At 31.7% G+C, this 60,970-nt stretch overlaps 3 protein-coding genes across 3 annotated transcripts in view; all 3 read right to left on the reverse strand.

Annotated features, from left to right (window-relative positions):
* The window catches only part of LOC143046525 (uncharacterized), a 3,560-nt gene extending 3,072 nt beyond the window's left edge, over positions 1 to 488 (reverse strand). The window contains exons 1-2 of the mRNA XM_076219681.1: positions 386 to 488; positions 73 to 272 (exon numbers count right to left, since the gene is read on the reverse strand). Of these exons, the coding sequence (XP_076075796.1) occupies positions 73 to 241 (169 nt within the window). The 5' untranslated portion in view covers positions 242 to 272; positions 386 to 488. The remainder of the gene's footprint in view (positions 1 to 72; positions 273 to 385) is intronic.
* A 24,668-nt stretch (positions 489 to 25,156) lies between these two features.
* On the reverse strand, positions 25,157 to 41,050 carry LOC143044764 (uncharacterized). Its single transcript, XM_076216925.1, has 6 exons — positions 40,834 to 41,050; positions 33,379 to 33,650; positions 31,177 to 31,294; positions 28,897 to 28,992; positions 27,948 to 28,130; positions 25,157 to 26,268 (listed from the first exon to the last, which is right to left on the reverse strand). The coding sequence occupies exons 1-6, from the start codon at positions 41,048 to 41,050 to the stop codon at positions 25,979 to 25,981; spliced, it is 1,176 nt and encodes a 391-aa protein (XP_076073040.1). The 3' UTR covers positions 25,157 to 25,978.
* Positions 41,051 to 46,658: 5,608 nt separating this feature from the next.
* Positions 46,659 to 57,857, reverse strand: LOC143044766 (uncharacterized). The gene is made up of 6 exons (XM_076216926.1): positions 57,650 to 57,857; positions 56,510 to 56,739; positions 53,367 to 53,508; positions 52,329 to 52,469; positions 51,291 to 51,692; positions 46,659 to 48,694 (listed from the first exon to the last, which is right to left on the reverse strand). The coding sequence occupies exons 1-6, from the start codon at positions 57,735 to 57,737 to the stop codon at positions 48,393 to 48,395; spliced, it is 1,305 nt and encodes a 434-aa protein (XP_076073041.1). The 5' UTR covers positions 57,738 to 57,857; the 3' UTR covers positions 46,659 to 48,392.
* Positions 57,858 to 60,970: the final 3,113 nt, after the last annotated feature.

Consider the following 60,970-nt stretch of genomic DNA (forward strand, 5'->3'; position numbering starts at 1 on the left):
AAGAGACAATCTTGATTTTGTATTACATTCAGAAGTGTAAGCAATGACAGTGGAGGAAGATTACTGACATACCTAACTCCTTTATCAGGGCAGATTCCCTATCCTCAGCTGCTCTTATGTCTCCTTCTACATTTGCCCACTGTTCGTATGTGAATTCAAATGTCGCAACACAAATGATTGCTTCACTGAACCCAGCTACTACTTTATGTACTTTTTCTTCTTTTTCTGCTGTCCACTCCATACTGAAGTTGTCTTGTTGATTGTTGAGTCAACTGCAAATTAAAAAAAGCATTATGAAATCCGTTTTAACCCCTTCCCTTTACCCCCTTTAAAAATTTGAACAACAAAACAAAGAACTTAAGACAAATACTTTAAAGTAACTTACCACCCTTCGCTTACGAAGACTATTTTCTTCAGAAATACTGCACTAGATCAATTTAGACGTCTAAAAATTTATCCTTGTGCAATTTATCGACGATACATCGACGATAATGTTGTCAGAAGAGATGTTTATGACGTCGATGAATGGTATAGTCACTATAGGGAGCAACCAATATACTTAAGGGATGGAGGTATTGCTTTTTGTTAGAGTCAGAAAATTTTATTTGTTTTTTTAAACGCTATCAATCAAATTATTTGCTCAAAATTTAACAGTATAAGGTATGGGGGAAAATCTGGATTCAGATATTTTTTTGTCCTCTGATTGTGATTGAACAGAATATTTGTTTCATTAATTTGGAAATACATGTACACGGCCGACACTCGGCTTACCGAGAGATTGGTCGGTTAATCTATATTGAGTATGCGGCTATATGGACGATTGGTCTGTTAATCGGGTTGGTTATACGTCTGTTAAGAGTAAAACGCTTAATTTAATGTTAAACTCTATTAAATCTACAGATTTTTGGCATGTTATAAGAACCAAATCAAAAAAAGAAAAGTGTCTGACAAAATGATATCTATCATAGAACATTTTGCACTTGTAAAAACATTTCTTAGTCTGTGCAGTTTTCAGTAAAACTAAAAGGCGTCGCGCAAGTATGTAGTATTTATGCTTATACGCATAGCAATTTTTTTGTAATAAAAGGCGTAACAAACAAATTTAGATATCATTTAAAGGACAAAAAATAGTACTGTGGTTCTAAAAAAATAAATTGACATTAGTTAATATTTCATAATTGTAAAACAACGTGAATAATACCACGTTTTAGTGAAAATTATGTAAATAAAGTCTGTTAATGGGTTGGACAATTGAAATTGTGCCAGTTAAGAGTTATTTAGCCACGACAATAATTTTGCTACCTTTATATTTTCCCCTTGAAAAAAATAAGAATGAGATGTTCCTGAGTAAACAAAAATAACAATACGGTGCCACAGTATCCTAGAAAGAGCATTTTTATTTTGACTTTCTTTGCATTTTATTGAAGGGTGTGTCACTTCAATATAGACTGATATGGATTGGCCTCTGGAATATGCATGAATTTTTTATTGACGTTTTCAATCAGCCTTAATTTTTGTGTCTGTTTGAAGAAGCACGTTCTCAATTCCGACTGAAAGTGTCAATCTAATACAACACATGGTACATATAACGTGTTCTCGTTCACATATGAACATAATATTTGTCACTGGACTTTAAACCCTAATTCGTCAGCATCATCCAATTGGTTCTTTTCTTCTATTACTTAATCATATGTTGTTTACAAATCACTCTAAAGAAGTAAACGGAAAGGAGCGAATGCAGCTACATTTGGTTATTTTAAGTTTCAATTGATTTTATTCCGTTTAGTTCCTTTCTACAAAAGTGCAGAGGAGAACTACAGTTGTCTATGGTGGCCGGTGAAGTCCATTTCGCGTTTTTGCGATTTCGCCTTTCATATTCTATAGCTTGAAAACGCGAAATCGCGAAAAGGCGAAGTCGAAAACGAAAAATCGGTTTCGCGTTTTCGCGTTTTCCACTTCGCAATTTCGCGTTTTCGCCATATAGAATATGTAAGTCGAAAACGCTAAAGCGCTTAAACGCAAAATGACATTAACCTGCCACCATAGTTGTCCGCATGTAAACTTCTAGAATTTGTCACCAATATAAGTACATCGCAATCCATTACTGTTTCAACAGCCATCGGTGTTTCATGTATGTAGAATGAAATTCAAAACAGTGTGGCTGTGGCTATTGATTGACACATTAAATTCATCCATTGACTGGAACAATTTACGTGAACGTTTGTCTGTAACGACCACTGTTCACGACGTACCTACGACAGACATTTAAACTGTGGGGTCACCAAAGGTTTTTTAACGCCTTTAATTATAAAATAATTCGAAAAATTAATCAGGAATAACCTTTATGTTTTATTTATATAATTGATATAAATCAAAACATCGTGTTATTTCTGATTAATTTTTCGAATTACTTTATTAAGGTGTTGAGAACCTTTGGTGACCCCATAGTTTAAGTGTCTTTAAAAAGTACATAGTGAGCAGTGGTCGTTACATACAAACGTTCACCTAAATTGTCCCAGTCAATGGATGAATTTAATGTGTCAATCAATGGCCACAGCCACACTGTTTTGAATTTCATTCTATTCTTTAACAAGTATTACTTTTCTCTCGTTTTTAGCAATGTACAAAAACAATGCATCACTCTCTACTGTCCTTATATATTATTCTATATTCTGCGTTTCCCTCCAGATTCTCGTGTATACCATGAGTCGTCCGGATTGGGGGTATTGTTTATTTCTGTATTCTTTAAATTGTTATGTTATTTTTTTCTACATTTTGTTTATCTTACTCATTATTCTTTCTTTATTTTTTCATATTTTGTCATCCCAATATATTTCATTTACTGATGTTTAGTTACATTACGACGTTTATCTCTGATTTAAATACTGGTTACCAATGTAGATGACAAATTTGTGTCATTCATGACAATTAAACAGAATCAACATGATATATGCGATCATTCTTGGATGAAATTAATATTACTTTAATATTACACTTTTTGAAACCATTTTTATCAATTTTCAATTTCATGTGTTGTTTCCGTATATGTTATGTTTCATTGCTCATGTGTTGTTTTCGTATATTTTAGCCGCTCGTCTTGAGCCTACTCATTTGATCCGATAACACCCCATATAGCAATAAAATTATACCTTTATTGCCATTCATAACTCTTAACAGACCAATTAACAGACCGGGTTTTAAACATACGACCCATTAACAGACCAGGTTTTGAATAAAGATTGATTTATGTCACCAAAATACAGATTTTCGTGTAGATTTTTCACACAATGATATCAATATGGTTAAGAAACATAATGCCTTTCTTTTTTCGATGTTCAAAATATTTAATGCAAGTAAATTTAACCAATGTGTCATTTTGTGTACATTTTATGTGTGTAAAATATGTATGAATTTATTGATGAGTAACCCGACTTTTCATTTTAAAGATCGTACATCGAAGCTAGAAAAATAATAATTACACCACTGAATTCAGTACATTGAATTGTTTTGTTAGACGTCATGACTACTTTTTATGATGAAAATATATTTAGAAAGTTATACAATGAAACATGCTGAACTTTCAATGATTTTCTCGATAACACCTGATTAACAGTCTTTAGCCAACCCGATTAACAGACCAACCGCCGAAATAGCCGCATACTCAATATAGATTAACCGACCAATCTCTCGGTTAGCCGAGTGTTGGCCGTGATGTAAGAATACCTTTTTCACTATTATCCCCCTCTTTTCGAAGTAATATGGTTCCTCACAAGCGCAAAGTTTTCTCGGACCTTCTCAGGTTCCTATTTTGTGGTATAAAGATGATCAATTTTCATTTTCATTTCATTTCTGAATTAAAAGTACATAATTTATTATACATGTTATACGTCACCTTTTAGAGTGATAAAAGGATTCCGTCTATATGTTTGTTTGTCCGTTCGTTATTGTATAAATTTTGTTTCCGCATCTGCTAGACAAAAATGTGTAAATTTTTGTCCAGCAAATGAGGATATAAAAATTATATATAAATTTTTGACTAAATATTGTTGACAGTATTTGTTTTTGCACCTATCATATCATTTTGTCATTTGAATACATTTTTGGTTTAATTTTAAATGACATCATATCTGCATATAATAATAAAATTTGTATCCGCCTTTCCTCCTAAACCTCTATTCAAGCTTAAAATTATTTTTTATTATTAATTTCTAAAGTTTATTTTTTGGGGGATTGGGGGAAGGGGCCCGGGTTGTTCATAGTAAAGAACCTTGCCATTGCATAATGTTTGGTCTACCGATATTTGTTCATACGTTACTCCTCTTATAGACCCCTTATCTAACTTTATCACAATCTTAATCATATACATGCCATCTATTTTATTTCATCATAATGGTTATGGGGTTTCCCATCCGATTGTAACTTTTGCAAGGCGTTGGGGTATAACTTTTGTTAGTTCTGCTCTTGCAGTACTTCAAGTTTTTATCAAAATTGTCCAGAGTCCTGATGTTATTTTCTCTTCCCTGTTGGCATAATTACAAAATTTAGTCCTGGTATCTATGATAGGTTTATCAGTCTATGGAAGAAGCGAATCGATAAAAACTTTTCTTATATCACATAGCGATATTATTAGTTACATAGTGTGCTAGTGACGTAATACGGTATTTATGAGGTCAGTAAATTCCATATGGGGATTCGAGCGAATTACTGACCCCATATATACCGTATTACGTCACTAGCACACCATGTAACGAATTTATCTTACCGACTATCTTAACGTGTAAAATTTATACTAGTGACCTATCAAAATGAGCAAGTCTTCAATACAGTTAGCATTAACATGATTTAGAAACTTCTTCCTTTGATCCTACAAAGACAGTTGCCAACAATGACAACTTGTTTTTGTTTGCTTCAGCTAAAAACATTTTCTTCAGAGAAGTGCAACTTCTTACATACGTTCTAATACTATTGTAGTTTGTAGTATTTAGGTATCAGTAAAGAAAAGCAAATGGTTAGAGGAAGAAAAACATTAAAGTTGGTATACGTCCCCAGGTTTACACCTAGAATAGTGGGTTGGCGTCGTACACTTGTGTGTTGGTTGTTTTATAATGGTTACTTTTGGAGTGAAATTTTTTAAAACACAAGTAAATGGGTTTTGGCATAGATTTTGGTAATATTTTGCATACAGTTTTTGCTCGTTTAAATCAAACTTAACTTGAAATGGAAAACATAATGCATTTATCTCTTTTTATTTTCTGATTAATATCTTTTTCTTAATTATTTCTTTTAAAATTGATGAAAATTATCAAATATCCAATTTCAAATGCATATATTCTAATTAAGAATCGATTTGCTGTTGAAACATAAATCTCTTGTCTAAATTGAAGAATTTGTCGTGCTGATAATTTTTGCTTATTTCTTATTTAAGTTTTCTATCTAAGACTATCTATTATAATTTTAAAGATAATATGCAAAAGCGCAAAATATTGGTAAAAATTATCATCAAAGAGTAATTATAAGGAGCCGACCATGCAATTTTGTTTTGCCGACCAATTTCTCACTATTTAAAGTTTCTCCGTATCTATTATAGTTTTAAAGATAATAAGCAACAAATGATAAAAAATGTCATTTAAGGGCAATTACTCATATAACATATATAAAAAGTCTTCTGACTGTTTTCACAAATATGAAAAAAAAGGTTGAGTTCAGCATTCAAGACAGTTTTGCCCTGTCCGATTTTCTTTTCTATTTTTAGCCATGTCGGTCATCTTGTTTGACAGGCCGGGTCATCGTACTCATTTTTTAACTATATGCCACAATGGTGATTGTTGCCAAGTTTAGTGATATCTGACCAAGTAGTTTCAGAGGAGAATAATTTGGTAAAAGTTAGTGACGGACGACATCAGATGAGCTAATTATAGGCAGCAGTCCTTTTGCGCCAATTGCTGTTTTTCAGGGGTATCATTTGCGCCAAATCAGTGTATGTAAAGTGCGGATCCTAAAATACAATTTTCACTGTATATGCCATGCATTTCTGATGTAGAATGGTAAATAAGCAGACGAAAAAATTATGATTTTTGAATAAAATAAAGAAAATTGTTCACATGTATTATGTTCAGTAATAAATAATACAAGTTATACAAAGTAAGAGATGGGAACGTGTTTTTATCGCGCCGAGAGCCATCCATACGTGAAATATATACCGAAATAGGAGAATATTTAGGACGTTTTACGAACAAATCGTGCAGGTGATTAATAACTAGCAGGAAAGATGTAGTTGCAAACAAATATTCATTACAACACAATTATTAATGTTGTATGACGTAGAATAGCTTTTGTTATTCAGTTTGTCCATATTGTATTGAATTCCACTATGATGCTATCTTTATGCGAGTCATGTAATGATACTTTACTTTCATTTTCACTGTAGAGCGATTCATTAGTATTGTATATGCGGTGCATTTTCACTGTATGAATTTTATTAATTTTTATGCATTAAATTCCAAATTCAGACGATTTGCTCAAACAATAATTAAAGTAAGAAAAGGATGTGATAGTGCTGACTTTGAGATGAAAAGTTTGATTGAACACTCCAATAAATTCAATAGAATTAATATTTATTTCAAATAAAACACATCGCTGTCATAATATAACAATATGTGGATCATTTCAGAGTTGAAAGTGTTTTTAGATTAATGCAAAATATTTTAAAATGCATGCCAATTTGACAAAATTCATGTTTCTGCCGTAGTCATTATACGCATTTGGAAACAAATGTTATCATTGGATTTCGAGTATGGGTCTATATACCAATCAGAAGAAGCATGTCATTGAAATTTTTATAATCCATCAGAATCTTTATTTAAAGTGTAGTTATCTTTATCTAAATGCATTGAAACTTCATCACTGATTTCATCACCAATTTCAATGAGGTTTTGAAGTAATATTTTTGATTTTGGGTCCGGTTTTAAATTGGCCCACAGGCTCCAAAATAAAATTTGAGGTTCTTTGGTAGGCTGAATCCATACATGATTGTGTTTATTATTATTTTTTTAAGTTTTGGCCCATTTAACAAGTTTGTGGGGTCTTAACTGTCAAGAAATAAATTCTTTTGGATGTCATCAACAGTTGAATATTTGGGGTACTTTGGAATGCTGAATCTTACCGTGTTATTAAATTTGGGATTTTGGTATTTTGGGCCAAGTTATTGAAATGGTCCACATTGAGGCCTAAAGGGTCCGAAATTCAACTTTTTTTGTATTTCATCAAAAATGAAGTCTAGCTTGAATGTTGTGTACATACTTACCCAAACTGTTCAGGGTTCGAACTCTGTGGTAGTATCAAGGGTGCTCTACAACACGTACATCATGTTCCAATGCAACTGTATCAGTATACGTATTTGACAGATAAATTTTGCCCTACACAACTTGACTTGCATTTCACTCTTTAATGACTTTGGATAATTATATGTCACATTGTCGTTTCATTTTATACAGTAAAGAACATGCAAGCAACAATCGAGCTAAAAACTATCCTTCCTTCAGAATATGGATATTGAAGCATTTGGGGAATGAAAACAGAAAAAAGAACTAAAGTTAAGGAGGGGTCTTCATACCAATGCACGTATTGTCCTTTCAAGACAAAATGGGTATCTAGTTTTCCCAGGCATAAGAAGATCCACACTAATGGTTTAAACAAATGTGACCAGTGTGAATTAAAATTTTAAGACTTCTCAATAAGCATAACAATTGCTAGCATGGAGAAAGCCTGATTTGTACTCATTGTTCTAAACACTTCAAAAGCAGAACTGGGCAGTAGAGGATCCAAAAATTTTTATAAGGCAGGCCCGATGGCTGACCTAAAAGGGGTTCTCAATTCACGCTTCAGTGATTCCCTATATAATCAACCAAATTTTTCCAAGCCCCCCCTTCTGAATACGCCTATGCTGGCATAGCTTACCATATCAAGAAAGCAACAGGAACTATAATCACATCTGCTCGTTTTATAGTAAAACATTAAAAATGCTTCGCTGACCGCAGAGATCGAACCCTGAACAGCTGGGGCAAATTTGGATACGATATTAAAGCTTAATACTATCTGAATTGGGATTGTGGTCAAATTTATGACGTTATATAGGTTTCACAAGGTAAACGTGGTCGAAGATCTTAAATCGTAAATGCGCAATACTGTGCAACTGAAGGTTTCTTTCCGCCCATAACATTTTGTTTTTCTTCTAGGATAAATAACCATCAAACTAAATCCCAGTCTTTTCTTTCTGGTAATGAACCTTGTAGTACAAATTTAGAGAGGTCCATACACTTGAACAAGATATTATCTGGAAACTAGAAAAATGTTTGTTTTGTCATTTCTTTTGCCCCTAATTTCTGCATGTTTGGGGCAATTATCCCCGAACCAAATCCAAGTCTTCCCTTTGTGACATTGTTCCTTGTCGTACAATGCGAAAAAGATCCAAAAACGTACACACAAGTAATTATCCGGAAACTACAAACATGATTGTTTTTGTCCCTTTTTGTTCCTTGATTCCTAAACTGTTAGTACCATTACCCCAAAATGAATCCTAACATTCTACTTGTGGTATTGAACACTGTGGTACAATTTCAGAACAATCAAAATTCTTATACACAAGTAATTATTCTGAAACTAAAAACATGCTTCTTTTATGCCCCTTTTTCGTAAACGATTGGAACCATCATCCCCAACATTATCCCAACTTTCATTTTGTGGTATTGAACCTTCTTTAAAATTTATATAGATCCATTCACTTAAATTAAAGTTGTACGGAAACCAAATGGGTCTTCGGACGACGCAGGGGATAACGACATCATAGCAATATACGAATTTTAACCGAAAAAAAAACATTGCGGGGAAACATGGCAATACAGTTCACACATGTCAATACTGTGGGAAAACGTATAAATGGCCAGCCAGTTTCTGGACATATACAAGTTATAAATATATATAAATATTAAAGTAATCAAATAAGTTTTTCATTTGTTGCCAGTCTAATCATTACATTAATCTACAATAAAAATTCATCGCATTTTCGAAAATTCTACATCAGAAATGAATGCCATACAGTGATAATTCATCGCTTCTATAGTGAAAATGGATCGCTTTTAATAACTGATATTCTATGTTGTGTTGCTTTTATAACACATATATGAACTTTAATACTGTTATTATACATTAAAAAGACACATCATAATGAAAATATGTTAGAATTTAGTTTCAAATCAATTATTTTGGTATTTTCAAAACGTAAACAAATAAAGTTTTCCCGTGATCCTTTATTCTACAATGAACATACTCGCATACAACAGTGAAAATGAACTGACTGGATTCGCACTTTATATACACTGCAAATTTTGTTTTCCAAATGTATCAATTGCGCCAATATTCGGAACTCATTTGCTCCAGTTTACCTGTACACATAACTATAGTCCGTTTGACTTCTATAAATCTTCAAAAAATAATTCTTAAAATTTCATTTTTAAAGATAAATATTTTTTTTCTTCATGTATGTTAATGTATGATATATACGAACTCTGACTATGAATATCATAATTTTAAACCTATAATCAAAAAAAGTTACTCATTAGGTCTCTATGTTACTTCAATTTATTTTAATATAAAATACTCAATGGAGTACGTATGAGTAGTGTAACAGCCTTCCATTCAAAACAAAAACATTAGACATGTGCTCTAAACCTGTTTTATTGTACCATGTGACTTTACTCATTTAAATAACTCTGGTCATGTGATTACTGAGCTTTCTGTATTCAATGAGAAATACAAAAGCATGCACACATGACCAGAGTTATTTAAATGAGTAAAGTCACATGGTACAATGAAACAGGTTAAGAGCACATGTCTAATGTTTTTGTTTTGAATGGAAGGCTGTTACACTACTCATACGTACTCCATTGAGTATTTTATATTAAAATAAACTGAAGTAACATAGAGACCTAATGAGTAACTTTCTTGATTATAGGTTTAAAATTATGATATTCATAGTCAGAGTTCGTATATATCATACATTAACATACATGAAGAAAAAAAATATTTATCTTTAAAAATGAAATTTAAAGAATTATTTTTTGAAGATTTATAGAAGTCAAACGGACTATATCATAAATATTAATGATTACTATATATTTATTCTTTTTTTAGCTTAAAAAGTATCATATGTTCGGAAATATTTCACCATGAAGATGAGCATCTGAAGAGAAATGACTTAAAATGCATTAGACAGTCAATGTACAAAGAGAGAATCAAACTTTTTGCTTTGCTAAATATTTAATATGACAATATAGTAGATAGAAGCTTTTGCTGAGTATGTTTAAGCCACAAATGTTGATGACACAGTGTTTTTGTTACCACCATGCGTATGGGCTTTATTGTACTATCAGGAATTATTATGAACTGTTTTATGCATTTCTTCCTTCAATGTTTGTGTTTTTGGACAATTAAGTGAAGTTAAAAGCTACTACATACATTAAATGTGGAAGTATCTATACAGCAGCAGTTAGAAAAAGATATGTTACAAAAAAGTAAACATTTGCCGTTTAAACTGCCGGTTCCAAGTCCGAATAAAGGAGTAAGGACGTCATTTTTCTTCTAATTGGCACAATCGTATATTTTATTTTTGGCGCAATTGATACCATGTAATTTAAAAAACATGTGGCGCAAACGTAGCATTGGAGAAAAAAGTTGTGGCGCAAAAGGACGCATTTTTGGCGCAAACGGATCTCTCCCTAATTATAATAGTGTCACTAAAATCGTTTGCTACAGTAAGTGGTGTTCCTGGTAAAAATAAAATCCCAATACGGAGAATTAAGCGTAACGTCATCGCCGTGTAAACAATATTATGTCGGTTCACTTTATATCTAACTACCAACTACATGTAGGTAACACATTTTTCAAAACATCAAAAACGATATCCATGATTATTTTATATCAATGTAACGGAAATTCTTGCAACAAAAACATACCAATTTTGGAGAAATATATTTACCATCCAGCAAAATGTAAACTCGAATAACGCCAGGTCTCGAAAAACCACCTAATTGAGACTATTCGTTATACTATTTTTTCATTCGTGACGTCTTTCCAATCAGTACATGTAGCTCATTCAAACGATTTAATAATTTGGAGTCTAAGCCTGACACAGTTCAAATATTGCAATGGGGAGTGGATGTGAAAAGGAACAGTTATTGCAGATTGACGTACTCCAAAAAAGTATGTAAAAAGTCCGTTTGATGGTTGCTTGCCTTACATATTAGAACCATATTCAAGAGTATAGGCTGTAATCGGCAAAAGAGAGCGTGTTGGCTTAGTACAGTAATTGATTGGCTATCTTGACTGATAAAATAAAAATCATAGCTGACATATTCATGACCACCAATAATTCTTTTTTGTACAGAGTCGGCGATACATAAGATCAACTCTATCTTGTTACGTTAGAAAAAAGTAAAATCACAAAAATACTGAACTCCGAGGAAAATTCAAAACAGAAAGTCCCTAATCAAATGGCAAAATCAAATGATAAAACACATCAAACGAATGGACAACAACTGTCATTAAATATCCCTTACTTGGTACAGGCTTTTTCAAATGTAGAAAATGGTGGATTGAACCTGGGTTTTTTTTAGCGCTAAACCTCTCTCTTGTATAACAGTCGCATCAAATTCCGTTATTTTTACAACGATGCGTGAATAAAACAGACATAATCGGTAAGATAGTCAAAATATGGTTACAGCAGTTATCACTGTGTTACAATCTCAAAACAAAACAAAAACACAAAAAAAGCATCTATCAAATTAAATAACACATTCATGGTTTCGCGTGTTTGGTGTCAGAAAATGAAAACGTCACACAGGAAGAAATTTTGTCGTTCAAAGTATATTCAAAACAATTATAATTTCACATTGGGAATGGTAGTGTGCAGGGTTAAAGAATCAAAAGTTATATCAGAATTGATTTCAGAAACAGATAGAGATTAAAAAAAATTCCAGAATTTCTTTAAATTTTTTTAGAATCCATATATGGTTAATACCACTACGCGAGTAAAATAATTTTGTCGTTCAAAGTATTATAAAATTTATACTAGAACAATAACATAATGACGTATAATAGAACAATAACATAATGACGGGATCTTTAAAAGTACAGAATCACGTTATAAGAACCAAAGAAACACAAAATGTCGCATATACAAAACACACCAGAAAAAATGAAAGATAATACAAACACATTGATGGGATGTACAAGTACCGAGCCACGTCAAATGGATAGAAGTTCGCGAAATGGATGGATATGATATAACTGGTTGAACTATAAAGTGTGGTCAATATAATTGCAGGATAATCTCATTGGAAGAGTTGAACAGTAAGTATACCAAATGCCTGTTTGAAATCTATTAAACTTTTAAAAAAAAATCAAGCATCATGTCAGTTTTACAGTTTTGACCCTTCGTTTTAACCACTTTTGGAATAATATTTACATTGTTCGTTTCTAAAACAAGAAATCTGTATCATCTTTGGCTATTTCAGCAAATCGAATTAATGATAAAAGTTTATTGAGGAATGCTCGCTTAAAGGATAGAGATGGCAAATGATTAGAAACAACTATACTTTGAAATACACTATAAATAATATTTTATCTATTTTTAGCTTCTCTATTTTCATTGAATAAAACATTGGTTATGTTGCTGCCTAATTGCTTCAAGGGAAGCTACCCCATTTGATTTGTTATTTCTTTGAATTGTATGTGTACAATCTAACAATTGTCTGCAGGATATAAGTACATTTTATAAGCAATTGCGATTGTAAGATTTCGGATAATGCCCTAAGCGTTATAACAATATTTAACTTGAATAATGGGGTTTTTACTACTTAATAAGTTCGCACAGATTTTGCTCTTTGAGTCGTAGACTTCAACAGAAATGTTACCATTTGCTTGTAGGCTACGTTCTTGACATTCATAATTAATACAATGGTAAAGCTGCTTAAAGATGTGTAAAGCAAACATTTTTAATTTGATTATCGACTACATCTTTTTCTCCTTTATATATATTTTTGATAAACAATTAAAACTAGATTTCTTATATTTATTCAGTTTGCAGGAGTGCTGATTTATTGACATAAACACAGCCTCGATTCATGTTTACACAACACATTAACGTAAATTCCACCTTCAGTTGACGACTGGGTTTATATTCTTCAGTGATTATTTCCCCGATAACATCTCTGACTTGGTACTGGCATTTCCTTACGTAGAAAAATGATGGGTAAACCCTAGTTTTCCAGCTAGCGAAACCTCTCACGTAACTGACAGTTATATAGCTTTTAATAATATTGACAACAATGTGTAACAATATCTTGATTTCCCTGGTTTTACAATAAGTTTTAAGTATAAAGGACTATGAGCATCTTAAAAGCCACTTTTTTTTGACAAATGTAGAGAATAAAAAATCTAGCAAATTATTTGGGTTTTTTTTTAATGTGCAATAAGTTTCCACAATGAAATGTAAATGGAAAGTTGCAAAACGGCAGAATTTCAGCTAATTTAATAAAATCTGCTCATACCACGACGTCATAACATGTACACGAAGAGCATTGTGGACCAATAATTTCAAAAAGATTTGGTCAAATACTGCTAAGGTAATCTATTTCTGGAGGAGACAAACCATATAATGACAAAAGTGTTGACTACTGCACTGGTAGTACCCTCGGGTTGAAAACCTTCACCAGCAGTGGTATTGACCCACTGGTTGTACACACATCATCATTAATACCAGGATTACCTTAAAATTATCTGATAAGCACTTTTGCACTATATAAATATAAAGTTCTAAATCAAACTTAATACACATAAAAAAAGGGAACACACCTTATTCATAAAATACATTCGATAATTGCGATAATTGTTTAAATAGTGTGTCTCGCAAAATGATAAAGTAACTGAATCGTGATTTACACATATTATCGCAATTCAATTTTTGCAATTAGATAATATGCACTTGATAATTGTTCAAAAACGAAAATGAGAAGTAAATTTTGTATATTAAGCAATTGATATATTTTTTTATAGCTTTTCAGCTTAACTAGAAATTTATTTTTATTTTGACTGAATACGTACATTGTATTTTCAATTTTCATCCTACTTTGTTTTATGGTTGGAAAGGCGTTATCGTTCAATTTTTAAATATGTAGATGTAGCCAATAAAACGTTCAAACATGTGAATAGTGTTTTATGAGGGACATCCTTTTTTGTCGAAATGAGTAGGTCCGGTAAGTGCAGTTTTTGGCCTCAAATTTCAGGTTCATCTGATGAAAGATTTTGAACACTTTTAACACTTAAGTGTCAAATTTAGTAGATCTAATTAGTTTATGTGAAAGATATGAAATGATTTAGTCATTTAAGATGTTCAAATTCAAGCTTTAGTATGAAAAATCTATCAAATATGCCATAATATGTCACTTTTCAGATGGTTTTTGTCAAAAATAATAGTGGCCGGATCCGGGTTTACTCTAAACCTCTACATATCTTCTATACTATTAAACGAGAAGACCTCATTTTTGGTGTCGCTTCTCTTCTTTCCACAATAAATTAATCAACACGACTCTGTGTCCTATATGTACAGTGCATAGTCGCATTTGTCATCCATTCATATGATTATTCAGATTGAGTTATTTTGGGAGAAAAACGAGAAAAAAGGCATCCGGATATTGTCCCGTCATTGGACGAAATTTTAAGTCAGATTATACTTCCGGTTTGCGTTTTTCTGTATACTTTGAACAAACAAATAGTACGAATAAAGTGTATTTTAATTCTGTTCAGAGTTTATTAAATGGAGAGGGTCTGTATACTATGTCAATTGACCACCATGGATCGATTACTAAACTAAGAATTGAAAGTAAATACACTTTATTTATATAGTAATATACAGATAAGCGCTAAAATTATTCATGTGAACTTTTGATACCTTTTCTGAAATTCTCCATTCATTAAATATTTTACAAAATTCATTGATAACAAAAAAAAAGATGTGGTATGATTGCCATGTTGAGACAACTCTCCACAAGAGACCAAAATGACACAGAAATTTACGACTATAGGTCACCGTACGGCCTTCAACAACGAGCAAAGCCCATACCGCATACTCAGCTTTAAAAGGCCCCGAAATGACGATGTAAAAAAATTCAAACGAGAAAACTAGCGGCCTTATTTATGTACAAAAAAAAAGGAACGAAAAACAAATATGTAACACACAAACAAACGACAACCACTGAACTACAGGCTCCTTACTTAAATGTTCATAACATACTAAATGTATGTTCATATTGAAATTGATAGAAAACCAAAAATTGGGAATTTTGAAAATGAAGGAGGAGGTATAAAACTTCTAACAACACTTTACATACTTTTAACTCCGCTCGGAATGCCCGCGATTTCGCGGGTGTGTTCTAGTGTTATGTATTATCATCATATACAAGTTACATATAAATATTAAGAATGAAGACAAATGCGGCCACTTTTGTGAAAGAAACCGTTTTTAAACCGAAAATTTAACTCAATTGCTTATATTGTGAAGATTTTAGTAATTGAGCATGACTTAATGATGCTAGTACCTGATATATGTGCATTGTATTATAAAAAAAAAACAGCACACATTTATGTTACAGAAGTATTCTACTTTCAAATAAATAGCTAAAAATTTACATTTTAACAATTTTGTAAAACTGCTATTTTTGTTAATTTTGGGGCCAAATAGGGGGTCTTACTGGACATATTCCTTTCAAGAAAATATGGATTAAAGCTTTTTACGTGAGTTCAGAGATGTTATAAGAAAATTTTCTGACACTTTGGTCTTAATACGTGAGAAAGGGTTGGATATCTATGCCCAGTCTTCAAATATAGCAACTTATAGAAATAAGAAGATATGCATGGTATGCATGTAAGTGACACAACTCTCTATCTAAGACACAATGTGTATTAATTAAACCATTATAGGTAATATGGTCTAATATGTATAATTAAAACATTGTTGTGACGTCATTCTATTGTTTTACTCGTTTTTTTATTTCAGTGATTGAACTATCATTTACCTGTAAGAAACCATTATGTTACCTTTAGCTGTCTAATATTTTTAAAAATAGCCCTCCTCTTTCTTAAAAATATTGGACAGCTGAGCTGGCTCAAGGTAGCATAACTGATTCTTACAGGTAAATGATAGTTCAATCACTGAAATTAAAACTATTAATTACCCCAATTGATTTCATCATGTAAACAAAAATAAATCATCGAACAAATGACAATTAAAAAAAAACATTTTATTAAAGTCGCCTTCCAATACAAAAAAAAATTGTCCCTCATCGAAACGGTTTCTTGAGGGAAAAAATCAGTTTCAAATTGATTTTTAACACTACCAATACTTATATCGCAGCCATTTTTCTCATGTTTTTTTTGGTTGTCCCTTTCAGCACTAGTTCAATAGGTTAATTATGCTCGTTGTAAGTCTTATTTTTGTTGCTTTTATGAATTTCTTTTTTCAAATATTTATCCTCGTCCGTCTTTAGGTTACAAAAATTGACTTCTGGTGTTGCTCATATTCTTCCTACATCATTTTAAACTACTTAAGAATTGAATGCTTCTTTTTGTAAATTTATTGGGATGTAAAAGCGTTGACCGAAGTACATTTTGTATGAAGCGCGGAAGCGCTTCATTCTAAAAATGTACGCACGGTCAACGCTTTTACAACCCTATAAAGTTACAAAAAGAAGCATTCAATACTTATAATTACATTTTTTAGCTATGATCATGAAAACACGAATTTTATATATTTTATTATTTAATTGACCTGTGCACTTTATTGTTAGAGCACGTGTTATTATGAGTGAAAAGTTGTATTGAGCAATGCAACTGCTTACGGAATAACACGTGATGTGCAGTTAGCCAATCAGAATAAAATATTATAATGAAACATACATCTAATGTAATTATAATCAAAATGAAAAAAATCAATAAAGTAATGCTTCTAAAATTTGAAAGATCATGCCGCAATTCAAGGGTCATGATCAACCTAATCCTTATTCTATTTACAAAGTGCGAATCTAGAACGTCCTTCATGAACTAGGGGACTATAATAGTTTTTATAATTTTCAGGTTTCGGCGTTGATTTACAAGTTGTTGTTTTTAAAGTCTGATATTATTGCTTAAATATGAATATAATGCAACACTTCACTTATGAACGACGATGAATATGGGAAGCAGAATAAAAGATTACATAACCGCATTTTATCTGTCAAACAATCCGATCGTGTGCACTTTGTTCGCAGTGATCGTTTTATAAAAGTTTTTTTCAAAAGAAAATCGAGACAAAATTACGTTTCGGTAACATTAAAAAAAAAACCAATGGACTCAATACACAAATAAACAATTATAAAAGAGTGACATGACCTTGCTGAAAGAAAATAAAACAGAAAGGGGGAGGGGATATTCAGGTGGTACCGTTCGGGTAAAAAATAACGGTCCCTTGAAAATTCAAACTATAGAATAAAACTGATTGCATGTTGTTATCTCTTCATTTGCTCATCTTAATTATATATTTGAAATAAAATCGACTGCGGTGCACTCGATATGATTCAACAAAAACCTGTCTTCATATGTTATTCTTTTTTTTTTCTCATTCACCTAGTAAAAAATAAAACCGGAGAAGAAACAAGAAACTAATAGGAGAGGAGTACATTTTGAAATATAATATATATAAAACTTGCCATTATTAGCTGCTTTGACTATATCCTCTTTGAAATTCACACTGAAATAATGTATCTGAATAGATTCTGGATACACATTTGATTTTAATTCAAAGTTTGAAACAACACAATCACTAATAACGATATCTCTTTCTTCGTTTTTGCATTAATTAAGAATAAACTTTCATAACTTTATCCATTTTGTGTTTCACATATGTAAAGGTATTCACGGAAACTATGAGCGGAAACTATGAGTAGTCCTTGCGCACGCATAACTTATGGTACTCATACCCTGTGTCTTATTAGTCATGTAGAAATAAATGTTGTTTACCTTCAGCTGTACTTTTTTTTTTAAATTGAGCTACTGTTTAAAGGGGCCAACATGTATTGAGTTTTTTTTTTTAGTCTGGAGAAAAATCGTACATCGTATTTCTCCTCACTAGTGAAAAATCTGTTCTCTGCAAATGATTAGTCGAAATATAACTGTGTCCGTTAAATTGTCTTAGCTTCTTCTGAATTTTCCTATTATAAAGTTTTGAAAAAAGGCGACCATGCTCGTTGACAACACATTAAAAGTACACATATCGAGTTAGAGTTATAGTTCTGGAATCTGTTTCTCTAATGAATTTTAATTAAGTAAGAATGGACGTCACACACAACTCCGAAGACTACAAAACAAAACATGTTAGACTAGCAAGGACAGAGGCTCCTGACTTGAGAAATGTGCATAACTGCGACGGGGAAAACCATGTTTAGTGAGATATACATCATAGACATATATATCAACTGACTTAAAAATTCAATCAATTATACAAATTGATCAAACAAAGACACCAACAAGGTGTAGTGGGTATTTAAAATAACAATGATGATAACATACAAGTTTTTGTTGTGATAGCACATGTCGTATTTCATGCAGTATACACTTTGTCGATAAGAGAACAATCAATTTGTAATACCACCATTGATTTTCCCCTATTAGTCTTTGTTAATTTTGAAATTTACAAAAAATGTGCAGAATTAATCTTTGTTTTAAATAAAGAAATACTTGGCACGAGTAAAGTTTCATCCTGTCCTGTACTATAGAAAAAAATCACATACCATTTCATTGCATATTAGAAAATAACCATCACTGGAAGTTAAGCAATCAAATTTCCCCACTTATTTAACCTGTGTACAAGCTTAAGTGACCATGTTACCTCAAGTTTCCAAAGTATTCTATAGAAACCCCAAATAAAAAACAATGGTGCTTTGGCATACCCAAGATATATGTTTATGACCAAGAAATGTTTCACTGCAATTAGATATAGAATTAATTACTTATAACTGTCAAATTCTAGGGAATATTTTGTTTCGACATATTTTCGTATGCAAACTGGAGGTGACGTACTATGATTTTGTGGTAAAACACCTCAAGCAAATATGAATACAAGGGAAAAATAAATAGAGACATCACTGTAAAAATTATTTGTGTCTGAATCGCGTCTCAGTCAAAATTCCAAATGGAGTATAATAGCAATAAGACAACTACCGGGGGAAACTGATTTAAGTAAAATTGAAATATATATAACTTCAGCACCTATGATATATAATTTCAGCACCTACGGTATATAACTAAGAAGATCATCGTGGATTATTTGATAAGTGGATTCCGACTATGTATCTTAAAAGTCTTGATAACATTTCTTGATGACATTTTGAAAGAAATGACGGATTTCTTTAGTAACAATATCAAACAACCGAGAGAGTGGAAAACAACTGTTATATGCTTGATTTGGAACAGCTTAATATTGTTAAATTTTGTGTTTTTTGTATCAAAATGTGTTACAATTGACAAGCATTGTAGTATAAAACTTATGAGCTAGAAAACATTTTTTTTTTCAATTGTGTTATTTTTTATGAAGTTTGTCACAATGAATTGTTTTATTTATTACTGTTTAAAAAATATTTTTACAAATGATTTTCAAATAACTAAAATTTGAAAAAAACGAAAGAAATTCAATTACTGATATGAATGCGTCTTTTAAGTTCTAGAATGTAATTGAATCCAATGCCTATATATATGTGTCCATGTGTTTTCATGTTTTCTATAATGTCTGTTTGGTTTTTCTCATACATCGTTGTCAATATAATGGAATTAGATGCAACTGTCAAATAAATTAGAGGTTTAGCTGGCTATACCACCAATCCACCATTTTCTACATAAGAAAATGCCTGTACCAAGACAGGAATATGACAGTTGGTATTCATTCGCTTGATATCTTTGAGCTTTTAATTTTGCTATTTGGTGAAGGACTTTCCGATTTGAATTTTCAGTCTTTTTGTGCTTATACTTTTTTCAATGACAAATAGAGTTCAACGGATGTTAAAACCGAGAAACCGTTCAAACTTATAAGGCGTCATGGTTCATGCTGAGAGTGATGGAAATTTTTGAATAGCTTATTGATTGTAAATTCTTACAATTAATAAGCTTGTGTGAAGAAAAAAAGAACCGAATAAAATAAGTGAATATTAATTGAATTATTAAAGAAAATAATTCACGAACAGAAAAAAAAAACATAATACATAAGAATAGGGCCATTGCACAAGTGCCTGTGACGTTGTCCTTTAAGGCAATTGAAAAAACTGTCTCGGCAAACATTTAAAAATCTATTAAATTTTTTTTAAACAAGCTGTATAGTTTTTAGCTATTGCAACCAACTTGAATGAGTCATATAAGTTATACTTATTTTGAAGAGCTCTAAGTATATAGTGCATTTTGTATAAGTTTTTCCACTACTGACATTGGCTGGATGCATGTATATTTTTATATAAATATATGATCAAGTTTTAAATATGAAATAAGGAGAATTGAAGCGTAACTCAAAAACATGCAAGGATAGAAAAACGACGTTGAATTTATTAAATCCGATTTAAAGCTATATAATTATCAGTAAAATAAGCATTTTGATGAAAAGTTCAAATATGACCAAAACAACCTTCCAACTCTTGTCATATGCCCACAGAGGGTTGGTAAAAAATGCAGAATCCACACCGACTATAGTGAAGGTAAGTACAAATTGCACAGTTCTAGTATTACAAGTGGTTCTTAGAATATACACATCCTGAATTTCAATCATGTATGCCCAAAGTAAATACACACAAAAAACATCATACATCTTTAAGGCAAGACAACACTCACGATACTGCAGGCACATAAAAGATATATATGAGAATGAGGCTCGTCAAGATGGACGTTTATGGTTTTGTCCGATAGATATATATATATACAACTTTAGTAGTATTGGTGTATTTGAATTGACAATGATACGTCAAAGTTTTGCTATATAGACTAGGAAAGTATACACACACTCGTAATATATGCATAGATACAAAAACGGTCCTCATAGGCCACGATACAGTTCCTCAGACACTGATAGTGAATTCTATCGTCCATCACCTAAACGAGTGAACACAAAATCGTACCCTGCTCCTGTTGATATTTCTTTAAAACCAGTCATGTCTGATCCATCAAAAGATAACACAACCTCCACAAATGATTTATATCAACTATGCTGACCATTAAAGAAAACCAAGACTCTCTCAGAAATTCATTAGAACAGAGAATAACAAACTTGGAGTCTAATAGAATTGAGAATGAAAATGGGGAATTTGCCAAAGAGACAACAATCCGACCATAGAGCAGAAACAGCAGAAGGTCACCAACAGGTCTTAAATGTAACGAGAAATTCCCGCACCCGGAGGGGTCCTTCAGCTTGGCCCTAAACAAATATATGCTAGTTCAGTGATAATGAACGCCATACTAAACTCCAAATTGTACACAAGAAACTAAAAGTTAAAATAATACAAGACTAACAAAGGCCAGAGGCTCGGGTTAAACATGTTTGTGAGATCTCAACCCTCCCCATATACCTCTAGCCAATGCAGAAAAGTAAACGCATACCAATACGCACATTAAAATTTAGTTCAAGAGAAGTCCGAGTCTGATGTCAGAAGATGTATGTAACCAAAGAAAATAAACAAAATGACAATAATACATAATTAACATCAGACTACTAGCAGTTAACTGACATGCCAGCTCCAGACTTCAATTAAACTGATTGAAAAAATATGTCTTCATCATATGAATATCATGCATAATCCTCCCCGTGAGGGGTTTAGTATCATACCATCATAACATATATGAGAAGAACATAACCCGTGTCATGCCAACAACTGGTTTATTAATAATAAATGTGTTTAGTTCCGATGCAAAGACCCTATAAGTGAATCAATATTAACGCCAAAATATGCAATCTTTAATGACCTGACAACAGTATCATAACTTTATCTCTTCTTAATAAATCTATTTAAAGGTTTTGTTAGCTTCTGAGGTAAATACTTACATTTTTGTGCTTTATAAAGAATATTTCCATAAAATATTGGATGTGAAATACCTGGACATATAAGAAGTCTGCATGTTGATCTATATTTACGAATGATGTCCTTATACCGATGATAAAGTTTAGTAAATGTTTACACAAGAGATACAACGACATGTAAAATCGCTGAAAGATGAAATGACATTAGAATTTGCACATGTTGACAATAAAATAAAGGAACTACAAACAAAGATGTCACAATTTTAATAAGGTCATAATACAAACAGTTTACAATCGGTTACAAACGAGAACAACTCACAACATAAACTGGTATTTAAAAACATAAAACTCGAAAACAACGACCAAGAGAGCCTTAAGGTATACGTTAACGGTATCGTACATTTTATTGGATTAGATTTCAACGTAATTGGTGCCCGACAGATCGGTCAAAATAACGGTACAGCCACTACGGTCAATCCAATTAGAACGAAACCCGTTATTGTGTCATTTCAAGAGGGAAAACATCGCGTTGATGTACTAAAGAATAAAAGAAAACTGAAAGATATTGATGATTTTAAAAACATATATATAGAACCGGATCGTTCTCGTCAAAAAAAGATTGCAAGAGGCAAACTTTCAACGCTACGCAAAATCTATTCCAAATCTATAATTCAGAAACGGGCAGGTTATTGAAAAACACAATTAACAGCCACGCCAGTCAAATAGAGATGATACAAAATTAACTATTGGTAGCTGGAATTGCAATGGCTGGTATGTCAGACGTGAAAATGATAACGGGAGAATTTTAAGGGAAAATATATTAAACATTCTAAACTGTGATATTGTTGGTATATGCGAAAGTCATTTCAGAGATAATCAGACAATAAATATGAATGGTTACACTTGGATAGGTTATTATAGAAATGTTATTTCGAATAAGGCTTGGCGAGGAAGCGGGGGCGTAGGATTTCTTATTAAAAACTCTATATTTGAATATTTTGAAATTGACATTCTCGACAAAAGAAGAGATGATATACTTTGGACATATTTTTAAAAATCTGTAAATGATCCGAACTTAGTCTTATACTTCAGTGTATGCTATTTACAACCTGAGAGATCTAGTAGAGGAAACATTTCTCAAGAGATTTACCAGCATTTACTCTCGCAACTGTATCTTTATAACACAGGCAACCCTATCTTTATTTGTGGAGATTTCAACAGACGAATAGGAGACTCGCAGGATTTTAACGATTCGCTAGATAATTTACCGAAACGACAATATGTAGACGAGCAAAAGAATGCGTTTGGTGAACACTTGCTAGATATCTTTTCAGATGCAAACTGCTGTATGTTTATCGGTCGCGGAGACCCTTCGAAAGACAATTTCGCATATGTGTCTACACAAGTCCGTTGTTGACTATATGATTACACCGTACAGCGACACTGATAAATACAACAATTTTGAGGTAAAGCTTATCTCAGGCATACTTACAGACTACGATATTGATATGTACCCCGACTAAGGAGTCCCTGATCACTCGGTTCTTACTTGCACTTTTAAGTATTGTATAAACGAAAACATGAGTGAACTTCAAACAGTATCTGAAAACCAATCTTCGGTGTCTTCGGGAAACAAAAAATACTTTCGAAAATATACTGTATCGAACATTCCGAGTGATATTTTTGGCAGCGAACGTTGCGTCAGAATTCTTGAAAAGGTAGTTGACTCTTTACTAGACATCCGAAATTTAGAAAACCGAATCAGTACAATATACAATACCTTAATCAATGTCCTTCATGAGGAAATGGATGATAAAACGGACTATAAAGACTATACTCAAAACAGAAGCACACGTAAGCGAAGTAAGGCGAGGCCGTATTGGAACAATAATTTACGCAATCTGCTGACCGATGAGAATAAAGCTGAAAAGGTTTTTTTGAATTTTAAAGGAAATCGACGTAAGAAATCGGAAATGAGAAACATATTCAAAACAAAGAGAAGATAATTTGATAAAAGTTTACGACAAGAAGAACGCAAATACAAAATACAAAGACTAAACAACATAAAATCATTCAACAGCGGAAATCCAAAAGAATTCTGGCGAGAAGTTAACAAACTAGGTCCTGGAAAAACATGCTTGATGGGTTCGTGTCTCATAAACCCACAGACATCTTGCAGAGGTGGAAAGAAGAGTTCTCCAATCTGTTCTCTAGCGAAGTTGTAAATGTCGATAATCACGATTCAGTTCATAGCGCAAGTGCAAACCCTTAATAAACAACTCCAACAAGAACTTGATAATTGTGATATTCAGGAAGAAGATGACACCACGGGCATTACGGACGTTAATTAGTCGATCTCTTTCAAAGAACTTAAAAGGGCTTTACTTAATTTGAAAAACGGGAAAGCAACTGGTATAGATAATTTGCCTAACGAATTTTTGAAGTGAGAAATTGATTAATGTATTACTTGAACTGTACAACGCCTGCTTTCGAATGGCATATTGTCTGATGCCTGGTACCAAAGTATCATCTGTCCATTTCTTAAAAAGGGAAAAGATTATCGTGATCCATTAAGTTACAGATGTATAAGTCTGATGTCAACCGTTGCAAAGGTATTCAGTCAAATACTAAATGGTAGATTGATACCACCAATGATGTCTACAGACTGGTTTTCGGTAGATTCCGGTGTACGCCAAGGAGACAACTTTGCACCTACATTGCTTGCGTTATTCATTGACGATGTGGTGCCACTTATCAAAGGTCTTTCGCAAGGAGTATTGGTTGGAAACGATTAGTTGTTTATTTTACGCGGATGACGTCGTTCTCATTTCGGACTCAATTGAAGGCTAACAGTCTCAACTCAACGGTCTACATGACTGGACAAAGAAAAATCTTCTTAATGATAACATTGAAAAAACCAAAGCTTTGCATGTTCGTAAGGCATCTACTATTAGATCATATGTTTTGTTCAGACTCGGACAAAAGGAACTAGAAAACGTGGAAAAGTACCGTTATTTAAAGAACATATTTGTAGTTTACAGACTTATTCAAATCGTATGATAGCATTAGCCTCTGATTTCCAGGGTTAATAGCTTATCTAGAACTTGCCCCTTTTCATATATGGTCTGCCACCTCGAACATATTCGGCGATCATCATACAACATTTTTAAAGAAACATATGCATTTCTATCACTGAATTTTAGTTCATATCATATCACAAATTGCATTTCATATAAAAGTACATATATCATATTTGTTAATAAATGCTGTGGCCATTTCCTGCCAACTCTAATTTGTTATTTTTTAATGAGCATCTAAGATAATCCCAAGAGCTCTGCTCGAGGAATTATGTTTGTTGAGGGTTGATACGGTGTGTGATATTGAAAAAGCCATATCATATACACTTTATTATATATCATACAGATAAATTGTATGTGTAATACAATCATTGGCTAACGTGTTGTATCAGCCACCCGTGATGATATCGATATTAGCACGGTTGCAAAAGCTTTATCACATCTTCAATCTGTATGACGTCACGTCATCGATTGCAGTCACTGTTGCAAAGGCTTTATCAAATCCCTTATCTGTATGACGTCATGTCAAACATATATTCTGTAAGACGTCATGTCACATAAAAAACATCTAGTTGAGGTATATGTAAATAACAAAGTGTATATGATATGGCTTGTTCAATATATATAATTTTTTAAATATTTCTCAACCAATATATATAATCCCTCGAGCAGAGCTCTTGGGATTACATTGGTGTCTCGGGTTGATGAGGATGCGATATTGAAAACGCCATATGATATTCTCTATATAAAAAAGGTCTAAATAATATTATTTGTTTCTAAAAAATCCCGAAATCATTTGCTTAATTCTACGTCTCGAACTTTTCTTTTTAAAGAAAACTTCCTTATTCAGACAATGAATGAAAGTGCCAGGTGAAAATTGATCTTTAAGTGTACCACCTCCAGAAGGTTGAAATGTTCGTTTACTCATGCCTGCTAAAACTTCTGTTAAAACTTCCACAAAGTTTGTTCTTTCTAGTTTGTTGGCATCCTTTAAACACAGATATAACTCATTAAGCATCCATCCTCCTGTTGCCGATGATCGCACAGCAAAGTTTCCTAGAACAAAAACAATATACAATCTCAAAAAAGAAAATTTTGTTTGGAACAGAATTGAGACAACTTGAGATGGCAGATCAGCATTTCTGGTGGGTAATTCTGTATGAACTACAATTAAATATTCACTGTTTCGTCTTTTCTCACTTTTCTTTTTAGTGATTGTTTTGTGTACAATTCTATTTTCTATTCATTGATATCCTAGGGAACATTGCACAACCTGCATCGTATTATATAAACACTAACATGGAGAAAATAAGATTTATTCTCGTGTATGGACAAACAAAAAAATAATGTAATCACACTGACACATCATGAAAATCTTGACCTGTAAAACATTCATCGGTGTGACAGCATTACAATTGTTTACTGTGAGTGTACAATAAAATGAATCATTTGATGTACCAAAACAAATACATATCTAGCAAAACCAGTAATCATAATTTTACAAATATACCGGTATGCATGTACTTGGTGTATAAGAAGGCACTTTTGACATTGTATTATTTGCAAATACTTTTGACATTGTATTATTTATAAATACTATAATAAAAACAAAATATCATTGTGCTAACATTAACATTCATTACGTTGCTGGTAAATACAAAACAATCATCTTGCACTTAAGTTATCATAACACAATGGAAACTAGGATCACCCCATGTGATTTTGTTATGTTAAAGTTTCCGTAAAGTTGTCGTTTTTCATGTAGAATTTTCATGTATATCTAATTTGAAGCATTGGTCCTGGTGAGTAATTGATTAATTTGGAAACAAACGTAGATGACCACCAAAAAAAAAACCACATACATATATTGTTTTATATTGTCGAATAATTTCTTTTTTTCTATATTTCAGTATGTAACCTTAAAATTCAAAAGTCAAGGTGAAAGAAGAATGTTCATTAACTCCATGTAAGTCCCTAAATAATAAGTATATAAATTCCCGGGAAATATGATTGAAACATAATTTACAGATTATGTCCTGTGAAGGTGCTATGGATCAAGAAGAACAAATATACTAACGTAACATAACCACTTCATTTATCACCATGTTTTTATTTTTGATCACATGTTTTTGTTGACCTATTTGTTTTGATATTATCATGTTTATCAATTCGATTCGATATTAATGGGTGCATTTTACATAGACAAATATAATCGTATAATATAATCAAAATGAGGATGTTAATTTGATGTATGCCTTTTTGTGCTTCTTCGTTACATTTGTTGTTTTTATAGTGATTAAGATGATAACACAATGTTGACTGCTGTACCCCTATTTTTGACATTTTTACCTATTATGTCTGTTTGTTTTGTTCACGCATCGGTGACTATATAATGGAATTTGATGCGACTGTCATACAAGTGAGAGGTTTAGCTAGCTATAAAACCAGGTTCAATCCACCATTTTCTACATTTGAAAATGCCTGTACCAAGTCAGGAATATGACAGTTCTTGTCCATTCGTTTTTGATGCGTTTTGTTATTTGATTTTGCCATGTGATTATGGACTTTCCGAATTGATTTTCCTCTGAGTTCAGTATTTTTGTGATATTACTTTTTACATTGTTTAACAATTTGTTTTGTGTTTTACTGTTCATCGATTTGTTCCGGTGTTATCCTATTTGTCGATTTGTTTAAGTGTTAGCTTTTTTATCGAATTATTCAAACAACGTTCTTACCGGATTGCGCCGAAAACATTATCAACGTGTCCTCAGGACAAGGAATCAATGTTATCATAGGAACGTTTGATAGCTGGTCGTCTGTAAGAGTGGCTTTGGCGTCTGTTTCTTCATTTTGTTTTTCTTCTGATTGACATAACTGTAATTCTGTTTTCGATGAAACGGTATGCATGTGTTCCGTTTCTGAAGCGAACACATTAATTTTTAATGCAAGACTATGTTTTCTTTTGCATAAAAATTGCATATAAACTAATACATGATTTTGATCTATAGAAGGACTTTTATATTATATAACCTTTACTTTATTATTTTAACAATAAGTCAACATGTTTTTTGTACAGTCTAGTAGCAATTGACCTTAAAAACACAACAAATAATTATATTAATTCTTAAATTACTATTTAAAAATAAGAAGATATAGTATAAATGTCAATGAAACAACTATCCACAAGAGACGAAACGACGTTGACGTAATCAACGTAATGTCACAGTGTGACCAATGATAATTTGGAAAAACCCTCCGCTTTATAATAAGCTATACAAGTAGTAGCACAAAAAACGAACTCTAGGATAAATACAAACAGGAGAAGTCAATTAAAACGCACAAAATTTAAAGATAAACATTAAGTATAATCTTTAAAAGGTTATGATGTAGCAAAATCGCAACAAAACCAAACAAAAAACAAAGACCTGATTAATGTACAAATTAATTAACAAAAACAAAATATGAAAGACAACGACCACCGACAACCAATTGATTTAAAAGTTCATATTTCTCACTTGACACAGATACATACTAAAAATTTGCGATTCGGATCGTTCAATTCTCTCCTTTCTCTGTGGTTTGACTAACTTGTTTTGAGGTTTAAGTTAAACTATCGATTAGTTAGCGGATAATTGCTTACATTATTGACATTTACATGGAAAATGAGAATATTTAAAGGCTTACTTTGATATGTCTCTTTTAAGTATAAGAAGTCATCATCATCATCTGTATCAGACGTGTCAATTTCTTCATATTTGTCTTCAAATAATTTGTTGTCGCCTAGGAATGAAAAAAGAAACCGTTTTACTAACGTAAACTACTCTAATATATCTACTTTTCTATTTTCCAGTTATAGAAAGCAAAGAAGAAACACTGGTTTGCCTTGTTTTATTTTAAGTAAACAGCAACTTAAAGTTAAAGTTTACAAATTTCAAAATGTGGATTCCGGTTACTAATTCGTATAAGAAATATTTATGGCATCAGCTGAAAACTTTATTATATCTCAGTAAAATATAAACTGATCATTGAACAGCCAGCCCAGTAGCTCATTTCTTCAGTATAGGAATTACTATACGACTGTTTTACTACTGAGATTTCCTGTTATGAAACTTTATAAAAGTATAAACTTAAGCAATATATCTTATTCGGGTTTAGTTGTAATTCCTTGTCCGTTTTAAATTATACTTTTGACCCTTTCAGAGTATATAAGCTCCCTAACGTTTTAATGGGGTATATTTTTTCAAATACTTTAGATGTGCTACAATGAATAGTAACTGTCCGTATTTCTCACAAACTCTACACAAATATTTTTCTGTTTATTTTCTTTGTAACTGAAGTAAAATAGACAATTTAACATGAACACATTGATGAATTCCAGAATTATAAAGTTAAATCCTCAAACAATTGCAATATGAAGGTTAAGCTGGACTCCGAAATGTAAGACTCAGCTTTCGGGACACATATGCAAATTTAATTTTATCATCTATTCATTACTTGTGTAGGTTTTAAAATAGCAAAAATAAAATAGAATAAAATAAAAATACTTATTTTTAAATATGATTGGTTTTATCAACTGTTAATTCTATTTGCTTGCTCGTCTTTTTTTCTAATTGTTAGACGTTGTTATAATTCTGCAATAACTATTTAATTTCAGCAATGTTCTTTTTAAGTTTAAAGGAACACAAATATGCCGCATAAACAATCACCAGATTTTCAGTTTCACTAAAAAATCTACACAAATCAATCAAGTGTTTCAAATATTTACTGCTAATAAACATGATGATGAAACATAATCAGCACCAATCAAACTAATGGTAGCTGCATGAAAATTATGGCCATAACACATATCCTACTCTATGACAAATAATAAATGGAAAAACATCAGCTGGTCGATTTATTCCTATATTGTTAGAAGACAAAAGTCATACAGGAATTATCACAAAACTAAAGAAAATCTGAAACCTAAGTCTCAACTAAAAACATACAAGCTTTTTGATAAAATAATTCAATAAGTGTCGGCTTTATTGACTTCATTCCCCGTATCAATTCACAGATACAGTTAAATTTAATCTGCCTCCACATGACTGACATCTAGACTTTGATAAAATGATCGTTTCAAAACGTTATTATAAGACAAACGAATTGATTTCAGTTTTCTCTTAGTATAATTTATTATTCTTTATAGCCGCATTTCAGTAGCACCTACAAATAGACCATTTTCATATTGCCGACTTTTGACTCCGGGTTCTATAATTTTTCGACAGGTTACCTAATCCGTGGTAGGACATCATGTTACTCGTTCAACTATTAGCAACAAAAGGAAATACAATCAAATATATATAATCCGTACAATTCTGGTTGAAAGTTTACTGTTTTTCCGATGATTTAGTCATGTAAAGAAAATTTCCAAACCTGTCAAAAGAATACGAAGTCCTGAATATGAATATGGTCTATTGAGTTTATAACTGTTTGTTGGTACGGTGTTACTGGTATACGTTTCCTGTTATAAGATTTTTACGAGGAAGCTTTTGCATCTGAGGGAACAAATAAAGAATAAATGTCTTTGTAATTTTACAAATGTCAATTTGAATTTGTTGACTGATATTGAATATCTGTGTCACAAATAACCTCGGATATAATTCATATGTTCCACTTATCGTAACCCTATCCTCATATCCCGATTGGGATACCATCCAATGTGTATCACGTCTGAATGCAACTAGTTGATCAGGAACAACTTACCTCTCTGTTGTACTTGAATCCACTTCTATATTTGGCAAGTTATATTGTGCTCGTTTTGTGCAATCTTTAACTTATTCTATCTAAAGTGTTAAGTTTTTTATAACTTGTCTGATATACTAGTACATTTTTTTTCTTTTGAAATTATGATTTTTATTTTCCTATGGGTATTTTGTTTCCTCCTTATATTATATACTTTTAACAAGCATGATACTCGATACTCACATATAGCTGAAGCGTCCGCTTCTTCATTTCCAAATCTGTTTTGCCTTAAGTTATTATTCCCGGCAGGATTAAGAAACCATCCTTCATCCATTTTACAAATTCCTGATACCCTGCAAGCCTTAACATAACATAAAATTTAAAAGTAGCTAGCATTATCTATGAAGGGAATTTTTTGCATAGGGTTTTACTTTTTTTCTTCAATACGGCAAGGGTAAAACATTGAGTGTATGAGAATGCTATTTCTATTGTAATTTCAAACGATTATTTCTTAATTTAGAATGTGCAGTCTACACATGCATTTAGATTATAAAAAATCTAAAAACATCTTTGTTAATAATTAAAACCAATGCATGTATATGTTACAGTGAATTTGTATAATCAGTGATTATGTAGAATCCCTGAAATTTTCAGAGATTATGTAGAATCACTGGCTAGTTGAGTGATAATGTAGAATCCCTGAAATTTTCAGGGATTATTTTCAGGGATTATGTATAAACACTAGAAAAAACGTCAGGGATTCTTTATTTATAAAGAAAATGAATAAAAGTTAAATAATTTATTCTATAAAATCACATAAAAACATCATAATAAAGTAACAAAAATTGTAAAATGTTAAGCACAATATATCAAAATGATAATTTTTTTTTAAAGTTAGGCACACTATCTTAAAATGTTAAACACAATACTAGTATATTAAAATAATATGCTTCACATCTGTTTTACCACAATATCCACATTTTAAAAATCCTTTTCCTGCACATATCGAATCAGATTTTAACGACACGCCTAAGAGAAATAAAAAGTTCAGTAAAAACATCTGAAGGTACACTCCCCCCCCAAAAAATTTTTTAAAAAAAAAAATGTTTAAAAAATGGGAATTTGCAACCTTGAACCGGTTCGGGCAAGAAAGATACCATGTTTTGTGGTCAGGCAATATCCTTTTTCAAACTCTTTTTTGAACAATTGTCATTATGTTTTTTGAGTTTCCCTTTCCTTTTTTATCCTGTCGAATTGCTATGAGAATATTACACAAAATGCAAACTTCCTCTAAAATTTTGTTCTATTTGTCAATCCTAAGTTCTGCCTGTTTTTCTATACATTTAGATACCTAAGTTTTCACAGTTTGAATTTCTTGTTCTTTGAACAAAAAAACCCATACAAAACAGTTGTTCCATAATCTTCTTCCCATTTGCTTTACATGTATCACAAATAACATGCTTATGGATTTAAGAAATAATTCATGGGGGCTTGAATATATCCATTTGACGCTGGCTTTTAATAAACAAACAATACATGTAAAGCAATCGCTATAAAGGGAATGTTAATATTATTAACTTCTCGAAACCTTGTGTTAGTTATATCTATTAGATCATCCTCTGTGTTTAAAAGCAAAATTATTTCTTCTATCAAGGAAAATGAAAGAAACTTAAAATTATAATTTGTTTATATTAATTTTTTTTATCAAACAAAGGATCATTAAATTATTCATAATCCCTGAAATCATATTAGGGAATTTGTAGAATAATTATTAAATTGTTCAGTGATTATGTAAAATCACTGGGCATTTTCAGGGATTATATATAATTACTAATGATTTTAGTGATTCTACATATTCCCTGAAAAATCAGGGATTCTACATAATCCCTGATTATACAAATTCACTGTAACATATATACAATACATGTATACTACAGTAAGTCCCGTGTGTATATTGCTACATTTCTTTACGAATCCATAACGAATTATCAACAAGTTTAATTCTGTGTTTGCAAGGGGAAAGTTATGAATACTAAATAATTTTCATGTTTTGGGACATAAGTTTACCAATATTGATTTGATAAATAATAAACAATCAGCACGTGCAAAATAAGTGAAATGATACAACGTTGTTCATTTTGTGAATTTAACATTGTAACAAGTGTTAAATGATTTTAGAAATAAGTCTTTCATGCTATGCTCAATTTCAATTTTAACATGATTAGGAATTATATTTAGATGTAAAATGGTAACAAATAGCATGCATACCTATGTGATAATGACCAATGCAGTAGAACAGATACAGATTTGGGAGTTCGGTATTTTTGCTATTTTACTTTTTCATGAATAAAATTAGTTGGTTTTGGAAAGTTTGCCTGTAACTGTATAAATGATATTAATAACGGGATGTTCTCACTAAACACCAAACTATAATGTTATCTTTACCTGAATGAAAAATAATTTCGGTTTACCACGGAGACCTTCACAATTGTCATTACTGAAGATGTCTATCAACTCGCTAGTCTTAACAAGGTCTTTTTCTAAATTGGTAGTCTTTGTCTGTGTATGATTGGTATCATATTTTACACCACCCATGATATGTTGTTCTCTTGTCAGGTATGAATCGTGGAGGCTTGTTCCGGTTTGTTCCTCCTGACCATGAGAGGCTATTACACATACAAAGCAATCCGAATTTTTATGACACTTTTTTTTAGCGACTGTAAGAAAAATATATATTACTGTTATGAACTCTTTTTTGCATATAATATAGTAAAACTTTGTCAAACCTGAGTACACTTGTATTGACAGTTGCAGTTGTTATTTGTTATCAGAATTGGAAGTAGGATTTACACAACGGGTAAAATCGTAAAATCAAACGAAGCATTTTTATATTTAGTCAGAATATTGTCTATTTCGTTAAATCATTCTTTAACACTAAATGTTAAAAGGTGCATGTTTTGGCCAGACTTACAGAAAAAAAAATTAAAACATGGTGAATTTTCTTCTTATCTTGCTATCAAGTTTATGTTTTATAGGACAAACGGCACCCAGAAGTTTTACAGGTTTACTGTTTGTTAGTTGAATCAATAAGTTTCTCATTGTCGGTTAAAAAAAATCTTTTATAATTCTGATTCGATGTTTTCACAATCGTTTAAAGGGGACAGAATTGGGGGTGGCGACAAATGGAATATGGCAGCCGATATTATAATCGATAACCGTCAACCAGACTATAATTTTGTCCATAAAATAATAGAATAAAAATGTGATCATATTTTAAACAAATAGTTTAAACCGCTAGGTGTATATTATCTAAAAGCAAGACCGTGATAAGTAAGTGGATATGTAACATGTGTAAGTATCATCTGCCTATGATTCTCATTTCAACAATGATAATTTAATACCATATAATTCTGTTAATTTTATTATATTATTCAACCACAATGACTCATGTAGAATTTATTTTACACATTTTTCTTTGTTTTGTTAGATTTAGCATTCCTGATGATGATAAATTCGGTAAGGAATTTCATACGTTCTAAATACATCAACGAATCATATAATTTAGAACTATTTACCCCAAGTTTTGTTTGAAATTGGCTCAGTTGTATTAGAGGAGAAAATCTATGAAAAGTACACGTCAAGGAACACTAAAATACGGAAGATTCCAGAGCTATAAGATCGTAGGGTCTCGTCCAATTGTCTTGACGGAAATCGAAATCGAAATTTTAAAGATATTGTATTTTGATAAATGATTATTTTTGTTGTTAAAATTAATTAATTAATTACCTATTTTTTATTTTGAGATAACACTTAAACAAGCAAATCAAATTGTCTTTTCATGACATTAGTTCCTTTACGAGACATCAGATTTTGATGCAAACAGGATTTATATTCCGTTTTAATTATAAGCGTTTTTGCCTGCCTCGTCAGATTTCAATATTTATTACAATCTGCATGTCATAAGACAATAAATGCATTTTATTGTGATGTTATATTTTAATCATCATAGACATGTTTTTTTCACTGAACTAAAAATCAGAAAAATTATACCATTATCAATTACCATCCTTTGTTTGATTGAAATGTGTCAGAAGTTTCAGAGATGTATATTTTTGAAAAGTTGTACAAATGCTACAAAATAAGTACAATTTTTTTTTATAAAAGATAGGAGAAAGTTATCAAATGGACATTCACAACCTGGACATTTACAACCACAAATTAAAGCCTGATTTCACAGTTACTAGACCTTCCACTGGTCTAAATTGAAAAATTGTGTACAAGAAAAATCGACATATTTGTTCAACGTTCGAATAATTGAGACCCGGTAGACAATATAAATCTACGTAGATATACAAATCAACTAAAATTCAACCAAACGTACAAATAAATCTGACGATGCATTAAACAAAAAGGTGTTGTTGCTTTTGTGTGTATTTTAATTGAATCGATGTCCAAGGACTTAATTGATAACAAGATATAGGAAGATGTGGTATGAGTGTCAATGAGACAAGTCTCCATCTAATTAACAATTCATAAAAGTTAACCATTATTGGTCAAATTACGGTCTTTAACACGAAGCTTTGGCTCACACCGAACAGTAAGCTATATAGGGCCCCAAAACATACTAGTGTAAAACCATAAAGGAAGGTAACTCCAATGCAACATTTTGTATTGGCAAATTTCCAATGAAGTTCATTAAACTAAAGTTTTTGGCAAATTTCCAATGAAATTTATTAATAACAAAGTTTTTGGCAAATTTCCAATATACATATTTTAAGAGCAGTTTAGGTGAGCTATTAAAATGAGTTTCAATTACCAACCTTACACTGCTTTTAAATTATGTTTTGTACTTAAGTAATTGTCCATTAACCTAGAAACCCTTTTCCCCCCTTTTTTGCACCTTATTCCTTAACGGTGTGAGCCATAACTCCCAAAGACAATTCTTACCATCCCTTTGTGGTATTCCAATATCCAAAATCTAAATACATGGTTAGATTCATCATATCAAAGAACCCCAAGAATTCAATTTTCGATGAAATCAAATAAAGTTCAATTTTGGACCCTTTAGACCTCAATGTGGACCAATTTGATAACCGGTCCTAAATATTAAAAATCTAAATACATGGTTACATTCAGCATATTGAAGAACCCCATATATTGAATTTTTGTTAAAATCAAACTAAGTTTAATTTTGGACCCTTTGGACCTTAATGTAGACCAATTTGAAAACGGGACCAAAAATTAAGAATTTAAATACACGGTTAGATTCGGTATATCAAAGATCCCCAATAGTTCAATTTTTGATGAAATCAAACAAAGTTTAATTTTGAACCCTTTTGGCCCCTAATCGTTGGGACCAAAACTCCCAAAATCAATCCAAACCTTCCTTTTGTGGTCATAAACCTTGTGTTAAAATTTCAAAGATTTCTATTAACTTATACTAAAGTTATTGTGCAAAAACCAAGAAAAATGCTTATTTTGGGACCTGTTTTTGGCCCCTAATTCCTAAACTGTTGGGACTTTAACTCTCAAAATCAATTCCAACCTTCATTTTGTGGTCATAGACCTTATGTTAAAATTTCATAGGTTTCTGTTTACTTATTCTAAAGTTATTGTGCAAAAACCAAGAAAAATGCTTATTTGGGCCCTTTTTGGCCCCTTTTTCCTAAACTGTTGGGACCAAAACACCCAAAATCAATCCCAACCTTCCTTATATGGTCATAAACCTTGTGTTTAAATTTCATAGATTTCTTTTTACTTTTACTAAAGTAAGAGTGCGAAAAACAAATGTCTTCGGACGACGACGACGACGACGACGACGACGGACGACGATGACGGACGACGACGACGCAAACGTGATACCCATATACGACCAAAAATTTTTCAATTTTTGCGGTCGTATAAAAAACGAGAAACACTTATGAACCACATATGATTTAAGTGTATAACTCCTTAAGGGGCAACTAATAGTTTCGATCGTATCTGTAGTTTGGGGATCCATAATTTCTGACAATGTTTACTATTCACACTGTATTCCTATCTGTACAATATAGATTAATTATGAACTAAGCACTGAAAATAAGATAAAATTCGTAAATTAAGGGTAATAAGAACATGAAGAAAACTTCTGATATTTTAATTACAAAAAGGAAATAGGACAATGATGACATTCTGAGCTTTTTGATTGATCAGATGTTTACTACCTCGTCCCGTTTATCAAGATATAAAACACTGTAATGCCTTTCCTCCTTATGTTTTTTTTTTTCAGTTATCCATGTCAGCCTTGTCTATTGACGGACAATAATAATTTTCATAAGGGTTCAAAAAAATTCACAAAAAATATACCTCTTTATTATTTTATTTTATATTGTAAGAAGTTTCCGTCCAAGGTTGCATGGTTAATGAATCTAAGTAACGTTTAAATACTTTTAACAGCAGACTGTTTGTAATGTTAACTAGAAGAAAACTAAGTTTATTTATAAGAAATATACAAAAAATAGGAAATATTTTTTTACAAAATTTCCTTCTAGATGCTAGCTTTGATAATAAACAAGCTTCTGTTCAAGTCTGGTACAAATCCAGGATATTTTAAGAAAGTGATGAAAAATTTTAAAACGTTAAAACCACAGAGTGAATGTAATGTTAATTGGCAGAAAAACTAAGACCTTTTACAAGAAAAATACGGAAAAACAGGACATTTAATTCTGGATTCTTTCTTATGAACATAAACGAGAATTTGTTTAAGTTTAGTACAAATCCGGGATATTTTAAGAAAGTTAAATATAAAGCTTTACCACACCTATCACATCAACTTAACATGATCCTAGAAAATGAGGTCAAGGTCATATAGACCAAAGAAGAAATACATGTACACCTCACAATCATTCAGTACACTAAATATAGTTGACCTATTGCTTATTGTTTCTAAGAAACAAACTAAACCATGAAAACTAAACATTGGCCAATGAACCATGAAAATGAGGTCAAGGTCAGATGAACCATGCCAGGTAGACATGTACAGCTTAATTCTTCAATACAACAAATCTATTCGCCCTATTGCTCATAGTTTAAGAAAAAAATCAAAACACAAAACTTACACTGAGCAATGAACCGTGAAAATGTGATAAAGGTCAAATCAAACCTTTGACACTAACATGTACATCATAAAATATTTCTATGCACCAAATATAGTAGACCTATTGCATTTAATATAAAAAAAAACACCAAAACACAACTACTTAACTATAACCAATGAACCATGAAAATGAGGTCAAGGTCAAATGACACCTGTCAGTTAGACATGTACACCTTACAGTCCTTCTATACACCAAATATACTATACCTTGTTGTTATGTGTTATCGTAACTGAGATGTGTACTTAATCACCAAAACTTAAGGATTATGTACCCTTATGTTGATTCAATGCTAAACATATGGAAATTTTATAGAAAATCCACAGCCTTTATCCTTGTACTGTGATATTTGGCAATTTGAGGACTGATAGATATAGGATAATTGCATGCAGTGCTAGCATCGATTTCCTTAAAACAAGTTTATTAATGTAGTTATTGGTTGAAATAAATAAAAATATGGACCAAATCAAGTACACATTTTAAGGTGTGTTTGACTTTAGTGACTCAGCACGAGGTATTTTGGAATTTACAGGTTGGTTAGAACTTTTTGTAAAATATAAACACTAGCACATCATAGAAAAGCAAGTGAGTAATCTATGTTTCAAATTTTATAACAAAAATCTCTGTATTAAAGGCTGTGGATTTTCTATAAAAATCTTGGTTTATTTGCCACAAAGTACTCTTTTTCTTTTAAAGGCAATGAAACAGTAAATTATAATGCATTCCATCAAGTTTCCCCTAGTATATGTACAAAATGGCCTGTCTCTATTATTCATTATATCTGTAGTTTTGATACAATTGATGTTTAAAAAATTTGTACAAAAATGGCTACAGAAGTGGTCATAAACCTTAAAGTCATATGAAACCAGTGAGTGGTGAAAAATAATGTTTATCCAATTCTTGAACCAATGCCTGTATATATCATAAACTTAGAACTCTGTGCACGATTTTGTCATTTTTTACGCAAATATATCGTATAATCGTCAATTTTTTTTTCTCTCTGTCTGTTATGATTTAACAAATATGGCTGCTCATTAAATGCCGTGTTTAAAGTCGAAGATTACCGATTGTCACCTTATAGTGAACAAATAACAAAAAGCATGGGAATTGAGCACGTGTTTAACATGTACAATCAGATAATTGTTTATTTTAATGACTGATCCATGTGTATTGCGATCGCCGGATTTTTACGAGGAGGGTTACGCTCAGGTCACTATGCTGCTGCATACTGAAAATATGTCGGCGAATTGCTTCCTAGAAGCAAGCAATTAAAAATAAATAAACTTCTTCTAAATGTGGACAAATTAAAGAATTTTCCTCAGAAAAAAGTATAAGTACATAAGTTGTATAATGAAAACTATCCATTTAGTTATAAAAAACATATGCATGATTTTTTTTTAATTTGAGGTTTCTTATGACTTTAACCTAATTCACTGATCTATGAAATGAGGCCGAGGTCAAGTGAAAAATGTCCGACGGGCATAAGGACCTTGTAAGGTACGCACATACCAAATATAGTTATCATATTACTCATAATATGAGAGAAATCAACATTACAAACAATCTTAACTTTTTTCAAGTAGTCACTGAACCATGAAAATGAGGTCAAGGACCATGGACAAATGACAGACGGAAACTTCGTAGCATGAGACATCTATATATAAAGTGTAAAGCATCCAGGTCTTCCACCTTTTAAAATATAAAGCTTTAAAGAAGTGAGCTAACTCCGCCGCCGCCGCCGCCGCTGTCGCCTTATCCACAGCCGCCGGATCACTATTCCTAAGTCGAGCTTTGTGCGACAAAAGTCGCAGGCTCGACAAAAAAGGATAAACTAAGATTTTTTTTTACAAAATTTAATTATGGATACTATCTTATGATCATACACAAGCTTCTGTGAAAGTTTGGTAGAAATCCAGGATTGTTTCAGAAAGTAATTAAAATTTCAAAAACTTTAACCACGAGTGAATATTAGTGGACGACTCCGACGACAGAATTTAGGATCTCTTTGTCTCGATTTGTCTGGCTTTTTGGTCAAAAGACGCAGGCTCGACAAAAATCACAAACTTTATACTAGATATTACCAATGTTATTTCAACCAGCCGGTGGAGCTTACGTTTTAATTTGCATAAGGGCAGTCTATTTGAAGTAGCGTATGGTAAGGATGATGGCCGTTATAATTATAATTGATTTCTAATCACCTATCAGTGTCACAAAACTAATATACAAATGTACCGATTGTATGATATGGGACGAATAACTGAAAACTTTTATTATTGATGAGTTTATCCTGAAACACCTGTCTATAGACAGACTGGTCTTCAATGTGCAAACTGGTTAAACCCCGCCCAGTCAACCGAAATAAATCAAGTAATGCCTCTTACATATATACTTGATTGGACATATTTTACACACCAAATCAGTTGCAGTAAAAATATTAGATTGTCTGATATTAAATCAGAAAAGGATAATGTTAATTGAAAATATGACACTTCACTTCATAAAGAGATGTAGGATGAAACCACTGCAAACAAGGATAACTTGCAATTGGAACTAACCAAGTTAAAATAACTATTTTGGTCAAATTCAACATCCGATCTCTATTTTGGTCTATAGATTTTCTTCCATTATGGTTACCTGATTTATATCCAGCAAAAATATGTTGATTTGTTTTAAACAAAGGAGTTACATACACCAATGAATGGCAAATACTTACTATTGACATGCGTGAAGTTCTATGTTTTATATCAAAGAAATTAATTTTTCTTACTGTCTTTTGCTTTATTACGCATCTGTTCCGCTGTTTGATCTCTTAATGAACAAATCTTAAATCCTAAGCTCTTAAAGACTTTCTTCATACGTTTGTGATCAACTGTATCTCCATTTCTCTTATGGCTTTTATCTTTGAAATTTTCATTGTGTATCAATAAAGCAATGCCTCTTTCTTTCATGTCGAAGTTATAAGAACTGTTATCTGAAGAGTCCATGGTCTAAAAAAGAATATAAAAAAGTAAGATGGCAACAGCTTATACGTTGAGAAAACCTGCATACATAATAAATCTATACTCGATATTCAGATTTTGGAATCAAACGTCATAAAAAAATGGTATTTAAAAAGGATTAAAAAAAGATATATAAACAATGGATAAAGATCAAACTTTGCATCGGATTAATGTTTATAGTGACCGGATTTTACATGCGCGTTTTCCCAATTTAAATCGCTCATCAATGGAGTATAGATTAAACCAGATTCAAGGACTAATCAAATACGAAGTTGAAGAGTTGTTAAAGCACATATATCGGAAATGGAAAACCCCTTGTGACGAAATTAGGTAAGGCTGTATATAACCGGTGGTAAAAAAAAATGGTGTTTTGAATAATTCAATATGTTATAAAATGTTAACCGACAGAAAATTACCGTATCAATAATATTTTATGTCTAGCCAGTGCTGGACACTGGGCTGGTGATACAATTGGGTAAAAAAACGTCCAACAGAAGTTGCATCAAAATAATTTGGGTAAAATGTTTTTAGAGATACCAGACTTATAATTGGTACGCAAGGTTTGTGTTTCGTCAACAGTAAACTCAGCAGTAGCGCTCGCATTAATTCAGTTGTTTATGTGGCTTACCAAGTCAAATTCGAAGTTGTACTGCATTGAAACAATATAAATTTTGACACCCATTAAAAAAAATCGTGAGAACTATTCGAAAAGACTTCCTAAGTCTCATAAATTTGATTTAAAATGACAGTTGGCATAGATACCATAAACAAGATCCGTTGTAAGATGGTCATGATTCTATTTGACTCCAAAATCAAAAACAGAATAATTAACTACTCATGACTCATATAACTGTTTTGTCCAGGTTTATATTAAAACAAATGGTAGACGTCGACACTTTTAGTTTTGTAATCTTCGGCAGAATAAAAACTTCCGTTTTCCCTATTGCATTTGAATAATTCAAAAGTAATTAATTCACATCAAATGTACAGACAATAATAACGATCCTAAGTATGTAGCAGAGTAAGGACTTTTCACATCACACTTTCAACATGTTAAATATAGAGACATTTTCATATTGTAAGGTTTTCTAATGAAATAAAATACAATTGTAAAGTCAATGTTCCTGGTCAATGTTCGTTTTTTAAACGTTAAATGGGAGTAAGAAAAAAATAACTCTAATCAACTAATTGTTGAAAATATTATTTTCACATATTTCCTGTTGTTTGCTTTAAGACACATGTGTGTAATATGTGCTTTATGTTGCAAAATCTTTCTATCATTTTATGCTTTCAATCGACATGCTATTTGTATGTCTCTCTTTCAATTAAGCTTATCGTCATAAATGCTTGTATTCACCTCTCAAATTGCAAGAATTGATAACATATTTTAAACATTGTACATATATATACGTACTAACACATATAGAGGTCTTTTCTACCTGAGTGGTGTTCTTTTCTTAATTCAAGCATGAGTTTAAAAATATATCAACAATATTTAATTTACACTAAGCGTATAAATAAAAAAACATAGTGTGTAGGCAATTATAAAGAGTAACCAAACGGTCTCATTTTGAATATAGAAAAAAAAATTATTTAAATCCAAATTTTATGCGATTTCAGTGGGATAAATTATAAGTAAATCAAAGTAAAAACAAAATCATAATTACAAAAAGGTAAAACAGTACCTAGTTGATAGATAGACAAAAATGCACACAATTATATAAATACATTTTTGTAGTTTTCATATTGTTTAAGAACTAGACCAACGCATCATGCAGTGTATATGCGTACATTTGTAGATTCTAAAAAGAATCATAATCATGTCTACGAGTACTCTACATTAATAAACAAATAAGGTCTTACAGCTTTTACGACAGGATCCACCATTAGTAAATTTCTAGTCTCTTATCAGTTGACCATATCTGATATCAGTTCTTGGAAAATGGTATTTAATATAAACATTTATAAATAGAAGAGATTTATCTCTTTTAAATTTAATATTTTGTCTGTTCCCTTTTTCACTTTATTACAATAAATAAAGGGTAAAAGAAAAAAAAGATTGGATACAGAGAAAGTTAATTTTCTAAGGCTTACTATATAAAATTGGCAATTTTCCTTCTATATGTTTGAGAACCTTCAGAGCTGAGTTGGTCATCGCTGTTGTCTGCCTTGTGTCAAACATATATCTGATGAGATTGTCGTGTCTGTAAAGACTGAGCAATTATTTCAGATTAATAATATTTGGTATGCGCGTTTCGTCTACCACTCATCAAAGGCTCTTTATTCAAATAATTGGAGAGCCAAACCATATACAATGTTGAAGAGCATTTAAAACAAAAAATTAAGATCAAATTCAACTTTGGTTTCCATAATTTTATAAAATTCGAGATTACATGTAAGTTATGTTAGCGCGAAACTGTTTATGAAATCCTGGATTGTCTGCCGTTAGTGTAATATGTGCATTGTTGACAATATTTTATTATGAATCATACAAATACATTTTATATTCACATTCATCAATATTATTTGTGTTATAAACGTTTCTCTGTGATGAATATACTTGCGTGTGTTTGTGCTGTATTTATGTCACGTAGTATTGTCATTGTAGTGATATTTTTTACCATTGTTATAAAGCTGGAGGTACAAGCGTATTGCACAAATTAAGATAGATTCATTCAATGTGGGTTTTTTCACTTCAACTGAATATTTGGATTAACAGACACCTATTTGAGACGGAACTGCAAGGATTTTTTTTTATGCTTAATCATTTCCAATTTTAAAATACGCTTGCTCCTAAGATTGAACAAGAGTGCACACGCTGAAATGTATCGCCTTCTTTACTAATCATTGATATTATGTTGAAGGTCTTAAATATAAAAAGCTTTATTACAACTGTCACAACTATCCATTTAATTGACTAAGGAACCATGAAAAAGCTGTCAAGGTCAGATGAACCATACCAGGCAGGCATATAGAGCTAAAAAGTCTTCCATACAACAAATATAGTTGATCTATTGCTTATAGTTTAAGAAAAACAGGCCAAAACACAAAAACTTAACACTGAGCAATGGACCGTGAAAATGAGGTCAAGGTCAAATAAAACCTGCGTGACTGATATATGTATCATAAAATATTTCCATACACCAAATATAGTTGACCTATATTGCATATAATATTAGAAAAAAAGACAAAAACTCAAAAACTTAACTTTGACCACTGACCCATGAAAATGAGGTCAAGGTCAGACACCTGCCAGCTAGACATGTACCCATTACAATCATTCCATACACCAAATATAGTAGACCTACTTGCATAAAGTATAAGAAAACAGACCAAAACACAAAAACTTAACTATATCCACTGAAAAATGAAAATGAGGTCAAGGTCAGATGACACCTGCATGCTGGACATGTGAACCTCACAGTCCTTCCATACACCGAATATACTAGACATATTGCTTATAGTATCTGAGTTATGGACTTGACCACCAAAACTAAAACCTTGTTAACTGATCCATGAAATTAGGTCGAGGTCAAGTGAAAACTGTCTGATTGGCATGAGGACCTTGCAAGGTACGCACATACCAAATATAGTTATCCTATTACTTATAATAAGAGAGAATTTAACATTACAAAAAATCTTAACTTTTTTTCAAGTAGTCACTGAACCATGAAAATGAGGTCAAGGACATCGGACATGTGACAGACAGAAACTTCGTAACATGAGGCACCCATATACAAAGTATGAAGCATCCAGATCTTCCACCTTCTTAAATATAAAGCTTTTAAGAAGTTAGCTTACGCTGCCGCCGGATCACTATCCCTATGTGGAGTTTTCTGTTCAATTAAAAACTTGTATTAGAAATTAATCAGTTGCCCATTTGCATTATTGAAAGTATAAATAAAATCAAAGCTTAGGATCACAAACTGTTTTTTTGGTATACCTCCAGATGGGGAGACGTCAACGTATATGATACGGTTGATGCGTCTTTAAATGACCAACCTTCGATAATAGTATGTCAATCAACCTAAACTAATATCATAAATTTACAAAATGTACATATTTCATTAAATTTTATTTATATAACAAAGCTGTTTTGTGTAAATAATCAACATAAAACTATTAAATTAACAGAAATATTAGCTTAATTTACAACTTTAATCAGTGGAGCATGATCCAAAACAACCAACAAAACCTAATATGTATTTTGACTATGCAGATGTAGAATCAGTTCAGATCTATTTATATAAATATATATATTGTTTTACCAGTCATATATGGTTGAATCAGAAATGTATGAGTTGTATTTATAACTGCATGGTTTTGCTGAATTCAATATTTAAACATGAGATCAAACATACATATAAAGGTTCCTTATCAATCAGAAAATGTATTTATATTAAGGTATTACTGTTCTACCATCCTGACCCTCCATCAACCTAAAAATATGATGAGTTTGCTTATTTATAATTAGTTCAGCTCAACAAGTACGGTTTTGTAAACTAATAAAAGTTGTAATTCACAAATTTCTAAATCTACCAACATATTGCTTTGAATAATCTCAGAATAATAACATATCATAGAGCAGTGAGGTAAATTTTCATTAGATCATATATCCATACAAGAGTCAACCAATTGTTTGATAATATTTTAATGTTTGTATGTTGTATAACAATACTTGTTAAGAAAACAATTTTATCAAAAATACATAAATTAATGTAGTTTAACTACAATTGAAGACATATGGAAGATAACTCAACTTCAAAAACGTGTTATATAGGTGTTACATTGCAATAGATATACAAAGATTGGACCAATTTAAGTAAAAATTACTTAACTTGCCACCATGCTAGAGGTCTAAATGTGTAATATTTTAATAAATCATCCATTGAAATTCAAGTTGTAATACATAGTTATCTTTATAAACAGTTGTTTTCTTAACTATTTAATTTCTTTTTTCTGGTTTGATTCATCTGACACAGTATACAATCTAGTAAGTATATCTTATTTGAATTGGTTTATGTCGCATGTTTCAATGCAATATGTTCAGTCAATTAGGAAAATCAACAATTTAACCCTCCAAAATAGTAGCCAAGGGAGTACAACTAAAACTATGTCAAAAAGATTACAGTGTTTAATTTTAAGTTCAAATTGCAAAATGAATGCAATCTTTTGCTTTCATTGCGATCAAGTTCTTTGATAAAGTATATGTCTGGGGAATTGCTTTTTACATAACAATGTTAAATTTGACCAATCTGTAGAAAAATATATTATTTTTAAACACGCTTCTTTTGAAGAAAAAGAAATAATTTGTTTTCTTCCTTCACATATCAAATAGTTTGAGTCAAGTTATTCAATTCATAAAAATAAATTATGTAAAAAATACACATAAATACAAAGCTAACATCATTAAAAAATATAACTATTTACATTTAACAATTCATGTGATTGTAATACATTGTACTGAAAAGTAATAGAAATAAATGTACATGTATGATCACTATCAATTTTTTTTAATATCTATTCTTTATTTTTCATACTTTAAAATGAATGTGTAATGCTTAAAAACAACAACAACAAAATCAATGCCCATTTCATGAAAATTAAATAAATATTTTTTTTACATATTAAATTTATTTCACTACCAACTATTTATTGATATATATATTTTAAAACTAATATGAATAAATTGTTATCACAGAGATATGTCTCCCCTGTAAATAAATTTGATTATGCAAATGTTGAAATTAAAATTGCAATACTTTAACATGTAATTTATGTAAATAGTCAAAGTCAATGAACCGTGACTGAAGGTACATAGCCAAAAAGTATCCACAGAAATGGGATGTGCTAATGCTTATACAACTGAATACCAATTAAAATTGGCCTGCTACTAAATTATGGTTTCCCTTGAACTCACCTAATCACAAACTAATACATGTCACACAACACTGAGAGACATTCCCCGCCCAGACACAACACAATAATCACATTCTTATGAATTATAATACATGTGTAAACTAACCAAAGATTTCAAAGTCAATTGATCATGACTAAGGGGGCAGAGCTAAATCATCTCCATGAAAATGAGATATGCCAATGCTTATACAACTGCATACTAAATATCATTGACCTACCACTAGTGGTTCCCCATAAACTTACTTAATCACAATGTAATATACATGTACACACACAAGTTTAAAAGTCAATAGACCATGACTAAGGGGGCATGCCCAAATAAACTCCATTGAAATAAGATCTGCCAATACTAACAAACTGCATACCAGATATTATTTACCTACCACTTGTGGTTCAACATAAACTAGACCTAATCACAAACTTATACATCAGAAGCAGATACAGATAAAGATCTTCAAATGGAGATTTTTTTTAAAGTCATGGAACTTTATGCTTACATTCATTAACATGTGTAGTGGCTGGTAGCAGAATATTATTTCTTACATGTTTTGGGTCAAAAATTATTTTTTTCTATTTTAAAGAGGCTCACCAAGTGTTAACACCTGCTTATGCATCTGTAAATAAGGAAGAAAACAATGTTTCCATAGACCGATGCAACACTCTCACTTAAATATGTAATGTTCAGAGGACCTCAAAATTTAGGTCAAAACTCTAATTTGGCATTATTTTAGAAAGATTTTGTCATAAGGAACATGTGTACTAAGATTCAAGTTGATTGGATTTCATCAAAAACTACCTTGACCAAAACTTTAAACAGAAGTGGGACAGACAGACAAAGAGATGGATGAATGGACAGACAAATGGATACACAGACATGCCTAGGTGGGGCATAAAAAGTCACATACAAAGAGATGTAAAGGATTTCACTTTGAAGCAGAACCAAGAGCTTTTGATGCAGCTGTAGAATTATCTAAAAAAAATCCTGAAACTTTAACAGATAGGATTAACTGAAATGTGTTTTTTATTTCAAGGTTGATATTATTATTTTGGTTTGAACTTCCTGTTAATGAAATAACAAAAGCCCTTAATTTAATCCTTTGATGATTTGAACATCTGACAGGTTTTTAAATGCCTCTTATAAAATAGGTATATAACTAATGGTCAATATTTAAAGAAGTCTAATTTATTGACTCATTGCATATAAAACTGAATGGAAATGATGTGTTTTGAAAGATTTTATCTAAAGTTCCCAATAGTCTACTGACCAACATTATTTTATATTTCCTAGCAGTTTTTTTTTGTGCCCCACCAATAAAAACCAAAAAAAAAACAGCCCTTGATTTACAAATGAGTATTAAAACCAACTAAATATCAAATATATATTAAAAACATATATTCCTATTCTGATTTATCTTTTAAAAAGTTTTGAAAATGAAAATGTTCTTTTTGATTTTTTTGTAGTAAAAAATACTTGTTCTGTTAGGCAATGAGTTATGCAACCAGGAGAAAACCTTCCTTCTAAATTTTTTGTATTACTTTTTTCTCCAGGGCTATATGTTTCCAAGCTCATACAGGTTAAAATCTCTGTCAAAATATACAGGAAGTCAATGTTTTGAAAGCTGTCAAGATTTCCTGTATAAAACTTAAGTTGCTGGTAAAGCTTGTTGAGTAACCAACTACCAGCTGCAGGGCTTCGTATAGCAAAATTTCCTGAAATGATAAAATAAAAAAATAGGCCATTTTCAAAAAAGCAAGTTCATGCTGACACATTACTGAAAGAATTTTTGATTTTCATATTATACATGTACAGTCCTTCCATTTCGTTATATTTTTAATGTGTAAAAATTTATGATTTACATGGATATATCTCATGTTTATCTATAGTACACAGGATATTGCAAATGTTGACATTCATTGATCCAAATACCAGAGGTAAATGATGGTAATGATATAGAAAAGTTCTTGACTAGATATTTACTGTTATTATACTTCGGTCAAAAGACCAGAATTTGATTAGTTGATAGGAGGGAGACAATTTACTCTATTCCATGGAAAATACTCTATTACCCTTTATGAGACATGTGTGATCAAGTGTTCACTTTATTAAACAAATGATTGTTATGCACAAGATGTCATAGTGTTTTACTTTGAATTTGAAGTTAAAGACGGTAATAACAGAACATTCAGTATAATAAATTAAATAATATATAGCTGTGAGGGTGATAGAGCAGATTGTAACCCCTTGAAAAGACTGGTCAACCTTGGCTTCGCCTCAGTTGACAATGTTTTCTCAGGTAACAATCTGATCTATCACCCTCTCAGCTATGTGTTATTCATATATTGTACTGACATGCTTTTCAAATCAGGAGTCTGTGATTCAGTGGTTGTTGTTGGTTTTATACAGGGTTTCCGCTGGCGGTCGCCATTTTCGCAATTTGCGAAGAAATAAAAATTGTGCAATAAAAATTCGTCATTTGAGAAAGAATTTGGCGAAAGAAATATATATAACGATTTATTTTCCTCCATCTTGTTTATTTACTTTTTTTTCCGAGTTTCTCAGACTTTTCCCGATTAGACAATACTTGGAATTCACCTTGACCTCATTAAGATTTGGACAGAAAATAATAGTCAGCTAATTGCATTTTATAGCTATCGACAACAAAGGACTAATTAATAAAGGTGTTGATTGAATTGTTTGACAAAATGATATGGTTAAATGGCTTCCGCTAAATGTCACATACAGAATTTATTTACCACTTTGCGACACACGTGTTGGAAGCAAACTTTTGACGTCTCCTCTCCTTTTAAAGATAGTTAAGAAAAGAAAACTCTTGTTGTGTCGAACAATGTTCAAAAGCCAGAAAAATCGCAGATTTAAAACTTTAATTATGGTATTTGATTAGGGAGACTACTTTTAAGTCGTTTGAGTGACATGTGTTTCAAGCATAGTTTTACATCTCAACTTTTTCATTTACAATGGTCAAGAAAAGAAAACTGTCATAATGAAGAAATCTATCCAAAAGGTTGGAGACAACCCCTCGAATGCAAGTAACCCTTCAATGGTATGACTACACATGAAATGAGGGATCAATTTCATGAGATAAAAGCTTTTGTTTTGTTGTAAAAACCACTTCTTAGTACAAAAGGGCACATCAGTATTTTTCTTTGAAAGAAACTTTCCCTACGAACTATACTGGTATTATATGATCAAAACATTTCCATTAATTTTGTTATATCCAGGACTTATATCTTCTTTATTATTAAAAGTATAGTGGCCCCCTCATTTAGAAAAGTTGTTTAAAAATCAATGAATATTTTTCCCTTTTAAGTTAAAAAAAATTCTGTTGTTTTAGATAAATGTTTAGTGTTTATTCATTAAAATGTAGATTCTAATAAAATAAGTTTAAGGGAATAATCATAGAGACAATGGGGCAAAATCATCTTATTTAAGGGAGGGGGGGGGGTTAGAAAAAAGGTAAATTTTAAACAAAAAATATATTTGTTACTTGGCGAAAAAAATAATAAAGTGGCGAAAAATATATTGTTTTTGCGAAAGAGGTGGTGAAAAAAATAATTGACCCAGGAGAAACCCTGGTTTTATACCTTACTTTGGGCTATTGACTTTGCTCATTATTGAATATCTCACATATAGTTGCTTACATCCATGTCATTTGATCTCTGGGCTCTCTGGGGCAGATCTCTGGTGACCCAGAGACCGAATGACATGGATGTAAAAATCCAAGGGGATGAGGCTGAAGGCCAGATCTCCTATGGATTTTATTCATCCTCGATGGTACCTAAGGGGTCAGTAGTCAATCATATAATGAATTTATCGCACAAGGGACTTTTCTGCTCAATGTGTAGGAAAAAAAACAATGAAACCCAACAACATTAAAAGATGATGTCACCATTAACGGTAGACCTAAATGAACCACTTATGAAATTTACTTCCCCCTAGGGAACAATTAGGGGTCACCACATGACAATGTGATAAATTACCTATGGTTTAAATAAAATGAAACAAGTTTTGATTGGTTGAGGCAGCTGATATGGCTTGGGGGAACATGACCCTCCTGAAGGAACTTCAGCAATCCTAGTCAATTAAATTTTGATACAAACTTTTATCAAAATATACAGAATAAAATGCATCTGAGCTGTATCATTTCATGTTAACAAATATGTTCATGTTTTGGTATTCACAACAGAAATCTCTGGGATCAAATCAGAAAATTAAAACTGCAGGTGCACAGCTCCTTGTCCTGTAGAAAATCTATGCCTTCCAAAATAAGTGTAAAATAATACAAACCTGATGTTGAGGCAAACATAATGAGTGTATCTTCTGGACACGGTACTACTGTAACCATGGGAACAACATAATCATCTCTCCTTACAGAAGGTTTAGAACCTTTGGCATCTACTTCTTCAGTTGAAGGTTTACTGTCATTTTTTCTAACCAATTTTTTAACGTCTAATTCATCTTTATGTGCTGAGGTTTTTGTTTTGTCTATAGAAACAATTTGCTGATTTGTTTTAGCATTCACAGGCACATCTATCTTGGAAAAACCACTGCCTACACTGACGCTAACACTGTCCTCATCTGGCATTATTCCTTTAGCATCCACTTCCTCACTTTTTTTTCTTCGTATCCTCTTTTCAGATTCTAATCTCTGTTTGGGATGACTTTCTTTTGACAAATCTGCATCAACTTCTATTTAATATCAATAGAATACAATTACTTAAAATTTGAAAAGGATTTTTTGGAGACCTAGTATCATATCTGTTATATTTAATTTTAACTGCTAAACACTAACTGATTGATTGATTGATAGGTGTTTTACGCAACATTAAACAATATTGTGCTATTCCGAGGGGGTCAGTTTTTATTGAAGGACAAAGCCAAAGAAAAAATCCATTTATCTATAAAATACAGCAAATAAGAGAAATATATTTTCAAATTTTTACTTGAAATTTTATTTCTTTATCATATAAAAGCTTCTGCCAAAGTTTCTTACAAAAAAACTCTAGACAAATTTATTCTGAAATGAGTTGACACCATTTAATCATGCTTCTCCGACCATGTAATATTTTCTTTAGCTTCTAGAACACTTGCCATAAAAAATTCATGATTAAGTTTGATACAAATGAAAAGGATTCACATAATTTTTATGCATATATAAAACTAAAAAATTGGTAAACAGTTTTCAGAAGAAGCAACTGTTAACCTAAAAAATTGTCCCATCTCTGTCAAAGTGGTGACAATTATTGATGCCATCACTGCCAGTAACAGCTAGATTCAGGCTGCTTTGAATTTTGTCACAGGTGTGATAAATTGTTTTATACATACTTTGCAACTTGGCTCTCAACTCTGCAAAGTCTTCATCATCATCTGTATCTGATGTCTCTATATCTTCCTCATCTTCATCACTGTCATCTGATTCGTCAACTGTTTCATCTTCAGAGTCTTGCTTCTCACTTGTAGCTCGTTCTAAAAATAAAGTAAATGACAGTTGTGTAAAAGAAAGATGAAAGAAACAAAAGGAACATTCAATCTCATAAGTTAGAAATAAACTGAAAATGCCATGGCTAAAAAAGACAAACAGGCAAACCACAGTACACAAAAAACAACATAGAAAACTAATAACTGAGTAACACAAATATTGTTCTGAATAAAGTCAGAGAAGAGAGATAATCCATAAAAGACTATTTGCCAATGGTAATGCAATCAGAGGTCCTTCCAATTGCACAAGTTTTTTACTTTGTGCGGGTCAAAACTATTTCATTGTTAATAAAAAAAAATTTAAAAGGTATTAAAAGTTTTAAATCTTTGAATTACAATTTTTGAATTAAATATTTTTTAAACTTTTAGTTTTTTTATATTAAAAACTGAAAGAAAAAAACAGACCATTTTGTCTGCTACCATCTAATGGACCTTAAAACAAAAATTACATAAATGTGTCAAATCAAACTGTCAATAAGAATGGAAGAAACATAACCATATCCCTTCTGTGCAACACACAAGGGACAAAAAGCCTTAAGATTGGCAGGAAAAGTAGTGTGCTTGCGTTCTTATCTAACATGATTGGTTTGCCAAAACATTTAAATGAACTCAAACTTAGGCAATAGTAAAATGAATACTGTGGATTCATTTATTTTTGTTTGAGGAAAACTTGCCTAATGTGGATTTTTAATTTCATGGTTTTTGTATAGTCTGCATACATTCCTTTGGAAAACTTGTTATTCGTTAAACATTTTATATTGAAATCATGGTTCCCCATTATTCATGAAATCTACAAAAATTGGTATCTAACAAATATTAATGAATCCACAGTATAATTTAAATTACAATACTGTGACTAAAAAAACATTATTCTTCATTATTTACCCTGAACTGAACCATCTACCATATGTTTGGCTTTTGTCTTCTTTTTCTTCCTTTTCTCCATGTTTTCCTCTGTTGTGATGCCAATCTCCAGTCCTTTATCCATTCCTTCAGAACTGCCTCTATATCTTCCTATTCTGCATGCCTGTAACAGAAAATAACATGAGGTTATTATATTGAACTTTGGTCAAAAGTTGATATGTTGTTTAATTGCTACCCACACAGACACTTATACACCCCTTAAGCTCATTCATTCAAAATGTCAAACCTGTACTTTGAATATGCAATAATGAATAAAAAAAAAACAAATACAATCAGTGTATTACAATGTACAACTTTTTTCTCTTAAGGAGGCTCGCATGTACAAAAATTTCAGCAAAAATATAAATATTTGTTTTCTCTTTACAAATTTTATTTATTACACTATTAGTTATCACCTTATGATATGGCACAAAATTCAACCCAAAGAAAATCGATTCGATTTGGCCCCAGATGACTTTTAAAATGTTTATATCATTGAAAAAAAACTCCAAATTACCTCCCTTTAGTGCAAAAAAAGCAATTTTTCTGCATTAAAATTGAAATATCTTTTTTAACTCATTGGTGACCTATATTTTTTATTATTGTTTTAAAATAAGCTGTACACAAACTAAATATTTGTAAAAGGAGTAAGTTCGGTAAGGGCCATATTTGGCCCCAATTATAAAGTTCATAGTAACAAGCCAATAAAGGTTTTAAGTTGCATTAAATACATGTGAGAAAGTTAAACAGAACTGTTTTTGTCAAAGTTTAAGTGTAAGACGTAGATTTTTACATCCCAAAAAGGTCAAGATAAGGGATTTTGGTGAAATTTGACAAAAATGAGCTGGATTTCAACCAAATTAAGGACCAGGAAACATAGAGCGCAGGCGTCGACAAACTTAATATTCAAATAAGAAATGTGAAATGTCTTCACAAACATTATTTTAAAAGATCTTTGTTGTCGACGTATGCGCTCTATATTTCCTGTCCAATAATCTATTGAAATTTACCTATTTTCATTGATTTTATCGTGAAAAATCAATATGAGTGCAACTTGTGACGTCATAATGTAACGTAGAAAAAAAGTTTTCAACAAAATAGCTTATTTCCTACCTAGTCACTATATTAGCTTTAATTTATTGTGATTTTGGTCAATAAATCCGAATTTGAAATTTACGCTAAAAAAGGGGGCCATTTTAGGACCTTACTGAACATACTCCTTTAAGCGATTTCTATAATTTAGTTCTTTTTTTATTTCGATATTACCTCTATTTCTCCTATTAGTTCAACAGAAAAAATGGACATTAACAAAAATGTATGCCTCTTTCGGAGACAGATTGCGAGATTAAATGAACGGTGACCCCATTTCTTATTTCATTTTTCTATTAAGTATATGTTAAAAGTTCATTTATAAAAAAAATATAGCAAAATCCTATATTACAAAAAAAAATGATTTATACCCGCGAGCCCCCTTAAATTCCATCTTCAATAAACCATAGTAAGGAAACAAGAGGCTCTCTAGAGCCTGAATTGGTCACCTGTTATTTAGGTTTTTTTAAGGATGTACTTTAAAAAAGGCGAGGTTTGTACATGTTGTAATGTTTGTCCAATTTTCAGACTCCTTGGTTTTTCAATTTACAAAATCTTTAACTCATACTTAAAACATTTTATTTCATATTAACATTATTATTTTTTGTTGATAAAATATATTACATACAATAGATACTATGGATTACAGGGCTTTCCATTGAAGCTGGTAGCCGGCGGAAATCCGCCGCTTACGGTGGCTTCAAGTGCCGGCTACTTCACTGCCAAAAATATAAATTCAAAAAGAAAAAAATATCTTTTTCAAATGTTTACAGGCAGCCGAGAGACGTATATTGTCGCAAAGTCGCGGTCACGATAAACAAGAATGAAAAGTCAATGTTGACCTTGGGCTAAATAAAGTTCACATGAATTCAGGTCACTGATTGGTTGTCTATTTAAAGTCAGAATGCATCGTTTCTTTTCAAAGATAACAAGAGAGACGTTCCGGTGGTCATTGAACAATAACAATAGAGACGTTCCGATGGTCATTAACTCGTTGGCTTTTTTTTGGCTTTTAAAACGTGAAGACAATCAGATAGGATGACAATCTTATGTTATGGAATAATATTAGTCAAATTAAAGAAAGTGTAGTAGATCATATTGTTCAGAATCTGGAAAACAGTATCTTTTGAAGTTCATTTTTCAAAGCCCACGTGGTGTTCAGAGAATCAAGGTCAAAAACGAAAGTAGAATATTGTCGACTCGACCTCAAATAAATATCATTTCCAAATGATTTATGTATCCGACTTATTGAACATTTTCCCAATAAAATAGAAAATCAGAGGATATATCAATTTTCTGTCAATGCTTAAAAATAATTGTATGATTTAAATACGCGCAAGTCTTTAGAGAAAAAGGGGGGTCATTTGTTTACAAATGCACGTAGTTATGCAAAATAAATCGATCAAGATTTCTAACAAACTGGATGATTATTTAAATAAAACTCCTTTAAAAGTAAATGAATTTTAAGCATAAGGTAATGAAAATAAAAAACTGACATAAAAAAAAAATGAAATTTCTTTGAGTTTTTTTTTTTCTTTCTTTAATTTCATACATAAAAAATGGTCATTTGAAAGATTAAATTAGGTGGCAGGAGATTGCGAGAATGCAGGATTTTGCTCTATTTACGCCAGAGCTTCTGGGGGCCTTGAGCGGCCCCGAGACCCCCTGCCGTAAGGCACCAAGCTTACAGTTTGGTGGGCGTCCGGCTTTGCCGAACGCATGTTATAGCCGCCTATAATTTTAATTCAGCCTTCTACTTCCATTTCAATGGAAAGCCCTGGGATTAATTGTTAATCATGGGTTAATAATTTCATGGATTTTTTTGGTATACAGTATACATTGATATATAGGTGATTAAATATTTTTGTTCAAAATTTTTATAGACTTGAAAGTTGAATAAAGAATGATTCAAAACTGCATCAAATATCAATGAAAAAATACCAACAAAATTAAACATGTCAAATGTATCCACATTAGTTAGATTTGGTCATAGTGGTTTCAGTACAAATAATCTATTTAATAAATAGGAAAAAAACCTGAATAAAGAAAAATTTGGGTTTGCCTTGTAAACCTTCACAGTTTTCTCCGTCAAACTTTTCCACAAAATCGCTGGTACTTATTTCTTTCCCATCAACCCCCACAATCATATGTTCCCTATCATGTGACAGACTGTGGACCCTAGTGTCCTTCTGTGCCTCCACGCCATGTGATGCCACAACACAAACAAAGCAATCTGATTGGCTGTGTTCTTTCTCCATTCCAGCCACTGAAAAATAATATTTTCTTAATTTTCCTAATAAAAATATAGGTCTTCATTTGACATATTTTAAACATTTGTTTTTTATTCATTGTCATTGAATATCAAATCTTGTATTTTGTGTTTTTGAGTTGATGACTTATTGGCTTATAGATATACCCCTCATTTCTTGATCATGTATAAATAAATGGTTACAAAGATGGTACCTTATAACATTATAACATTATAAAGGAAATTTAGAATGGTACAAGTGATGCCACCAAAATTTGAACTTGATCTGTTTTATGTGGTAATACATTGTAAGAAGCATTGTGTATAAGTTTCATAACGTTTGGTTGAGGCAGAATGGAAACTGATTTTGTAATGTACGGATGGGAAGGTTACATTTAATGCCCCCTCCCATCAAACACAGTGTCATAAAAACAAACATAAACCTCACCAGGCCACTGCATCAGGGTTTGTTTTTTTATCATTCAAAAAATGTGATGATGACAGATCATGAATACATAGGTTTCAAATGATCCTATTAAAGCTGCCTTTGTCATCATTTTGGAGGGATACACTGTTGATTTTCTTGTTTGACCAACTAAATTGAAACATGATGTACCAAAAAGTCTGATAAGACTGAAGAGATCTTTAATGACAATGTTCTGGTTGAAAGGTTCATAAGAAAAAAAATCTCAGTAAGTCATACCATTGCACATTCTTCCAACATCAAGCATGCATGTCAAGCTGACCAGTTTCTGTTCTTATATATATTAAGCCTGCTTGTTTAGCAGAAAAGTAGCAAATAGAAATTTTCTAGGCAGTCTTTGGTTTGACCTAGTCAGGGATTCAACGCACTACCTCCATGGGACAGTTTATCAATATACCATGATTTTGTTGTTAGACTGTGATTGTTCACTCTAGCCTTACAAACCTTCATCAGCTATTCGCAACATTTCTGTTGCAGTTTGATCTCTGAAGGAGCACACTTTGAAGCCCATTCTCTTAAAGATTTTCTTCATCCTTCTATAATCCCTATCATCACCACGTCTATCCTGATATCCAGAGGACTGCAAGAAATATTCATTATGGATGAGTAAGGCAATTCCTCTCTCCTTCTGATTGAAATTATAGCAACCTTCCATTCCTATGAGAAAAGAAAATGTCATTGATTAATAGGGCATTAACATACATGTACATTATAATATATAGAGGATAAGCTCTTATTATTGAATTTGAAAATAAGATATGTGTGGTTGCACCGTGAACAATCTCTTGAAATGGTATTTCAGTACACAGCATACATGTACATGTGTGATTCAATACTGTCAACCCTGCAAGTTTAAATAGATTTCAGAAAAAACTGCAGACTTCAAGTGGTTGAAATTGATCAATCCTGATTGCAATCCACTCTTATTAGACTTTCATATTTGTATACTACATGTATACAAATCCTTAACACGAACATGAAAAATGTTGATAAAAATCTTGAGGACAAACTCAAGCTGAACATTTTCAAAACTCCATTAATGATACAACGTAACTCTTCTGCATGTTACTCCAAATAATTATGACATCTTGGAGGTTATTTTCAATTTTTGCTTTGAGCCAGTTTGAGGCCTTCCTGCTGCATCAAAGCAAAATATAAAATAGCCTTTCAAGGCGTTGTTAAGTTACACTTGTATGCAAATTGTTTGCCATTACTTAAGATAACACAAGTTCCAAATTTGACATCACAATTTAAAACATTTGTTGCTATAATTGCTTGACATCAGAAGGTTAATCTGAGTCATTTGAAGACAAAATTCAACTGAATACCAAATTTTTTAAATATGTTTATGAAATGGGCTAGTCAAACATGTCTCATGTTTGCATATACATGGTCAACTTAGATTTTGTGGTTTAAAGAACAGGCATGCAATTATCTCAGAATTAAAATTTCCTATACAATATTAAGAGGGTAGGAATTCTCTTTACTGTCAGGCGTCAAACAGTGGTTTTCGGCTACTGGTGGAATCAAATTGTATTGGTTGATATTTTATCTTGATTCATAAAAATATCCATATTGTGATTCGTCAGAGATCTCAAATAATTTACCTTTACCCATATTTTTGGAAAGAATTTAATGAGATTCATCAAAATCAGTCTATTATTATTTTATCCTTGTAAAGAAAGTGTACATTTTATTACATGCACCAAAAACTACTGTTAATGTCATTTGGCAGTTTTATTTACCACTATTCTCCATGAAGGTATCCCCATTACGACCCCCGCTTAACATAAAGTACCCGGTATATAGAAAAAAAACTTCTGAGACAAGTGAGATAGACCAATGAGGTATAATGCAGTTTTAATCATAAATTTTTAAGAGATATTGGAGCATCTTTTTGCAATACAGCCATCATAAGCTTTGACAAGTTCTCTTTGGTGACATGTCTAACTTCCTGTGCTGTGTTTTATGTAAATGAGATTTATACCTCAATTGAGGTATAAGCCACTAATTGATGGACATTCACAAATGGTTCAATAAAGTCTGCATCAGTTACAACTTTAAGATTTGTTAATCAAAATTGACAGAAATAGATTGTGAAACAAAAAAAAGATGTAATACATTAAAATTCAGAATTTATAAGAATAAAAAGGAGGTTCATACATTTGTATTATTTTTTAGGTTTCAATATTTCATTGTTATAAATTGAAGCATGAAGTGTCAGAATCAATTGCATATCATGATCAACTTATGGTCATCAAATAGATATAGGAAGATGTGGTGTGAGTGCCAATGAGACAACTCTCCATCCAAATAACAATTTATAAATTTTAAAGTAAAACCATTATAGGTCAATGTACGACCTTCAACACCGAGCCTTGGCTCACACCGAACAAAAGCTATAAAGGGCCCCAAAAGTAGTAGTGTAAAACCATTCAAACAGGAAAACCAATGGTCTAATCTATATAAAAAACGAGAAACGAGAAACACATATAAATTACATAAACAAATGATAACTACTGTACATCAAAGCATGTTATGGAAAATGCAAAAAGATATCCCATTATTTCTTGAAAAATTTTAGGATAAAATCTGCATTATACCTCAATTAGTGTATGGTGGATTATACCTGAATTGAGGCTTGAGGTAAAATCCATCAATGTACCTTATTGCTGTTTGGAAATCTGTCCTTATAATACCCGTCCCGCTTCACCTGAAAATCTGTCCGGCTTGAACTTTTGACGTCATACAACAATCACTTTTTCATTGTGGCATCAGATATTTTCTAATTTGACGTTAATTTTTTTTATTATATTTACAGGAACTTTTGTGATGCCCAGTAATCATTGTATATGGCAGACAAATAGCGATAAGATGTATTAATTTTATTCCTTAGTCCATATTTAACTATGACAACTTGCAAGGCTATTTAATAAAAATTCTAGGGTCCCAGAAAAAAAAATACCTTACAAGACATCATAATTATTTGCCATTTGGACTAGTTAATCCTGACCTGTGTAAAGGCATGTCAACCCTTATTATAAGACGCAAATGATACGGGATGCATTTCTTTCAATGACAATCATAATTTCTCCGCTATGTAAAAGCAGTATTCTAATATCAAACCAAGACAGACTGAAGACTGACCAAAGTTGATCCAGTATTTTCCCAGAAAAGACAAACGGAAAATAAAAGTAGAATGTAAAGGTAGGAACAAATCAGGAGTAACCGCGAAAATGCGGAATCTTGTACATGGTAAAATTCATTTAAAAACAAATTAAAAATACAATGTGGAATTTTTTTTTAGTGTAAAGCCTTAAAAGGGAAAAGGGAATCTTTGTAACATTAAACATGTAAGAGTACGAAAGACGTCACAAATCTGATAGGATAAAATATCCATCATATTTGTGCAAATTTTTTATAGTATTTCATTAATTTTCTGTCACCTTTTTAAAGTTCCAAATCAACCAAAGGCTACGAATGAGTATGAAATGACAACGAATTTATGAATGACGGTCGACAAATGGAGACATAAAGGCCACACTCAGTAGTCAGGTTGCAGTCTGGTCTTGAAAAAAAAGTATTCAATTCGGCGAAACAGACATTCCGCCGCGTCAGACATGCAAACCCCGGCCTAAAAAAGATACGCCCGTTTTTTAAACATCATGTTCATTTAATGCTAAAAAATGCTGTTGGAAATTTTCGTTTCTAATAGCACAAAAGTGGACAAGATTATTGTTTTCAATCCAGATACAGCCAGAATAT

This window comes from Mytilus galloprovincialis, chromosome 9 (assembly GCF_965363235.1).
Source record: "Mytilus galloprovincialis chromosome 9, xbMytGall1.hap1.1, whole genome shotgun sequence".
Taxonomy (NCBI): Eukaryota; Metazoa; Mollusca; class Bivalvia; order Mytilida; family Mytilidae; genus Mytilus; species Mytilus galloprovincialis.

Bases quoted from the DNA above. Each gene is read 5' to 3' on its own strand.
- LOC143044764 (XM_076216925.1), bottom strand. From the start codon at position 41,050: ATGGACTCTTCAGATAACAGTTCTTATAACTTCGACATGAAAGAAAGA. The intron at 33,651-40,833 runs GTAAGAAAAATT...TTTTTCTTACAG, and splicing joins GCGTAATAAAGCAAAAGACA to TCGCTAAAAAAAAGTGTCAT. The intron at 28,993-31,176 runs GTGAGTATCGAG...TTTCATTCCTAG, and splicing joins AGCGGACGCTTCAGCTATAT to GCGACAACAAATTATTTGAA.
- LOC143044766 (XM_076216926.1), bottom strand. From the start codon at position 57,737: ATGAAGAAAATCTTTAAGAGAATGGGCTTCAAAGTGTGCTCCTTCAGA. The intron at 52,470-53,366 runs GTAAATAATGAA...CTTTATTTTTAG, and splicing joins GGTAGATGGTTCAGTTCAGG to AACGAGCTACAAGTGAGAAG. The intron at 48,695-51,290 runs GTTTGTATTATT...TTATCATTTCAG, and splicing joins TATGTTTGCCTCAACATCAG to GAAATTTTGCTATACGAAGC.